At 43.5% G+C, this 68,479-nt stretch overlaps 1 protein-coding gene across 1 annotated transcript; it reads left to right on the top strand.

The window, feature by feature from the left end:
- Nucleotides 1–21,194: 21,194 nt before the first annotated feature.
- On the top strand, nucleotides 21,195–37,260 carry T265_10756 (hypothetical protein; the record flags this gene model as incomplete). Its single annotated transcript, XM_009177221.1, has 12 exons — nucleotides 21,195–21,389; nucleotides 25,342–25,439; nucleotides 26,661–26,742; nucleotides 27,422–27,501; nucleotides 28,306–28,381; nucleotides 29,910–30,042; nucleotides 30,682–30,803; nucleotides 31,822–31,911; nucleotides 33,257–33,334; nucleotides 34,850–34,975; nucleotides 35,135–35,290; nucleotides 37,114–37,260. The coding sequence occupies 12 exons, from the start codon at nucleotides 21,195–21,197 to the stop codon at nucleotides 37,213–37,215; spliced, it is 1,338 nt and encodes a 445-aa protein (XP_009175485.1).
- Between the last annotated feature and the right edge of the window lie 31,219 nt (nucleotides 37,261–68,479).

The raw sequence follows: 68,479 nt of genomic DNA, 5'->3' as shown, positions 1-68,479 counted from the left end.
AAGGTCACTCATGGCCAGCAATGATTTTGCAGTTTTAGTTCATGGCAGCCAACCGAGTCACTGAATTACTCGGACCTCATGCCTATTGTTCACTACAAGTTGCAAGAGAAACATATTATTATTATTATTATTATTATTATTATTATTTTAACCCTCCACTCGCTAGCCACCGAAGAGGAGTGTGGGAGAGAATTATACGGTCATTGCGACAAATCGTCTTTATGCTCATCCAAGTACAAACACTATCCGATTACTGTCTGCCAACCATTTTCTTCGAGGTGGAACGTGTTATAAATGAGAAGCCTTTAATATCTTTGAGTGCAGATTGCCGTGACGCACTAACTTTGCCCCCCTTGCATCACGAAGCTAACGCAGGTATCCCGTCACGTTGACTTAAAAGAGCGGCTCACTTGACATTGTCAAAAGTTTTCTGGAACAGTTTGATGAAAGAATATATCACTCGGATTCAGCCACTCCATGAGTAGTTAATTCAGAATGGAAATCTTAGAGAGGGTGACGTCGTTATGGTAGTGTCCGAAAATCTCTCCAGAGGAAGGAGGCCGTTGGGTATCGTCACAGCGTGATATCGTGGGTAGCCGCGTGTAACGTTGAAACCGGCCTTTGTGGCAGGAGCAGACTAGGGCTATTCATGTCGGTGGCTAACGTTGCATACCGGTATGCGAGAGCTTTCCTAATAACATAGCTGTTCGCTCATTGACTGTCGGAGGAATTTCGGCCGGCGGTCTTGCAAATACATATATACTTAAAATTGCCTCCCATCCTGAACGACTGCTTTTCCGGTTAACAATTCATATTGACCGCCCTCTCTGGACTGGTGTAGTTGACAGGACATTTATATTTTCCGTTTTCCTTACCGCGCAAATCGTTTTCACCACCACTGCCATATCATTTTTGTACCAAAATCTTGGTTAACTGTGAATTTGTTTTATTGCACGAGTTTGCGGCCCGCTGTGGATCCCGCGTTGGTTGCTGATCCATACTGGCTTTGCTTGTCTTTTGAAGTACCTCACCGTTTGTCGAGGACCGTTGAGGTTTGTGATTTTGTATTCCGTGTAACTACTTTCAGCTTTCTAGTGCAGCCCATATGCGTAGCCATTCGTTCGGAGTTTTGCCAGTTTGGTCGCTTAACTTGGTGCTCGCCGCTCAGGAAATCGAAATGGTCATTACACTCTAGTAATAGCGAAGAGGAGGAGAGAGTAGATGAGTCATGATTGGAGGAAATTTTGAAGCATATTCAGGGGACCAGATCGGTAGAATAACATTTTGATCGGGTGGGGGGCATCCAGTGAAAATAGTGGAAAACAAGTTGAAGTTGCATGGAAAAATAGACGGGATTAATAATAAAACTTGAACACAAAGATGCTTGAAGTGGCTTCAAGGGCTCACACGGCGCTCTTAGACAAGTGTTGCGAACTTGTCCTGGTCCGATCAAGGAGGGACAATATGTCAGATTTTTTTTATCAGAGTACTTCTGTCGAAGGAATTCCATTTTCTTCTTAGAATTAGCTATCGTGAACGAGTGACGTGTGAAATTATTAAAATGTTGAGATAGATAATGGTGTGCTTAGGTCCGGTTCGTAAGTCGTCCAATTACCCCTTGAAATGAAACAGTATGCCGTCTGTTTTTCACCCTTCTTCAATGTACTCCTTCCGCTTTCCGCTATTCCGCTAAATGTCGTGGTGGGTAACTTCGTTGACCGGTTCAAGAGACAAAAGCGATCTGAGAACCAATGGTATCGCGTGAGTCTGTGTCACAATGAAGTTTTCCATACTATTCATCTTTCAACGCTTCATTGGCGCAGTCAACTCTGCAATAATGGCTGCAATCATGCATCTTCGGAACAACAAAACCAGACATTAAGGGAACTCAAGGGCAGCCATCTTTCCACTAGCCCAAAAGGCAGTGCTTACAACCAGCGACCTTACAATTGGCCTCGATCCACAGATGGACCTGATCTGAGCGAAATATCGCATGACTCCAAACGGTTCGGCTCTTGGATGCATCTATAGCAGCTTGGTCACCTACACCTTAGTTCCTTTGCGTAACGGATTCTGCCAGCAGGCCGTAACAACTGCTCAGCATTCTCGCCCTTTGAGTAAGGAACTGTGTGAGGTCGGCGAAGGTTGGCTCCTCCCGATCATGAGTGATTTGGTAAACGAATTCCGCCCACTTGTGTTGCAACGTGTTGGGCGAGCACCTCACTCATCTATCCAAATTTTCCAGAGAACACAGTTTTACACAGTAGTTCATCTGAGTCACAGCTTTTCGCAACTCTGCATCTTCAAGGCCAACTGAGTCAGATCTCTCGCCTTTCACGATGTAGAACGAAAACATTTGACAAGGCTATCTATCAGGGCTCTAGCAACCACATGAGACCCTCGAGAAGACTCGCGCGGACTTCGGCGGGCACGTTCATATTGTTCCGTTCGCTGAAGCATGAGGCAGAATTCCGCAGCCTCCCCGGCTACACTGGAGCACCCGTTTAACCATTTTATGAGCCTCTTTCCATCGTCTTGGGTCTTGCCCACGACGTAGAGCTCGAATAGGCGCAAAAATCTCTAACAGCTCAAAATGCGTAAGGCCGATTTTGGGTAACTCCAGGCATTCTATAATGGATTCCAGATGACGGAAGTCACCTGATCCATTTCGCTGCCGTTCGCCTACCCCGAGACTATGCAGGTTTTCAAAATTCAATAGCGTTACAATCCTTCTGCAATCCTCAACATAGCTTTCAACGCGCCTTCTTGAGTACTCTCAAGAACTTCCTCCAAGCCGTCTTCGCCACCAGTCAACGATGCTTCGAGTTCAGCCAACTCCACCGCGGCTTTAGCCTCCAGACTAATTTCCTCAGACTCAAGCTCAAGCTCCTCTTCAAGTTGTCTCTCTTTAAGCTGTGTAACAATAAAGCAGCTTTGGACCACGAATTGCCAGACTAATCCTGGAAGCTATACTAGCCCTGGAGGTATTCGCCGAACCGCACCGTGTTCTACCTGCCTGATTTCTTTCTCAAATTCTTCGTCCCGTTTTGAATTAACTGACACTGACCCGGGGATTGCCATCCGAAGAACCACGCTTGTCAAAAGTTGGGTACGTTACTGACCATTTCCAATCCTTGGGCAACGTGCACCAAGGTTAGTGACCAAGCCGGCAAACCTCCAAGCGAATTGCTACGCAAATGTGCTGTACTATAAAAATGAAGCTAGTTACGCGGAATACAGAATCACAAACCTCAACGGTTTTCGAGAAACGTTGAGGTACTTCAAAAGGCAAACTGAGCCCCTATGGATCAACAGATTCTATTAATGCATTACAATATTTTAAGACTTCTTCCCAATACTTAGACTTATCATCCGGGGGCAGGGGCACGAATACGACATACAGATCAGATGGTTGTTAATTGCGGATTATTCACAAATGAAACGAAGTAAGTAGCTGCTATTCTCGGGGAGGATAAATTTCAATGGTGTCAATTTGATGATTGATAGAATGTGCTGCTTTCTTCGCGTTTCTGTGACATTCGTAGTCATTAAATTTTATGGACGAAAAAGAGCAGGCAGAAATTGTACGCGCTTCTCACTTGCGATTGTTTGCAATACCGCCTTTGTCATGGATAATTATATTCGCCTGTGTAACTTTGTTTGCATGCACGACCAGATACGCGTAGGAACTTTCGCCTGAATGGGAAAACAAATGACGGATATATTGGAAATGAATTGATACAGAGTGAGCAAGGAGGCAAGGTGTAAAGCAGATTATCTAGATCCATCCATGCTTGTCGTCTGAATAAGCAGATATTTGAATACCGCGTACCTGGAATGAATCCTCCGCAGACTGATGTCGAACAGTTTATGACATTTTCGGGTTTTGTAATCGGGATTCAGTAATGAAGTTGAGGCATTGCTCCGTCCGAACCTCTAATTTCAACACAACTAATTCTTTCTTATTGAGAAGTGTCCTTATTGCGCATTTGATGCTTCTCAAGAGAGATTAGATCCCGGTTACTCCCTATCATTATTTGAAGTCTGTGTCTTTCTGCCACGAGTAGCTGACCGCTTGTGTGAATAGCTCGCGCTTCACCACACTTGGGAACGTGGACTGACGGGAATTTTCTCATGAAGCCGAAACACATCAATCCCTTGTGTGTCAAATCTAACCAAACTCTCAGTACAGTTTAGCTGCGTGAAGAGGTGCTTGAATGTACTTTACGACATTGTGAATAACGGATAAATTGCTTCATTTTCGCATTGTAAAATGTGGAAATTTCGAACTGGTTATATAGTTTGACAGTGCGTTTCTGATTCTTTCGGAGAGCTTTTTAAAATTATTATGGGTACGCCAAATGAAGGTTGATTATTTATTGATTACGTGAACCCGGTTTGTCATTTCATAACCTGGTATTCGTCTAGATAGGAACTACGATAACCCTACAAACCAAGGATAGCACCATTCACCTTGATCTTGGATGATATTTCATCCACAATCCTCTTAGAGGGAAGCAACTCCTGGAGGAACACCAGAAACTGATCCTCTTTGCTTGTGGTTATTTTTCTGTCAGTACGTATAAAAATATACTGTGCTTGGGGTGTATCAGAGAGTGATTGGTTCTCAACGAGGCCCCACGATTTGAGCAGTGTCTATGTGACTCTCACAGAGCCTCACATACTATAAAAATGAAGCTAGTTACGCGGAATACAGAATCACAAACCTCAACGGTTTTCGAGAAACGTTGAGGTACTTCAAAAGGCAAACTGAGCCCCTATGGATCAACAGTCAACGCGTGAAACAAATTTTAGGTAACCGATTTTATGTTACTCTGTAGGATTTGTTTTTGCACTCTATGCCTCATTTCACGCAAAAAATGTTCCCTCGAGTCTTGGCGCCGCCATGTCTTGTCTACCGCTGGATGACTTTCTACTGGACAGTGATTCTCGTCGTTAGGCCTTAAGAACGTCTAAATCGAATGGCATCCCACATCTGCTCGGTTGTGTTGATTCGCTTTTCATTTTTTTTGCGTTTTCCTATCGATCGTGGTGGTGATTGGCCCCAACACCTTTTTTGTCCATAGATATAGCACGCACCAAGCAAACTGCCAGCAAGATTACTGGTGGGAAGGCCCCGAGGAAGCAACTCGCACCAAGGCCGCGCGCAAAGCTGCACCAGCTACCGGTGGTGTGAAGAAGCCCCATTGCTGCAGGCCTAGGGTCGCCGCCCTCCGTGAGATCCGTCGTTACCAGAAGTCAACCGGGCTGCTGATCCGTAATCTGGCTTTCCAACGCCCCGTGAGTGATATCGCTCAAGACTTCAAGACCGACCTAAACTTCCAGGGCTCGGCTGTCTCAGCTCCCTAGGAAGCTAGCGAGGCGTACTTGGTTGGTCTGTTAGAGGACACGAACATGTGTGCTATTGATGCCAACCTGGTCACCACCAACCTCAACCGTAAACGCCGTTTTCTCCCGGTCCTCCTTCTTGATAGGTAGTTGCCAACATCCGGAAGGCAAGTCGAACACATTAAATTTTCGGAAGTGCAGGAGAGAATCGAAAATCTCTGCGACCGAAGGCACCGCTACCAACAGATTTGCGGTCAGTTCATTCAAGCGCCGGAAATCTACGCAAACCCTTATAAGCCATTCGTCTTCCTTACAAGCGCGACTGGTGAATTGTACGCCTTATTGGCCTCTTCGATTATGCCATTCTCCAACATCTCCTGAATCTGCCTGTTGACGTCCTCCCGTAGATGGAGCGACAACCGGCGGGAGCCATAAAGTCGAAAGCGTTCAGACAAAAACTAATTTCGTGTTCGATCCACGGGCAGAAGCCGAACGGATCCTCCTAGCCCGTGAACAGTTCGGAATATTCCTCGACCAAGGACCGTATTGATGGTAGATTACAAGACGGAAGTTTCCCGACACACAGCTCACATATGACAGCGCTCGGGTAACCTTCAAGTTTGATTGCGCTACACTTGTCACCAGCCTTTCTGCTTTAGGTCAGTCACGGATCCTGTGCCATTGAGATAATCAGCCCCCAATATTGTCCGTTCTATACCTGGGCTGATCAGGAACGCGTGCTGCAAGGACTTGTCGCCTGGGCGTAACGAGTGCATTGACAATCCGTCAATCTTCAGTCGATATTCACTGACATCTATCACGGCTAGCGCGCACGGTCTGCCTGGTTCCCTCTTTGCCTCAGAGATACGCCTGCTCCTGAGTCAATCAAATAAAACTCCCTTTTAGCGGTAATCTCGATAACGGCTTCTATGGTAGCTTGTGTTTGTGCGCTAATCGCGACCCACCCTGGAAAAGTGGAATACTCTAAAGTTTCATTGTGTACGAGTGATCGGTTACATGGACACTGATTCTTCCAGTGGCCAGGCTTGCCAAACATGTAGCACCGAGTGTGCCTCCGCGAATCCATCTTCACGGTTACCAGGTGTTCGGCGAGTTGCTCAACTCTTGTCTGCAGTTCCTGCACTGATGAACCATCCCTATTCTCCTGCGACTGCAACGTGGCCAGTAGTACCTCGAGCAGCTCCCAGGCCAAACCCACCAACTCCTCCACACTCAACTGGCCAGCTTCTAGTGCCAACCTCAACTGGGCACCAGGCACCAGCTGCATACCTTCGACGAACTGGTCCGACAGCAACTGGTGTCGCGGTCCAACAACTGCTCCAGGCCAGCAAAGAACATGGTCGGGTCAGTTCCGGGTGCCATCCTGGCCGTCTTGGACCGCCTCATAGCCTCTTGGCGGTCACCCGGCGTGCCGAACGCCGCTGCAAGGGCTCCCTTCGCGGCGGAATTGCTCAATGAAACTCCGGCGATTTTTGAAATTTCACACGCGGGTGAATAAAAGTTTGGATAGAAATGATCTTCATATTTGGGGCAGCCGGAATTGTTGAACCCAATGTCGGTCGCAAAAAATTGGTCCATACTCTCGTCGTTAGCGTGTGAGAATCATACCGCCGAGAAACTGCCCATACTGGCGGTCTGGACCGAAGTGGGACTCGGGTGCTTTCCTCGACGTGCTCGCTAAAAACCAAACCCAAAAAAAGGCACAGACACCCACAAACACCAATGTACAGATTTGTGGAAGCCGAGAGTGGAAACTTGTCAAATGGACCGCTGTAATTCGGAAATCCGCCAACGGAACATAAGAAAACAAGCCACCATTCTGAACCTCGCTCGAAAAAACGAAAACACACTGTTCAAGTTCATGAGACATCGCCGCAGAAACAAGCCATCCGCGTTCTCCTTGATGGACAGAAACGGAGAACCGACATATGACCCAACAGTGGTATCTGAGGTTTACAGAGAACTCTGCCCCAGCATCCTCCTCAGATTCACTCTTGTCAAGGCAAAACGACGAACAGCCTCTAATCGAACTGGTCTTCACGGTGGAGGACATTCGTCAACTCTTGCAAAAGATTAACCCATTCTGCGCCTTTGGGCCCGACGAGGTCCATGCAAGGATCCTGAAGAAAACGTCCTCCACACTGGCAAACCATTTACACGTGGCGTTTCGTCAGTCGCTTGACGAAGGCCGCCTTCCCTCTGCTTGGAAGGAAACGATTGTCACGCCAATCTACAAAACTGGTGACCGACATCTCGCCTGGCAGTTATAGACCTATAAGCCTCACTAGCGTGCCGTGCAAGGTGATGGAACGCATTCTAAAGCTAGCTATCCTAGATCACCTTAATTCTAGCAACCTGATATCTCCAGCTCAACACGGATTTCTCCCACACCGCTTCCGGGGACGACTCCTGTTTCTGAGCTACGTCAACGACCTTCAAGACGTTCTTGCGAGTCCATGTCTACCTTCTGTGGACGAACTGAAATCCTGGAGTTCCAATGTCAGTGCTTTCCAAATGAATGTAGACGCCGCAAAACAATGGTCGTTGGACTGGCATCTTCCTCTGAATGATGAAAAGTGCGCCATGTGTCGTTTGGAGGGGATTCAGCGAATGCCTTTGTTATGCATCGTGAAAAGGGACCAGAAAACATCATGAGGATAGATACCGAAAAGGATTTGGGCATCTGGGTTTCCTCAAGCTTGTCCTTCTCATTGCACCATGAGAAATCGGCCCAAAAGGCAACCGCCATTTTACGGATGATCCAGCGCATTTCCTCCCGTATTACTCGCATGGACTTCCAAATACTCTATGGGGCCTACGTCAGACCGCTCCTCGAGTACGCCAAACAAATTGTCCACTCAGGACGCACGAAAAACGTCACCCGCATTGAGCATGTCCAGTGGGTTTTTACGAGAATGGTTGCTGGCCTCAAATCCGTGGACTACGGAACGCGTCTCGGGATGCTTGAACCCTTCTCCCTGGAGTACCGTCGCCTCCGAGGGGACCTAATTCTTACTTAAGCCCTGTTTGAAGAAAGATTTGCAAACTGGTTTTTCACCATTGAATGGGCAAACACACGGCGGGGACATAGTAAGAACATTTTCAAGCTCAGAGCACACGCATTCATTAGACAAAATGTTTTCTCATTTCGGGTAGTAGCTGCGTGGAATGATCTTCCTCCGACTGTTGTCCACGCTCCTTCAAGAACCCAGTTTAAAGCACTATTAGACATTCATTTATGCGAATCCTCGCGCTGGCAATCATACTCCCCCGCGCTGAGAACATAAAGAGCAGAGTTACACCCTTTTTTCACTTGTGCCTTTCAGGTGAACGACAGCCACTGACCGACGGGAACAAAACCGACACCAGAAACTTGGGCAGGAGCCTCGATCCCGTGTATCAATCCGTGAACCGTGACCTTTCCGGATGCTCAACGTCTGTATTTCAGTTTGCCCCGGTTTTGGTTATGAGATAACTGCTTTTGATCGAAGACCCAAAAACGTGTTAGGTTAACTGCTCCTACGAGCCACGACTCACGACTATACAGGGAAACAACCCGTACGGCAGTGACACACATTCTTCGAAATACAATAGTATGCCGGCTTGCGGCCATACATTTCTGGAATAAGTTGAATGACCATACGTTACGCAATTATGTAGGAAATTCGTTTACCGCATTACAATTCGAGATTACCAATGAGTTTTAAAGCTAGCTAACCACGAGCTGCAGCAAACTCGAAGGACCACCGAGAAAATTTCTACCGTTGACAAAAAAAGAACCATTCAGGGAATCCTCATCAGCATTTCTTCCGGAAATGAACATTCGGCCTCCCGGTCGGTGATCGGAACTTTTAACCACTCTCTGCTTCTCACACAACTATGGTTACGGAGGTGTCATGAACTTGGTACTCGTATGGAATGGACAAAGAAGCAGGTCATTTCACCTCAATACTCAAAGTTGTTTCCTGCAACTTGCCCAATATGATGTCGCTATAACTTGATTAACCAATCAATTAAAATAATTGATTAGCGTTTCCTCTCGGTAAAATTAGGCCCCTGGATTAAATTACCCAGAAAACCTCGGACATTTTTAAACCCCAAAACCACGAGTACGCAAGTTTGTTATTCATTATTGACCTCCCATTATTTTTAGAACCTCTGATGTAGGGTATTTATGCTGCTGACAGATTCAGCAACCATAATTAGGATGGGTGCAGGTTGCTCCTTCCGACAGCATAAGAAATCTTGAGAATCCTTGTTGGGTAGCTCTTTTTGGAACCAAATCTCGAAGGCTGAGAAGCACTGTGAAGCCGCTTCATCTCTGCTGGAAATTATCACCAGTGCGCCTCTCACGAAACTTCAGGTAGCTTCAAAGCGAAACGATGAGGGTCCAGCTAGTAGTTTCAGCAGTGAACTGTTTGAACACTTGCAGCTTGTCATCAATTTGATTAGCTCTCACTGAAACAGGATAAGGCACCACTTATCCTTCATTGACGGAAAATCACATCGCGTGGTCACGTGTTGACTGGTGCCCAGAGTGAGCAATTCTTAGAAAGAACTTACCCAATCCGTTAAAGTAATCCTTCCTCTGGCCCGCGTAACGTCTCATATTAGTGTGAGTTGCACCCGGACTGAGAGTGGAACTTACCGTTGTGCGCCGGGTTGCGCACTTCATTGACCCATTGAGGTGTACTAAAGGGTGTCCCCGCGACACTCACGGGGTCACTCTTAATAGGTCGGTGAATGGAGAAAAGTTTGTCCAACTCAGTCTCCTGGACCTTAAGTTTGTGGTTTGAACCTGACGCGCCTGACTTCTTAGAGAGGGAATCGTATGTGCATTTCCACCCAAGCACCGCTGACTTGCGGTTAGGATATTGATTTTAAGGCTATGGTGACCATCAGCTTTTATCAATGGACGATGGAATGAGGCAAAAGCGACCTTTACTCGAAATGTGTTGCTGGTATTATGAGTGTGTTTGGAACAAGTCCCGCCACCAAAATGTCTGTAAATCACGTCATCACCAAATTTTATCACGTCACCTAACTGTGGCCACCGTTTCATTGACGAACAGCTGTATAATATATGGTGCAGCAGACAGAGGTTATCTTGTGATGGTGCGACCCCGAGCAATCTGCTAACGTCAGTTTTAGGCAAGCTTGATGCACAAATACAAACAGCAAGATTTCACAAGTAAGCTTGTTTCCCCTTAGGTTGCCACGTCGCAACATGATGATTTCTAACAACCTAATTAAAATCGACAGCTAGTGCACATCTTTAGTTGAGCTCAAAGGAAGAATGATGATTTTGAATGTCAGAAAACAAGGTATAAGGAGACGCATAACCATGATTAATTATTCATTGAAAACTTGACGTAGCAACAGGTTTACCGTAGACTTATATAGCTCCTCGGCGGAGACAACCAAAAAAGTATCGCGGATACCCTGCAACAGACCAGAGCCGATTGATGAAACTTAGACAAACATCACAAATCGCGCTACTTAACCAATTGCACATGAGGAAATTAGTACATAAATTACCTTGTGATTAACCGTCCCGTGGCAATCCTTAATGTGGATGCGACAATATTGAAAAAATTCTGGGGTAAATTGGGTGACGTTTAAGATTGAATATTCAAATTGATCCTCGTATTCATCTACTTATTACTACTGTCCTTGAATTTTGAAGTGTATGGTCACACAAAAAAACCAACATGAAAACGACACACGCAAAACGGTAACCCTAGAATATTCGTTAAAAAATTGAAAAGTGTTAGCCAAATTCATGCTAGCGAAATTTCCAGTTAGCTTAGACGAATCCCAACGTATGCATATAGTTGGCGTGGAAATACGCGTCTAAAGACCAACAACAGGAGGAAGGACAAAAAATGTTGAATGCCCTTCAAGGCGGAATAAGCGCTAACATAATCTGGACTCGCAAAGAAGGTACAAATTTTCCTTGGCTTACGGGGCATGGTGTGAGCTTTCATGGAAAAATGTACACTCAACGCCATGAGCCACGCGGAAAAAAGCTTATGTCTACAGCGAGGCCACAATGGCAAGCAAACACAAGTCACTGAATGCGAATTTAGAAAGTCCCAGTCCAGTAACATCCCGGGCGTATAGATGGAAGCGGATATATCGGTAAGGGCTGATTACTTGTGGACCGGAAAATTGTCATCACAAACGGTTGCACGCGGGGCTAAAATAATGGCAAGTGTAACTTCATCAGCACCGCACTTCTGCTTCTCCTCATTCCACACAGTCGCCTTCACGCCCATTCGAGATTATTTTGACGTCTATTAGAGTTGATCGGCAATTCCGAATAGCGAATATGTCAACTTGGATGGAAAAAGCCGAAGTAGGTTCGCTCATCTCCTCGCAGACAGCGGATCCCCGTCGACGGGGACGGTTTCTGAGTTCACTTGAAACAGAATTATGACGCGTATGTCTGTTTTCATGTGTCCTTGTCCTGAGCAGGTAGTATCCAAGCTGGACACTGCGGATAAATACTCAGAAAAACACTCATTCTGCGAGTACAAAAGATCGGTTAGAAAGAGACCGTCAACGCCTTTGTGCAGACTATCGCCCCGACAGTACCAAGTTGTAGTAGCACTGAGTACAAATAGGCTTTTCCATACGCGCTCTCCGCTGCATCGCGATTGTTGCACTCAGACTTGGGATACCAAATCCCTATGTTGTTTACCGGTATGGATGTAGCTGATCAGGGTGTCCTTCGGTAGACGAAGCCAGGCGCGAATATGTTGCCTGATATAGCTGTCCAATATTTGGAGCGCGTTCCGGTGAACTTAGTCGAGCACAAGCGTATGCATTAGACTCGGTATCAGGTAGGTCCTCTTTAACTCCATTCTTTGAAGGGGCTTCAGCGGGGCACGCGTCACCTCACCGAGCAGCTTGAGAACTTGCTGTCGGTGATTGAAGACCCTTTTCACCTTCGAAGTCCTTCGATGTCCAAATATGTTACGGTGGTGCCTGAACCAGAGAATGATGAGTTCTTCGGAGGAGCGAAATGGTTCGACTGAGATTGCCGTCGCCTGATGTTTCCTGTTCCCTCAAATCACCATCACTTTTTATTTCGGGCACTTATTTTCATGCCAGCTCCTCCCAACTCGAACAAAGCTGCTTTAAGCTTCTCTTTCAGGTGAGCCTGCCTTTTCGCACGCACGAATCAGTAATCAGCGAAAGCACAATCTTTTACTGGGATTTCATGGAACTGCAATCTTAGTTCCGACATCGTCACTCCAAGAAACTCATCAGTTCCTATGATGAGCAATAATGGGGCGAGTGGATCCCATGCCTCACATCTGTGTGGCAGTGAGCCTTAGAACTGGAGAAAACTCTCACAGCATTGTCGTAGGTCTCTGCAATGTATCAAACTAGATATGACGATTGTGTCATGCGAAACTGAATCAAAGGCTTTCGAGATATCAACAAGTTTCAACCTTGGGTTAGCTACAGCGCCGTGTCTTCGATGCAGAATTGCAAACTGAAATGAGATAAGTTACGACACCACCAATCAGCAAGCAAAAAAGGTAAGGTACACGAGAGGAGGACACGGAGTTTGGTCATACTCGATCCGGCGAATCCGCATTAGGTACGTCCGGAACTAGGGTAATACGGGCACGCCAGAAATATGGGGGACAACCCCCAGCTAACAACATTAAATTGAAATACCCAGCGAGCGCGTTAGCATTGAACTAACGGAGGATCCTCAGAGTAAGCTTGTCCAGGCCGACTTGATTTCCTGTAATTGATCGTATCAAGCTCCAGTCCGATGTTATTATTGTGTGACTTGGCGAGCTATCCACGTGTTTTGTGCTCAGGGCGCCTGTTTTCAATAGTGCTCGGCGTCCATAGGTAAGCCGAATTAACCTTGCTGTAAATCCCTTCACTACCCATTGGACACAGCAGATGCTGCATATTACCGTCTTTTGGGGTATACGGTCAGGTTTCAGCGTATTTGGCTCGGCGGATCTAATTTCGGTCGACTGAAAACCGATGGGTTTCATGGTGCCAGAGTGCCACCCTCAGGAGAATACCAGAAGGTGAACACTAGCAAGCCAACGGTCATCGTCGGATTCCGAGAGTGACACGACGCAATCCACGGTTTGTTTAAACCGGACGCTATGGACGTCGGCTTTTGATGAGTAGGCCGCCATCTAACCGATTGTTTGGTCACGTCCACCAGATGCTGATTCGTCCTTCTGTGCCTGACAGTTAACCACCCGTAACCTGGTCTTGATGCCGATATCTCCTCGACCAAGAAAATACCGCCTAATTTTCATGAACAGCGCAGTTTGCGTGTCACAAGATGGATGTACAATTAAAGCCAGGCGCAGGAGCGATTGTGATTCTAGTTGTGATCAGCGGGTACCGGAATACTTCAGTCGGCCTAGCTTGTCTGCATAATGATGGGTGGGGTTTTCATGTCTGCGCTGTCGACTTAGGCCAAATTACGTCGATGAAAGGCGGTGTCGCTAAGCGCTGGCCAACTAGCCAACCATGTTCGTACCCACACTTTTGTTCTCGTGAACTCGACGGCGGGCTCAAAAGCCAACCTTCGAATCGCAGCACTTACAACACTCCTCACGCGATTCTCCAGTGTACTGGTTGAAACTAGTGTGGAGGTGCCACATGATTAGCAGTCGTTGTCAAAATTAGACAACACATTAGTAAATGAGTGATTAGTTACAGGTAGTTTGTAGTGGTTAATTTGATGATTGCACGCCCAACATAGCAAACACAGCAGCTCATATCGTATTCAGAGAAGGAGAATTTCACATCCGGAAAGTAGGATGCCTCGTATAAGATTGCAATCTGTTTTGGAAATTTGGCCACAAGTACACAAAAATGAACTCCGGTGAACTCATTAGCTGAGTGAGGTCTATGCACGATCGACTTGTAGATGCACATCCGAATTTTTGTTAACCGCCCGTTTGTACATAGAAAAGTTTTGTGTAAAATATTAGAAATGTAAGTTATTTATTCAAAGCCCTAAAATCTCTCGCAATTCCGGCAGATTCTTAAGAAATCTTTTTTTGAACTGAAACATGTTGGGGAAGCTGCCGGATATGGCTGTTGTTTTATGTGACTTGCGTTCTTGATGTCAGTCTTTCACCAGATTGCCTGAATCATCGTTTGGAATCGTAGGCACCTGAGATTGAGTGCAGCGAGCTTGCGCCAAGTATTTCATCGTCTACATTTACTGTTTTATTCACAGCTAAGCTTTAAACTAAATCATATTTTTAACGCAGCGGGCCGTTACTGTTTATCAGTAATTTCAGGCTTTCGCCGATCATGATGATGAAGATGATGGTAATGATGATGATGATGATGATGGTGATATGCCACGACCACCAATTTGTTGTGTTTGGCCGTTTGGTGAGTGTCAAATATTAGTTTACATTCAGTTCATAATCAAGACCTGTGGGCACGTGTACAGAACGGGGGAAGTTAATACGCGATACCGTTCGACACAATGAGAACAGGAAAAATGTATTAACAGTTCGCGTGGTTTTGGACATGTCAGAAAACGAAACTTTTGAAACCAGGTAACTGTTCATTTCATCTGTCGAAAATTGCCTTCACAAATTCAATTTAGCTTAGGGACTCAAGATAACTCACTGTTTACGACCAAAAATTACCACTTGTTTTTCGAATCAAGCCTCGGCCTCTCGGCCAATGGCGTCTAGACTTGGTCAACCCGGCAATTGCTCAGCACTTGTGCTTCTCTCCGGCACCTACAAGTTGCCGCGGCTGAACTATTTCGATATTTATTATGTTCTTAAATGAAAAGTGCTATTTCATCGCTGTAAATTCCATGGGTTATCTTCAACCCTAGTGCTGTAAGGATTGGACGGGTAAACTTCAGTGAATATCGCTACGCCAATTAAATCTTTTCGGAGAATTTGGATAGCGTACACATGCCACTAAGAGCACTTGCCAAATGCATTTCGTTTGGCCGGTCCAATCCCTGAAAATATTTCGAGACATGGCCAACTCGGTTGACTGTACATTTTATTTATCACCTCGTTGCCGCTCCGTCAGTGAAGCCCAACATTTGGATTTCAAGGTTTTTAGTAGACACTCACATTACGTGGTAACCGTGCCTCACATGCTGGTGAAAGTGGAACGCTTCCAACTCAACTGTCAAGCTGCACACCTTGGTTGACAGTCACTTGATAAACAACCCAGCACTGTCACATTCTTATTGTTCCTCAATTCCCAGAGTTCTTAGTCAGGCATGTTCCAAATGGACGAGGAAGACGTCATGAGTTTCTGAAGAACAGAGATTATATTGGATATATTTGAGGAACTGTCCGCGATCCGGCGTTTAAGTGTTGGATGAACACACCCCAGCAAGAAACATACTAGCTCTTTTGCGAAAAACCGGGTGCAAAGATTGCAAGGTGCATCGCGCATTTTCGACGTTAAATCTGGGCTTCCGTCTAAGCATTGTGAGCCCGATATATTGTAGTTCGCTGCAGGATTTGTTAAGCTAAATCAGACACTTTGTCTACAGCATTCGCCCGGTTTTGTGAGGTGCACATTGCTGATGATTCCATATTTGAATGGAACTATTGGTTCAGAACAATGCCCAAGTCCTCGTTGTGAAAATAACAATGGCAATATGTTCATGGCAACACGGCGGATTTCGCAGATGTTGCGATGCCGCATGAAAAAATCGGTAATTTACTTACATTGTGGTTGCCTATCCCGTTGCACTCAACGATGCAGACACGAAAATATTCAAATGATCATGTTTAAACGAGGGAACCTTCAAGACTGAATATTCAAACTATCCTATTTCCATCCACTTAAATATGTTGGGAAATTTGCAGTGATTTACTTGATATTGTGCTAGAGAGCATGACAAAAAACACAATCTTTCTTCATATTCACCGTACGAGAAATCCAGAGAGGAGGCTTTCTCGTTGAAACTTTGGGTGTCTTCATGAAAATGGCCTAAGTTACATGAATAACCACCACAATGGACTGATCAACTGAAGGAATGTTAATCTCGATTGAGCCGAAAGAGAATTGTGCAGAGGATTTTAACAAATGACGGTGTTCATTCGTAGAATCGAATTATTCTCAGAACGGCCGCAGAATTTCAGAAGTCGTTCTTTTAAAACAAATCAAGTTGTTGATGCTTTAGAATATGGCTCGCAATCGCTGCAATTGCAGTCGCAATTAACTGCATAAATGCTTGAATGCGTGGACACCTGAGAAGGATAAATGTGAGCTGGTTACTTCACAATAAGCCGTTCAAGTAAATCATGTTTTTACCTTATCGAGTTATCAGTGTTTAACATTGATGAGGTCGCGGATGATGACGATGACGATGAAATGCGATGGCGATGGTTATGCTGTGGTGGGCGTGCTATTACAGGGTTGAATGGGGATTGGACGTCCTGTTCATAAACCATACTAATGGACGTGGGAACAATGCATAGAGGAGAAACATTAAGTACCGTTCTTCACAACGAGAACGTGGGAACCTAATTTGCAATTTCATCTGAAGGCAGTAATTTGTAAAAGAAGGAGCTCCGTGGCGAACAGCCACACAAAATGTCTAACTCTTCCTGGAAATTTATTAAAAGTGATATATATTGGCGCTTTTTGCTTCACTGATTCGAAGTGAAGCCAGTTGGTACTTCACAATAAAAAGAAAGGTAATTTATTCAGTTCCTGCATACCGCAATCAATTGACGATGACTTAATCCCCCAGACAATCATTCAGACAATCTGGATGGAAACTGACAAGAGGGACGCCAGAGAGTCGGATTATCAGTCATTTCGTGCAGGGTTTTCAAAGAGTTTTATCCCTGCATTAGTTTTATTAAAACTGAAAAAGGTGAGACTTATCTGTCGTATCCCGGAAGGTGATTCACACCGAACTGTATAGTCTACTCGAAGTCACCTTCGTAATATTCCACTTACCTGCATACAAGCCTGTGTTGCCCACATATGAACTCATTTGTTAATTGTCAAGTTGGGGATTCACACACACTAGTTTGCACCGATTTCGATGATGATATAACTGCCCCTGAACGAAGACTCAAAGAAAACTTAGGTTAGTTGCACTCTTGGCCACGTCACATAGCTATCCTGCCAAATTACCCGAACGATAGCGTGACACGCACTACATGAAATGCGCGGTCACGAAGGATCCTAAAAATCACCGAGGTACTACTGATTTGTGTACGTATTTATATTGTTTCCACACCAACCGTGGTTCACTTGCACTATGAATCTGAAAAATAAACAATCGACCTACCGGCTGTTTTTCCGAACACAGACCCTCTCAGACTCTCGCAAAACTATTCTCAGGATGTCGTGAACACCGAAGCTGATACGGAATAGACAACTAAGCCTTGCAGATAGTTTCGAACCGAACCCGGGAGAATGACAGCATCGTTAAGATGAACCGGCATTGTGAATGCGCAGGATATACATGAAACGTCATAGGTGTCTACAATCAGAAAAATGACCCGGATACCATAGATTATTGCAGGAAATTTCTTCATCACATGACAATACGATAATACACGTGAGTTTTAAAGCTAGCAATTCTTGAGCTCCAGCTGACACGAAGGAGCTCGTAGAGCATTCACAACGTTGACAAAAACAAAGCTGTTCGGCGAATGTTAGGAAATGTTTGGTCCGGCGAATGACGCCAGGAAGAGATGTACATCTGTTTCACCTTGACTGAGGTTCACTTGTACTGCACTCGACCACATGGCTAGAGATGCGAACAACCAATTACACACTGTTGCTCACACATCTATGGGCATCAGGCCGGCTGGTCAAATAAACTGTTATGGAATGGATAAGGAAGCCTTGCATAATCCCGGAAAGATGAAATGTGAAACAAAAAACTACTGCTGAATTCGGAAGAACACGTCTATTTGGGACACCACCAACTTGCAATCATGAATCGTACAGAATCTCGCCTCTCCTGGAATGTATCACCTTCATGATGTTTCATAGCGTCTCAGCGTAAGACACAGTATCTTCAGAGAAAGAAACACAATCAATTGTTGTTTGAGATAGCAAATATGGTTCAAGGATAAGCTTTTCAATCTTAAGTTTTCTAGATTGCTGACGGAATGAGTCGAAAATGACCTTTGCGCGGAATTTTTCTCGTAGCATAAATGTGGACCTTGTTTGCACCAAGTCCTGTCACCAAGCAAAAACTTGTCCATAGTCATAGAAGTTTGTTATTCACGTCATCACCGAATTTTCCCACGTCATTGAACACTCTCTACCGGTCCACTTCTGAACCTGGGTACCAATGTATGCTGAGAGCGGACGAAGACAGACTTCAGAGGGAGCGCGGCGATTAGTTTGCTCACGCCTTTCTAATGGTAGTCTGATGCGCGGAAAATATCAGTACGATTTCACAATTTAGTTTGTTTTCATGTGCTTTGCCACGTTGTAACGTAATGTTTTCCAAAAAGTACTGCCCGAAAAGCGAATATAGAAGCATGCCATGATGAGCCCCTCAACACGTGTCCATATGATTTGGTTTCGTTAATAGATCACCCCAATGGTCAGCAATTCTTGGCCCAAAATTTCTCTGGTTGTTCATTATGCGACCTAAGGAATTAAAAGCAAACTGTTCAGGTGGAGGGTTTCATCTGATGAAATGCAGCTGTTTGCTTAAAGCACAACGTCTAAAAAGCGATAAGTGTTGGACATGGTTACCGGATCCCTTGGAGTAATGCTGCACTTGGAAATCGAAAACCAGCAATGCACAACACCATGCCCCAACATTCAATGACAAAATGGCGGTGGCAAATTTCTGCCCGAATTGTGCTTTCTCCCGACATCCCATCCCATCGTGGCTGCACAGTATTAGGACAAGGCCGATTTTCGCACCTCAAATTTCTGACACTAAATGCGATTCTTGAAAATAATTAGTACCCGAATAGCATTGTGATTACTTATCTTATTGCAATCACCATTGGTGAGCTGAAAACATTGAAATATTCTGGTGTAAATGAGGGAAAATATATGACTATATATTCTAATCGATCCACATATCCATCCACCTAAATACGGTACACAATGTGTAGTGAATCAGTTGATATTTCGGTACAGAGGGCGGCAAACGCACATGCACTTATTCTCATCGAGCGATGCAACCACGTCCGGAGACGAGACTTTCTCGTATGAAATACGGGGCCTTCCAGAAAGGGGGCAAAATCGCAAAAATGAACCACACAAAGTGTCTCATCTGCTGAGTCAGTGGGAAACATAACGGACTCTTAAATGTACAACCGAAATGAAATCCTAAATTGAATATAGAAAATGTATGTGCGTTGAGAACAAATCACTTTTGGAATGATGCAGGTCAGGGCTGGTGATCGGTGTTACCGGCCTTTTATTCCAGGTTGTCCCAAACTGTGCTTGTGGATGTAGGCACCTGAGTGCTGTTGGCTAGCATTGTGTGTCATCACTCTCAAAATATATTCTATTTTTCACAATAAGCCTCTCAGCAAGATATGTGATAACATGCTCTCATGATGATGAAAATGATGGTGACGATTAAGTACCACGACGACGAAGCTTGATTAGCTACGTTGTGTTGGTCGTTCTACATCAAGTTTGATTAGTAGGTGGACTTTTGCTCATTGTCAGACACTGGTTAACTTTCTGGTTGTAATCAAAACTAGTGGGTATGGGGACAAGGCGAAAACCGAAAACACGCAAGGCCGCTGTAAACAGCGAGAACATGAGGGATCATAAATGGAGCTAAAACTGTAGGTTCATCTTATAGCAGTAGTTCATGGAGATGGGAGCAGCTTGGCGGGCACCAGTGTATGTATTATCAGCCAGGTGGGTTGTTTTATCTTGTATAATTTGCAGGTTTGACTCTTCCTGGACATGCGTGAAACACAATACGTGTAAACCCTTCCCAGATTAGCGGAGTAGACTGGCCTCACCTGTTGGACGAAATCGTCACTCGAACTAACCCAAACTATTCATACTACCAACAATCTACATGTTGTTTAGAGAAAGAATAGTTTCCCTAAAAGAATGAAGGTCCCTTCTAAGAGGTCGAAACTGGAGAAGCTCGTCAATCCATGTTCACGTGATTTAGTTTCTGTGATTGCAGGAAGATTAGCGCTTTATCCAGTCTAACTGGTGGATAATCGCACTAGTGATCAGAAGTTCTGGGCCCAAATTTTACCTGGTTGTTCAGCAGGCGAATTAAGGATCAACCACCGGACAGTGCAGGGTTTTGTCTAACGAAAGTTTAACAGATTACATGAAACACCGCTCTAAAAATTTTCGTACTAAGAACTTTTTCACGAAGAATCCCCCTTCACTTTAAATGCTCTCATTTTGTGTTGTGGCAGATTGTCGAATTTTATTCTGGGCGGCAGAAAACCTGCAGGTTTCCAGATACACGTTTTCAGTGTGATTTTTTATACACAACACGTTTCAGTGCCCAGGGACGGAAGTTTTCAGCAAAAGTAATTTTGTTGCGAGCCGCTATTTAAAATCATTTTGCAGGCTCGGTTTGCTTCTCAGTACGCTCCGTGCTCAACGTATTGATCCCCGTTCCTCCTAGAAAAAATCACGAATGACGAAGTTGCACACATTGTTGAAAATCGTCTCCGCAAATGATCAGTCATTGAGCCAGGGGATCGAAATTGCTGATCATACCCTGATTAGCGTAAACTTTGTACCGCACGTCTATTACCTTTGTGGTGGACAGCTTTTTCACACATTCGGCATATAGGTTTGAGGCAAAGTTCGGTTTACAGAGGCGAATAGTATAAAATTCCAGATACATGGAACTTCAAGTAAACCTGGATATGAAGCGTGGTTGTTCGTTCCTTATTGCGTTCTTGTTCTCCATCGACCTTGTTGCACGTTCGGAAGCCATCGGTGTCCACAATTGGTCATCGATATTGAACAACCAGCCGTCGAAGAATTGGGTCATCCTTTTGGCTGGCTCCGACACGTGGACAAATTATCGACATCAAGTAGGTTCCAGTTGCTTTTTTATCGGTTTGAGTCAAACCTTTTATTCCAAGTCCACACGAAAGTGTTTTCAACGTGAGAATTTGCACTAATGGTTTCCCAAACAGTTGTTTCCTACTTATTTTCCTACATGGCTGTGACGTTTCACTGGAGATGTCGGTGAACAGAAGACAAAACTACTGGACACACATTCGTTGGTTTGTGTTCGTTTTCCACAGTATTTCAATGTTCAACGAAACTTCGCTTTTGGTGGGCCGTCCTATTCAACCCTGATTCACTGAAGTGCATACCTTGGTTCGCTTTATTCGGAGACAAAGATTGTCACCCATAAGCGTTCCATGTAGCGTTAGGTTGAACGAAATCACTACCCTCTAGTAAATAGAATTTTAGGAATTCGATGATCTTGAACTCACCGTTAATCATCTCATCTTGCTTTGTAACTGCTGCTGACTCAACCAGGTCTCAGAAATCTCAACAAAGACCACTGACGTAGCTAGGACATTTGTTGTTACCCAGAACAGATCTATTCTAGGATTGCTTAGCAACATGAGCAAATAATTCGGTACTATCAGGCAGGTAGGCCACTCCGGTTGAATTCACTCGTCCGTTTATGGCTGCTTTGCATGGGGCTATAGGAGAATCGAATGCAAAAAGGTAACGCATGTTGAATGTTTCTGTATGCATTCTTAAGTGTCCGTGGGTCATATTTTATTGCCATTATCCTTCGCTGCAATGGGATTGTTGCTTTAGTGTAAAAACGCACGACAGAATCGAATGTGTTATTATCGAAGTCAAGGAGTAACAAAATTGTGGAGCTCCTCTACGCATTTGGTTGTTCTGACACTCCACGAAATGTGAAATAGTAGTTCACACAACCCCTGCCAGCCTGGAATTCCGCTTTCATATCGCGGGTCCTGTCTTCAATTTTCTGTGTGAAACGACAGAATGTGGGCTCAGGAGACATTTGGGTCACAGCGGACGTCAAGCTAATTCCTCAGAGATAGCCATACTCACTTTAGGCCCCATCAAGTCAACTCAGCTTGTCAAGGCAGTTTTTCCCTCTGGGAAACAAATAAGCTGGACAAACAACGAAAAGTTATTTCAATGCCATATTTGACCATGGGGATTCGGAATTGGTCAGGGCCAGTAGCTTGATGACACTTGAAAAATGATTTGTAATTATTTATTTCCAAAGTGTTCGGAGGTTCCATCTACAGTGTCAGGACTCCAAGTGAGAGGCTGCAATTAGACATCGGATTAGTTGTTTTATTGTCTTACCCCAATGTATGGTCGTGCTTTTCAATAATTGCTTGGCCCATGAAAGAACTCTTTGGGGCTGGCATGAGTAAATAAAGCATAACCCAAGAATATCTTGCTCCCTCCAAGTATTCAGCAAACAAAGGTTCTAAACCCATGCAGGCGCGTCGCTCTGGCCAAAAGCGTTTTTGCTGTTCGCTGAGTGGTATTTAATTCACCATCTGGAGGTGATCTTCCCGCACCTTCGAAGGAATTAGGAGGGTTGTCCGAGATCCAGCACTTGCATCAAGTTTGCTGCACTATTCCAAAAGCGTAGTGCCCCAGCATCTTGCAGACCGGACTTTTTGATAGAAGTTAACATAAGAAGTCGTCTTGTCCGAGAGGGGTGTCGGAAGCAAACAGGTGTCTGACCCTTGTTCAGATAAATGTTCCAGCTCCAGTAGAACAAGCAGCGGCGGCTTCCGGATTACCAAAGGCGCGCATGTAGAAGCCAGGGCAAACCCATGGAGAGATCAGTTCAGCAACCGTGGTGGGATCTAAAACCCGCATTTTGGAAAGCTCAGACAGCGAGTCCAGCGAGCAAGCACACTGTGCAGCTCGTTTCATATACGTCGATGAACTGAAGAATAATTTCGGAGCGTCCAACGTTGTGGCGACCGAGTCGGCCGCGCATTTTTCAGGGACGACAATTTAAACCAGAGGAAATTGAGAATACCGGATCCAGGAGAGAAAAGGAAGGAAGGAGGTGTTCAGTTGTAACCAGATTTCGCTAATTCACCGTGCGATATATAGAAGACAAGGTGGCCGGATTGACGACACCAATTTCGGCCGAGGTGACATGAGATTAATTATAAGCGTGCATTGCATGTTTGAAATCGGGTTGTGAAACTACCAGTTCAAAGAGGTAAGCCCTTCAACGCGAAGTCATTTATTGGCAAAAAGCACTAAGCAGCTACAATCTATTGAACACAAAAATAACCGTCTCATTTGCCCATAGTTTTCAGAAGCTGAATATTTTCAAGATTCATTCTCGATTTCTATGGCTATTCAGGGAATATAATGCCGTTGTAAAGGAACACGGCGAACCGTCGCCAGGTGTTCCGTAGTAAAACTCGCCTTCCATTAAGCGCGGGATGGAGCTTCCAGAAGGCCGCAGGGTACTCGCATAACACATCAGTAGTGTCCTACCTTACAGCTGGACACCCAGACATAGACAGCAGGCCATTTATTGCCTTCGAATAAGGCTTTTATCCCCGGAGTCTATTAGCACTGGTGGGTTTTCAGATTGGTGGTAGATTGTGCAGACAGTCAATGGAGTGCTTCGCACCTCGACCTGGTCGTGGTTCGGCGTAGACCATCCTGGTATGTGAGGCTCTTTGAGTGTCACGTATACACTGCTCAAATCGTAGGGCCCATGTAAGGTGGGATTTCTCCCTTATAGACACTGGCAGAGTACATTTGTATTTCGAGTGACAAAACTGACTGCAGGCGAAGGAGATTAGTTTTTGGGATTTCTCCAGGAGTTGTTTTCATTTAGAGGGATCGTGGATGAAATATCTTCCAAGGTCAAGACGAAGGCTGTTATTCATAGTCATCAATGGATCGTAGACACATAGCTGGTTAAGAAATGAACAACCTCGTGGCCCGATGCAAATCTGGTCTATCAAACTCCGAGGATGAAACGTATATACGGCGGATGCAATATTACGGGGGGACTTGAAATTTATCTGTTGGTGTTTTTCTTCCATAACCACAAGTGTTCATTTATCGGTTATTCAGATGAATAATACAACCTCAAACAAGAACAAAACAATCGGAGATCTGTGCGGAATCGAGTAACAATAATTAAGGAACTCTTATCTTCCCCTTTTCGAAAGAATCAGAAATGCGTTTTCAGGCTAAATAGCCTGCAACATGCTTCCACGGCACAATCGAGTAACAAGAATTAAGGAACCCCGACCTCTCCCTCTCCGAGAGAATCAGAAATGCGTTTTCAGGCTAAATAGCCTGCACCAAGCTTCCACATTTTCAATTAAAAATGACGCAGTTTGTTCGTTATTCGCATATTTTGTGATAATTTCAGAATAGCGGTGCTGTGCTGACAATAAGTTTGGATTCCGCACGTTCACCGGGAATTGAGATATTTCGGTTTCTTGCAAAAATGCCCGTCAAAACAAGTTTCCAAGTAGGACGGAGCCCTAGATAACCACACCACGGATAAGCTACTCGTGGCCAAATGGATTAGTCTTCATTTAATAGTGGGGAGTAGGCTTGTTCCAGTCCCTCCCGAGAAGTATTAGATCCCCACAACAGACAGTTCTCAAGAAGAGTGAACAGGCTGTATAGCGCAAATCGGCGTTGCGGCAAAGCTGGGTTACATTCTCTATTGCAAAACCTGAAAAATATCATACATCGATCAGCACTAGACTGCTCGGTATTTATTGCAGCCACGCGGTGGCCAAACATCTGACAATCAGCTGAATATGCCCGAATTTAAGCAATTACTTAACGGAAACTCACATGCGTAAGTTACATTTCAATTTTTGGACAGAGATAATGCATCCAAGTGCTTTTGATAGAACTGAGACTCCAAGAATCATGGATGATTCCGGACACCTTGCTTGCTTTCTTCAGCGTCCTTGCCTCGCTCTATATCAGTTCAACCCCAATACATCTGTCATTTGTATTCTCATTCAGGCGAACGTTTACCACGCCTATCAAGTCGTGCGTGCAAACAATGTTCCACCGGAGAATATAATTACCTTCGCCGTGGACGATATTGCAAACAATCGCAGGTAAATATCGCGAACAATTTTTGCTTTCTCCTTTTCTTCCATAAAATTTCATGACTGAATTGCACAGAACCATGAAGTAACCAGCACAACCTGTTTGTCATATCAAATAGCCACTGTTCTGGTAAATCCCCGCTGGTGGATAGCACATTTTAACTTGCTTTCATATGACAGTAGTCTGAAATTATTAGTGCACAGGTAGTGATTGCCACAATACAAAACAGACGGTGTATGTGTGCACTAATAGAAGTTTTTAGTATTTCTGTGACACGTATAAAAATAAATACAATGCGAAAATGGGAGCAAGTCAAAAAGGGAACTTATCGTGTATGAGAGTCCCTTGATGGAATTCTGGAGGCGGGAACGTTTTTCTCCGCAGTTAGACTCCTCAACGTACTCCATGGTTGTCCGTGGACATGTAGAGGTAGACGTCCTGTTCCCTGCGCGCGCGCGAGTCTGTGTGTCCTGACTGGGTTCGGTTTGCCTTTGTGTAGGTTCCAGTGCGTGTATTTGGACGCGTCGGCACATGAGTGGTTGCTACGCTGACTAGGCGGTGCAGACAATCGATGTCCGATGTGTCAGCTTAATGCGACGTGTTTGTGCGTATGAGAAAATTGGCAAACCTCGCGATCCAGTGAGCGATTGAGTTTACCGGTCAAGCATATTGGTGACTGGGTCGCTACAATATTAACAGCACTGACACCTAGATGTCGTTTGGGTGCGTCAGCCGCCTGATGATTTGGAGTAAGTAATAAACAGATAATCCAGTAGACTTAGGAGTTTGTAAAAAAACGTTTGCTTGTGGCGCAAACTTCTAATGCCGCAAAAAGTGGTTCTTGCATGGAGAGTGTAATAATCGCAAGTCATTTGGTGCTCACTCGAATTTGATCCAAGGCACTGGGTGAGATGTTGCTAATGAAATCTACTGCTGGTGGTGTTTGGCTGTATACATAAATATAACTTATAAATTTTATGCAGTTTGTCTCTGTACTTTGTTATGTACCTACATGCATCATTGCTGGATCTCTACATCATCACCGCATTAAGGATAGTATGTCATCCAAAGCGTGCCACAAGGAGCCCTCATCGTCTTAAATATTTATTGGACATCAAACCCGCGGACCAACGCAAAACAGAATTTTCGATCCTTTCATTTCTTTCTATTCGATCTACATTTTAACTTCCCTAAAAAATCAAATGCCACCATTCATTTCCTCATTCCAGCAATCCGTTTAAAGGCAGCGTGTTCCATGACTACAGGCACGAAGATGTCTACAACGGTGTGGTAATTGACTACCGCGACAAGGTATGTCCATGTTCCGGTGCGCAGCAACTGGATGGATTTTTCCATCATTTCACCGTGTAACACAAGGTGCAAGTAACCTGACCGTGTGTGTGAAAACACAATATTAACGGTAGGGCGGACTGGTCAGGGTTATTATATAACTAATACTAAAATTTGTTGAGCGAACACTAGTCGTATGATTATAGATAACTCTCGAGCAGTCCAGGACCGATTTTAAACTTTGCTTGTGGGCCATGAGTTGGGCTTCCATGTATTAACGCCGTTTTTGAAGCGAATTTCCTGATTTGAGACTCCCAAGCTAGCGTTCTTTTCAAAAGAACCCCAGCGTGCATCAGTGCCCGCAATTAGATGCAGCGCGTCGTTTGTGAAGTGCGTGCGGCCGACTATCTTTTGAAATTTTGGCGCCTCCTGGATGCGCTATTGCCAATCTGAGCTCATCTTAATGCTGGATCGGCTAGCTACGGGATCCAACTGCCATTATGTACAAGCACATTAACAACCAAATTTTCATTTTCCAGCATTTTGCGAACGTTGTGAAATTAATCGAAATAGTGATAGGAAACAGGCTATAAGTCTCAACTATTTGGTAACGGCAGACGAATGGTTAATATGAAATTAATAATTGTTGAAAACACCATTGTCACAGGAACGATTGGTCATGCGTGTTTATCTTTTTAAGGATGTCAATCCGAAAATGTTCGAGAAAGTACTGAAAGGCGATAAGACACTTGAGAGACAAGGGAAGAAGGTGCTGAATAGGTGAGTTTGCACGAAAGTTAACATTATTGCTGCACTTGCTGAACATACCCAGAAAACTAGTTTTCCGTGTCCGTATTTACATAACCTCCTCAAGTAGGCAGTCATGCGTCAGTCAGAAAAATTTACTTTATTCAATAGGGAATCCGGTTTATCAATTTCAGACTGGCAGTTAATATTAAATCATATTAAATCATAAAACATTAAATCATATTGAATCGTCAATCGATAATATTAAGAAGTTTCACAAAGATTTAGTTATGTTCAGTCATGCATTATCAAATATCTGCTCAATCTGTCGAAAAACATAGGAGCATCTATATCCCTTGATACAAATATAAGCACACAGACTTCCCAATTTCCGTTCTCATTCTCATGTGACCATGCAAACAGTAGTCGATTGGCTGTTACTCAAACAAAAGATTTTATCCAGTAGCGTGTACAAAGAGAAACTTCGACCTGGGTGTTTGCTATCGTTCAAATACATTCGTGTGAATTTTCTTAACAGAAAAGACATTTAGGAACTGCGCGGATAAACTGCTCAAAATTGGACAAAGTCGTTTTCTTGTTCCAAGGAAATAAACGAACCGTGAAACTCTCATACATATCTGATTACCTATTTTTCGGTTATCCAAGGCGGATTACGTATACTGGGCATCTGCAACGTAAGACGAATCTCAAAATATTGGGGAATTTAAATTAGGGATTTCGAATCCTGCGGCTTCTTTGTTATCTTTTGCCATACCTAGGAACGCCACCCAATAAGCTACTCTTCAAGACCACATTAACCTTCCTCTTCACTGATAGCGGTCGAGATGACTACGTGTTCATCTATTACACTGGCCATGGTTTGCCTTACGAGATTTCCTTTCCAAGTGAAAATGTAAGTTTCTTTAATTTGGTAACCGCGTTCATAACACAGCTTTTTTTAGAAAGTCCGAAAGGCATCAATAAAAATATGTTTGCGCATATTTATCTGTAATTCTTTATAAAAGAGTTTCACTTTAAAAATGGCCCACACGTCAGCCGAAGATGGGAACAGAAAACCCGACGGTCGGACGTCTCCCAAGTTGCGTGAGGGACTTGAAGTTGTTTTATTGATAACGTCACATAGATTTTATTAAATTAAGTTCAGAGTCGCTCAAAAAACATGAGTTCGCAGTTGGTTCATTTAAACTGATGAGCAAACGAAGGTACTATAAACAGCGAACCTGGCTGTATACGGTCACTCATGGGGCACAGATGGTGCAAAGAATGTTACGAAGAACGCGGCAGCCTGAAGAGACCACATTCCCTTTTTACTGCCAGAGGGACGGAGCGAATCTTCGGTAGTATGAAGAAGCTTTCGTATTTTATGTATGAAAAGGCAGTCCTTGATTAAAAGCCGAGAAGCAAAGTACAACTCTTACTATCCATATGGGCAATCACATAAGTGCGCCTAGTAGGTCCAAAATTTAACCATTCGGCCACGGGCGGTCAAACAACAGCATGGATTATCCACAAGTAACCGGGATATTACGTCGCTCATTCTTCAATCAAGGTATCCACACAACTGGAGATTGACCCCTGGGCTGACAAATTTCCAATTTCAAAATCCATTCGCCTTGTGGAGTATTTTGCTATCTGAACTACTTACAGTCTCTTGGTAGTATGATAACGTTTGAATTTTTACAATTCATTGGAAATCTCTAAATCTCCGTGTAACGTGATTAGGGATAGAATTTTCTCAATAAATTGGCTTGAATTAAAGGAGGACACTTCGCTTCTCAACGACCAATACAAGACTTATGATGTAATTCCTCACATCAAAGCTACATTCATCCAAACAAGCACATCATTGTAATGGGAGTATTCATGTGTCTTTCGATCGTTGTAGTCATTTTGATTATGCAATCAAATCTATTCAAGTCCATTACAGTGGATGAAATATAGAAATGTGACATTTCATTAATAACTTCCTTTCAAATTGATAGCCGGAATAACCTGGAAAACGGTCCTTCAATGTGGCCGTTCAGATTTTGTGACTGCCAGCTCGTTCGCTCTAACATTAGTTCTAGTGGCCCTCTCCAAGCAGGATTTACATTATTATAAAGGACATTCCGGTGAACTATCATCATCAACTTCAGGAGAACTAAGCAAAACGCATTCACACTTTGTCCTTTAAATGATTCTGTTGGACCCGGTTTCCAAAAATTCAATGATCGTTCAGCTTATCACCCATTAAGTGCCTAGTTATCATTGCACCCAAAGGCAGCACTATGGCTGGGACACTGCTAAGTTGCCAAAGCCAGGACAAAAGAAGTTGAAATTCTGAGGTTAGTTAGCAAAACTGGACCATTTGGTCCTAAATTTCACGTTACAATCAGTAAGTTATCTCGAGCTCAGGGGATTTTTTTCTTTTCTGGTGACAGCTCGATGCCGCGGAGTTCAACAAACTCCTCATCTACCTGTATTCAAACTATAAGTACAAGAAAATGGTGCTTTACATGGATGCTTGCCGCTCCGGCTCTATCTTCCAGGGTATGCTTCCTTCAGAAGTGGGAAGTAAGTAGAGTAAATTTTTTTCCCTAAAACTCTTGGGACTCTTGGGAAATTTCATCCATACTGGCAGATGAAAAAGAGGGAAGTCCTAACCCTGGCTGCTTCTTGTTCTCTCCGTGTTCATTGTATGTGTATAGTTTGTGGCTTTATGCGAGAGGCATTTAGCCTGGGATCGCACAACATATTTGCTGTCGAACTAGTTTCAGCTGGGTGGAGGAAATCACTGTAATCCCGGTGAAAAAAGTGTGATATTTTGTTGGTCTCTAATGTGACATTATACAATTACACAGATTACACATTTACACACTGATTAAATTCTGGCGGGCTGATCTAACCGAATCCAGCTGAATGTCTCGTTTATATAGGTGTTCGGCAATTTCAGTCCAGTCTGGTTTCAAGTAACTAAGGTTGAGGAAAACTGGAGGACTGCCGCTACCTGTGTAGCCCCACGAAGCGTGAAAACCATGGTGTGATGTCCAAGAGTTTTCAGTGACCCTCTGAGTAGTTTGTTTGTTCAAGACTTCTGGCAGCTTCACAAATTCCGTAAGACACACGGTCCAGTCGTCGATAATTTACCTCATTATTTCACAATCTTTGATACTGATCTATTCGTTCTGTTGTCTGAACCCCCAAAAACCGCAGTCTACGCGACAACATCAGCCAAGGACAATGAGGACAGTTTTGCTGAGTTTTGTGAGGACAGCCGAATCAGTGTTTGCCTAGCGACCGAATTCTCGTATGCCTGGATTACAGATTCTCAGTTCGTGAGTTTTATCAAAATTGTTCTAGAGAAGCCTGTGAGTTTCCGATGGGTAATCCGGCGAAAGTCAGAAACCAGTGGTAGTCCATTCGATTCTCCAGATCACTCAGTTGGGTGTTTTTAATGAGTTTGTCGTACTCCCTCAGTAAATGTAAATTTTTGGGTGACAGTGTAGGCAGGTGTAATTTGAGGTCAGCTAATACTGCTGACCCTCAGTCCGAACTTATATTCTGGCTCTTGGAAATCCTTGCTCACGCGCAGTGCAGATGTATGCTGCTCAAAATCTCCCCAGTCTTCCACATCGATGGTTGACGAAAACCTCGCTGTGTATGGCTTACACGGCAACATAGCATTTGACGGTTCTGCCCACTTGCATTTGATCATTCGTCCAAACCATCAACATCAGAATAAATATAGTACAACAAAGTGCGCCATTGAAACGATGTCAGTGGAGCTTTTGTTATCACCTTCGGTTCGCATCTTCTGAGTCAGTGTCAGGAGCTGAAGGCGCATCGGAATGATTTCGGTGGACTAGCAATAAGTACTTTTCCAAACTTCCTTTTTCTCTTATTTTAATGGTGCTTCAAATGAATTTGAGGAAACTCAGGCAAGCGTCGTTGTTGAACAGGGATGCTGTAAACAATGAGATGATTGTGATGATGATGATGATGATGATGAAAATTGTTGCCCTGGAACTTAATAGCCCTGGCACAGCGAAGTACCTTGTGATTCGTCAGTAATATATCTTGTTCCATAACTCAGTTGTATTAGCTTCGGTGATGGTTTTACTACGCAAGTTGGCTTGGCCATTTGTTAGGCGCACAGAAGTACCTGAAAAAAATACCATGGGAGCAACATGACCAGCGGCAGACACTAGTGATTCGCTGAGGATACTAACAACAATATCATAACTTTAGTGTTTTGACTGGTTCCTGCTACATTGGATCTATCTTAACGTTGTGTAAGCAGATCCGCATGCTTCCCGCAACCTACATTTGTTCATACCTCCCAAATGCCCGCAGAAGGACATTAAAACGCGTACACTGGATCAACAGTACGAAGAGGTGAAAAGAAGGACAGTAAGTAGTCACGTGATGAGGTACGGTGAGATGGTGAGTCACAAACAGTCATGGGGATATTCACTTGAGTTACTTGTGAAAATCTAAACTGTTATGAAAATGAGTGCATCTTTCAAGTGGACACTTTTATTTGGTTATTCTTGAAAGTTGGCAGCTGATTAGGGACTTCAGGATCCATAGACACAAGGCAGCTGGTCCGGGCACCTCGATACGATATGCAATCCAGTGTCACTTTTGGATAACAAAGTAATGGCATTCGGTACCTTGTGCTATATACCTTTCTGTGCTGTGGGACGAAAGGAAATCAAATCCAAAAGGACCATCTACCATAACTCGGAGTAAGGATAGATTTACACGATGAGTGAAATTTCCATCCGAGAAATTAACACTCGATGATCCAGACAATACGTGGCCACGTGATGCATATTTGCGTGATTAGACGGTGAGTGACGCTGTGTGCCATCTAAGTGAAAGATGATCACGCTGTTGATCAATCTCTTGCCTTTGAAAGGTCAACGATTCCACCATTGATTGGAAGGTCGCCGGTTCCTCATTCCCTACAGTAATCAAACACGCGCTGCTTCTGACTCCCAATTAGGATGAAACAGCCATAAAATACTTTCTGGTTTTCCAGCCCAGATTGGCTCCACTTACAGGATAAAATATCCATTCAATTGGGAAAGTTCTGCTTGCCAGCACAAAGCGAAAGTTCACAATAGGTCTGACAGAAACGATCGAGACAAACACGTCACAGACTCTCTGTGGTGTGACTCCAGTTTAAACTATATTATTTGAGGACATCTTTAGCAAACTATCTAGCCTGTTTTAACAATTCAGTCAGATTTTCAGGCACCATGGCAAACTGAAACCCATTTTCATGCACACATGAGCAGTGAAGGACTTATTTGAACTTCGTAACGAATAGCTTGTGGTTGCAAGACATTCACTAATCACACATATTTTTGCTATGAGTTTTTTCCATTTTCGGTATAAACAGATTGAAAAGCATGGTCTGAACATCTAATTAATGCATGCAACTTCTGGAAACTGGTAGGCGAATTAGTGAGTAGTGACACGGTCTCATCCAAAAAGCATACGGGAAATCAGACACTGCACATCAGCCTGAACCGCTAAAATGTAGTTGATGTAATTTTGGGCAAACTTAGATTATACTGCCAGCGCTACGTTTTACATCGGTGCTGTTCGAGAAACAGGATCGCAAGTGATGTTTAGTGCCAACGAAATCCTCCAACAAGAACAAGTGACAGCTAAAGTGTAGGACTAGATTTGTAGGCCAAATCAGTTTCATATTGTAAGGAAACGGATACCACCTTACCTGATGTTGCACTAATAAGCTTCAATTTATTGATTATTTCAGGCGATGAAAAGTCTCCCAGTTGGGAAATTCCAAGGTCATTATGATCTACCGATGCACCGAAATGACAAGGAAATAGCAGTATGTGTTGAGGCAATATCTGATATTTTGAATTGTCTATTGGACCAGTTAGTACTGGTTTACTTGTTAGTCGTGAATTAGCGTCGATCGTTGCAGCAATAAAACACGATTTTCGCAACGGTAAACTGATAAAATGAATGGAGAGAACTGCCGCATCTTCAGACGTAGACGTCCACTTTCGAACGCGTTCCAGTGGGGAACAGACACCTACATTTACCTACAATCAGCGAACCGATCAAGCTCTCTATGTCATCACAGAAGCCTTTGTTACCGCTGGTATCTGAAGTTCCCCCGCGATTTTCCAGTTTTGTCCATTTTATTTAGACGGAGAAGTTCTTGAGACGTGTTGCTAACTTCGGCTGCCAGCGGGCTACCCGTGTCTCCATACTGAGAACATGGGTGGTTGGTGCACAAATATGAACAATGTACTACCCGGTCTAGGTCTTTCGTGAGCGCCGTATGCTGGGTGTATTTCGGTGGAGGCAGTCGCGAAGTGCTAGATAATTTTCAGCCTCTCTAATGAAAAAAATAAGACGCGCATGTGCATACATCAATATAGACAGACAGAAAGAAAAACAGACAGACGGATATACGGGCAGATAGAGAAACAAGCAAACAAACAGTCAGACAGACAGGCAGGCAGACAGAAAGACAGACAGACGTGCAGACAGACAGATAGACAGAAAGACACACAGACAGACAGACAGGCAGGCAAGCAGGCAGACAGACAACTGACTGACTGACACACAGACAGAAAGTCAATCAGAGAGACAGACAGGCAGACAGAGAATCAGAGAGGCGGACAGACAGACAGGCAGAGAGAAAAAACAGGCAGGCAGACAGACACGCATGCGAGCAGACAGATGGACATGCAGACGTACATACTTGCATGCATACACATGCCTACATACACGCAGAAAGACAGACAAACAAACAGATAGGTGGATAGTTGGGAGTGCAGATGGCTAGAAATGAAAAACGTATGACGAAGAGATAGATAGGCAGATAACAAACAATGTAGCGAAACCCATCGCATCAAGCGAAACATAGATTAGCCAGTTGTAGCGCCTGAAGATTGCGTGTATCTCGAGCAGAATTAATCAAGCAGCTGACGGCGGTGTAGCAGACACGCATGACAGCGATTGGAATTATTCGTGCTATGCCTTTGATGAAACAACTACCCATAACATAACACGGAAATAATCAGCTGAGATCCTTCATGTGCAGCCTAATTCTTGCAATGTGGTGTTGTTTCGTCAACCAAGTGGTTGATGTGTTCGTGGCATAGAACTACACATGACAGTTGGGGCCACGTTTCAGATATTCAGAGAAATTCATGAAATTCATGTTTGCAGAAGTACGAATGTCAACGGTACTTTCCGTTTGTCCCTTACCCTGACGTCCTTAGCTAGTGTCTCCTCAGTGGAGCGTCGACAGGAAGGGCCGTTTTGCCAGTCTGCATTGCCAGAGCTCGGGCTAGCAATGAATGTTGCCCAATTGCTTTCTTCGTTCCAGCTGAGTGCTGCAGATAGAAAACCGTCTTCGCGGGTTTACTTGTTTTCAATGTCACGAAACCTGATGGAGGCGATAACAGTGGAAGAACATGAAACCGCTTGGCGGAAACTATACCGAGCGCTTCAGGTTCGTAATTTTTTTCCTAAACAACTTATCTCCGGAAAGTACCTGAACGCACGATTAAATCTCGTTTTAGGTAAGAATCGATATGTCGTTTAGATGTGCGAATAATTTTTAAAGTCAATAAAAAACATCTCCCGCAACTATTCTTCTGACTACTGTCAGCTTGGTCACATCGTCAAGGAAATGTTTCGCGACATTGTCATGGACGTGACGACCCACTATAAGCCATCGGTAAACGAGTTGTCCAACAGGAATGAGATCTCGTGTTTCAAGGCAGTATTCGATCATTTCCGGATGCACTGCTTCACAATTAAACAGGTGAGTCGACCTCGTGATGCATGTAAAGAAGCGCGGAAAAAATTGCATAAATTAATTGACAACTTATTCACTCTTGTGGAGTTAATGACCAAGCCCGTTAGAACAGACGTAACTTATGGACAATGAAGAGTGAGGAGTTCAGTTCATTTCAGTTCAGTCCAGTACATTTCGGTACAGTTTTTTTCAGTTTAATTCCGCTCGTTTCAGTTCAGTGTCTCAGGTCATCCGACTGACCCCTTGATCGTTGTGGCATCGATGAATTCACTGGGAACTGAATCCTAGCCGCAATATCCTGTCACTACGACGAGATACTTGATTTAGGTAGGAAGTACCAAGGAGCCGTCGCAAAGCGGCGTCCCTTTATTTCCAAATGATCCGTGTTCAGAATCACTAATGAATGTAATGAGGCAACATCTGGCCGGGAATTCTGGCTAAAATTATGAGTATTGTTATTCAAACCTCACAATTTCGAGGGACATCAACCGAACACATCTACGTCCAAACACAGGTGCGCTCAATCAGAGACAGCACCCAATTGTGCCCATAATTGATGATCGGGTATCAGTTCATTTCAGCACCTCTGTTTCACATTCTGTGTGTGTTGTGGTTTCAATGTTCCGAAAAACTTTTCAAACGTATGTTGATTTAACCCTTGTTTTACCTGCATCCGGTGATATAAAACCAGTTTCAAAAACACGTCGTCCCAGCCAACTTCCAGATAATGCGTTCGATTCCACCTGCAAGTATTTTGCTTCGAAGGACACGGATGCTAATTGTACCGTAATACTTACTCGGGTTCGACCGTCTCCACTGACGGTATTGTGCTCCTCTACACCGGTTTTGTGGAGTAGTAATTGGGCGAGTTTTTCAAAAACAACCGCATCACACTAGTTCGTCTGATTTCATACGGCTTGATCTGATGACGTAGGATGGTTAATCAAAATATACCACTGAATACCTGACCAACTTATATAACATCGGTGAATTATCAACAAGCTGACTTGTCTGATTGATTTCAAAATTTCACAAAACCGTCCCACAGGTTTCGCTACCTTAACGTTTAGAGTTGCAACCAGAATCATGGACGTTCAGCACCATTTCAAGCACCTCATTATTAGCAACATAATCTGGGCTACTCAGATGGTTAATACAGCTCACGACCACGTTTGATTTTATTCCGGCTCATCATGATGGCGCACTTCCCGGGTTCTCATCAACCTCGTGTTCAGTTGAAGCGAACCATCAGTGGCGAGATTCAAGTGGATTCATGTGTTTCTCCTTTCAAAAGCAAATTCGCCCGCAATTGAGTGCATATGTGAAATCAGGTCGAATTAGGCTTCAAGTAGAATGCGAGGTTGACAGAAACACGGGTATGGCGATTACCTGATGAGCCCCGAGCCGGGAAAAGCCGGTCAAATTAGTACTACGTTTTTCGTTTCAGAGTTCACAGAGCTTCACTTATCTGCTACGTATCTGGAATATTTTGCGCGTTCTTCGTTAGCATCGGAGAATGCCGACGCTCACCAGCACCCCGTATGTATGCGATTTGGTTCGCCGACTCATCGTTGAATCGATATTCAATGTGCCTCACAGACAATCTTGGCATAATGACCATATTTTCTCAAGAATGCTGAATTCTTTTGGTGTACGTTGGGGGAATCTTGTGTGAACACTTTGCCGATTGATTGAATGCATTCCTAGACATCAGTGCACACCTGTTTTGGGCATGCATGATCATCCGTCCGTCGCGTCCGTGGTGAATCTTTCGTTTACACGCCTAGACTGACTTCCTCGCTGAGATTCTGTTATCAATCTATCTTCAGGTCCCCGAGGTAGCTCGGCAAACAGCTCATCTAATGGAGCTGTGCAAAGCCGGGTACGATGCCGAAACCCTCATCGAGGCTGTCCACAACATCTGTTCCTAATGAGCACGTATTGTGTTGTGTGATTTTACCAAAATAAAATGAACTACAACTGGTCCGTATCTTGTTCTGCTACCGTTACAATACCGGTTAAATATTCCGTCAAAATAGCTGTCCGGAATTCGTTCGGTAAAGACCTTGGTGAATAAGCTAAAACCGTCCGCACTCTCAAGCCTTGTGGACTCATCAGGTCGCTTCCACAAATCTGACGTGCCATCGAACATCAGATGTATGGTACAAAAAGGGTCAGTCAATCGACAAATGTAGGACAGTTTTGTGTTCATTTGGCGACTCAAACACACTGATTAAATTTCAGTTTTCCTCTTCACTATTTTTCACTCTATTTTCAATAAACTTTCACTGTGGCCAGACCAGATACATAGTGTCAAACTTATTTTCATCGACTTCGAATAAGTTCTCACACAGTCCGTTGCAACCTCACAGCTGGTTTCGCTGAAACGGTGGCTGTTGTTCTATGAATCGGACATGAAGCAGTCGTTTGGAATCGTCTGTTTTCACAGTTGTACTCTTAAGAGCATGGCAACCTGGTGTTGTATTATGTTCATCAACTTGTCTATTTTTATGCACGTGGAACTAGCCCGACTTCCATTCAGCACCATTATCAAGTCACCCAAAATAGTAGGTTAGTTTGCGGCGCTTGCGCGGTACCGCGCAGAAATTCGAACAACGTAGAATCAGATTAACATAAGAGGACGAATATCTGCTTAGGAGCTGACCAAGAAAACGCCAAGCCACACCTTTCATGCACGAAAAATACTCTTTGACTATTTTTGAAACGACCGCCTACACGAAAGATTGATGTATACTCTTCAAAAGGGCACTATCGTCCTCTCCTTTCTGGGTTTCATTAGATAGGCGTACGATGTGATGGTCAATTAAAGCATAAAGTTGATGGGAGAACACAAACGAAAACATCAAAGACGAACAAACGCCATTGAGTAGATGTCGTGTGACAGTTGATTTGCACGTTCCACATATGTGTTTCTTGAGAGTAACGTGCAAAATCACTTTGTACTGGACAGTCATTCCGAGGTTGACCAGACATGTCAAACTACAGACTGCGATGGAATTTCTGTTTGAGTTGTGGACTATAGTATGCAAGCAGTCCTACGCTGCACTGAACTAGATGCTGTTTGGAGCCCAGTGGAGGCAGAAAACTACAGAACACCAACTACGAAGAATTTGCGATAAGCGCTCCAAGAACAATGGATTTCCCGTCTCGATAACTTTCCCTGTTGCGACTCTGTATGATCAGTAATCAACAGTTTTCAGAACCCTCATTTTCTCCTATTGTAATAAATGTGCTTTATCCGGGGGATCCACTAGAAACCGCGGCATACGAACGAAAATTAAAGGAGTTAGTCATCCAGCCAACACTCAAACTCAGATGGCTATCTGAGTAGTTCGTTTACATACAGAATTCAGCGATCGTTTGAAACATCTTCTCGCCACTAGTCGGCGGCATTCTCAAACAGCACTTCGTTTTGGGAAGGAAAGAAGGAATACTAATGTTCTATAAACTGCTGTCCCAACTCCAGCGCCCGATGCCAGAAATAACTTAATGAAAAAGGAAAACAGCTATAATCCCAACAACTGAGTGAGTACGTGCGGTGAAAAATTAAAACCACCCCGTACTATTTAAAGGGCACTATCTGACATTGATTCAGTCTGTCTACTAGGCGTTTAATGAACACCTATTAAAATCGATCGTGATTTTATGAGATGCAAGAATGCTGATCACATTCTGTCGTCCTTCTGCGGCATGCATGAACATTCAACGACTTTTGCTAAATTGTTTGAATGATTGACAGAACGGAATTCTTGCCAGCTCACCTATTCAGATTTTGCTAAAGTTTTATGGTCTCCATGATTTCGAGCATCCTAGGGTTGATTTCAAGAAAATGCCCTTTCCGATGAATGCAAATACTCTCATTTGCACATTAAATTCTTTTAAACGGGGGACTCGACTGGACCCAGAATAATTCCTTGTGTATATGGTCACTTTCTCGTGGATTGCAAAATAAACTTCATTTCAGAATTGCCAGTGATGTGTTGCTTCAATCCACTTGGTGCGCAGATTGCTCACGGTGTTCTTTGTGTCCTAGGGATAACTTACCTAACATTTACAGCACTCGAGGATGGATGGAACACCTTATGCAGGAATATGATATTTGACTCCGTCGATGTTACCGAGACAAGCGAAATTTGAATTAGCATCTTCTTTTCGTAGGCTGCAGGTTACCTGGCGTAACTGACGGCCCTTGGTGATAAAATAGGAGATAGGTCGGAGAGTCGGCGGTTTTGACCCCACCCCACTGCTCTTCTCTAGAACTGAGCAGTATCTGAACACTCGTACTCTTCTTGGTAGCATGGAACTGAAAAATTACCTTCTGCTTATTATTTTTCTTACACATGAACTCCCACAGACGTCTCGTATTTCGCAAAAATTATGGAGACGTGCTCGTCACGTGAAAAAACGAGTCATACTGGCTAGATCCATTCACTAAGGTTGTGCTGAACGTCTACTGACGGTAGTAAACTCTGTGGCCGTGGAACTCCAAAACTTAAAAGTAAATTCGTCATCACTGAATCGATATTGTGAAGGGCGTGTCACTTTTGACCGATAACACAGAAATTCGCTTACAAATTGCAGGTACAAAGGAGCAACTGGACAAACACTTCAGAAGAAAGGGCATTGAACTTGTGGAGCCAAGGGAATCGGACGATTTGTAGAATAATTTCAGCCAACCAAGCCAGAATACAACCTCTATTTAGCTCCAAGATCCTCAGGGCATCAAGTAAATCAGTGTACCCCAAAACACATGAGTATTTATATGGCTGGTTCTCCTGTAATTGAGAATTGTCGGAGGAACGGAGCAGATGTGGCGTGATTGGAGGAAATTCTGCAGCCAATTTGCGGAACCGAATCGGTGGAATATAATTTGGTCCGGAAGGCGTTCAACGACCGTAGTGGAAAATAAGTTTGATTTGCATGGAAAACTGCGACTGTAAAATGACAGAACTTGAATACAAAGAAGCATGGTAGTGTCTTCAAGAGAAGGCGCTCTTAGACAAGTATTGAGAATTTGCCCTGATGTTATCCCGGGTGCGGTGAGAGTACGCAACAGGCTCATTGACGTCTTTGTAGATTCATGAGTTACATCATTTCATCAGATTACTATAGTCAAGGTAGTTATCTTTGCTTCTCGAGAGCGAACTAAGTGTGAAGCTATTAAGTGTTGATATGAGTGACGGTATGTTTAGGTCCTGTCTGGCAGTTCTCTATTTAACTCTTCAAATGGGGTAGCATGACATCTGTTTGTTACCCTTCTTCAGTTTACTCCTTCTGCTTTCTTTAGTTTTACTGAATGTTTTGGTGGGTTACAGTCGTTAGCCGGTTCAAGAGGTACAAGTATTATGAGAACGAAGGGCATTGGGTGCGTCTGGATCACTATGAATCTTTCCGGCACTTTTCTCCTTTCATTGTTGCAATATCTTAGTCAACTTCACAACGATTCCGGATGGTTGTTTGGAAGCGCTGCGACGTAACCTATTTGCCGAGCCCCAAGGAAGACAAAACTGGTCGTGCTTTGTCCAAAAACTTTTACCAACCCGCTGTGCTGATAATGAATGTCGAACATCCATGAAGAGATAGGATTATGGTTTAAAAAGCTATCGATCCTGAATGCCAAGAGAAACCGATCGAGACGGCTTTGGGGATTTTGAAACCAGTCCGGCTATTTGCGTTCTTGATAATCAACCGAAATTATATAAGTTAGTCAGCCTTAGCGGAGTGCCTGTGTTCCTTCGTTCCTCCACCATTAGATCAAGTTGTCAGGCGAATCATTATAATGCCTGTGCGTTTGAACGACATTTCTCCGTACAAAATGGTTTTGGTGAGTTCCAAAAATGGCCCCGCTGAGGAGGGACTAACCTATCTTCGCGCATGTTCCAAAACATCATACTGCGACAAAAATGGTCAGGATTATTTGTCGTTGAACTTTATTCTCAAATCAGGCGTGTTGTGAGATCGTTGGGTTATCCGGTAATCAATCAAGTAGGAGTAAACTGTGTATGCTAGCTGACCGCAGCGGGTGATTCAACAGTAAACAGTCATGCCATTTTTGCCTTAGATTGCTCTGTCAATGCAGATTGACAAAATGGACTTTCATAGACTACTCAATAGTATGGGGAAACTCGCTAACACCAATTTGTGCCGTTCTCGGGACGGCATTTCGGGTAAGTAGAACGTCAATAACCTTCTCAAGGATTTCGCTGAATATTTAAAACAAGGCTATGACTCTCACGCGTAGTTTCATGCCATGAACACTTCAAAGAATCTCAGTGATGAAACGACGCTTCCGTTGCAGAAATACGTTGCACCTCGAGATTAGAATATGATAATTATTGTGCATTGTTCAGGGACAGTGGTGAACACCATGTTCAATCAGATGCATGGAATCCACGAATAAATGCAATAGCTTTGAAGCCGGCCTGCTAGACTGATTAGTATTCGCCATCTGCTCGATTATCGACTCTGGTGATATACGCAATCATCGAGTGCAACACCTACATCATTCATGATTCGCTTTTCCCGCTGAGGTTCACTCAATTTGCCGGCATCCGACCATCTATTTTTGTTTCATTCTGTCCGCTTTTCTATCTACCTGTCCGTCGTTCTGCTTGTGTGTCTGTTAGCTTATTTCTGCCTCCCGATTGCCTGTATGTATGTATGTATGTATGTATGTATGTATGTATGTATGTATGTATGTATGTATGTATGTATGTATGTATGTATGTATGTATGTATGTATGTATGTAAGTATGTATGTGTATGTATGTATGTATGTATGTATGTATGTCCATTTAGGTTATTCCATCAGATAATTATGTAGTAGTCCGGGGTGCATCCCTCCGAAATGCACCCAACATATTGCTCTCATGGAAGACCCAGACCGGTTAATATACAGTTCATATTTGTGCACCAACCGCCCTTGTTCTCAGTATGGAGACATGGGCAGCCCTCTGGTAGCCGAAATTTGCAACACGTCAAAAGAACCTATCCGTCTAAATAAAATGGACAATACTGAATTATTGCGGTTCCCATCATGCACTGGCGGTAACAACGGCTTATGTTATGACGTAGAGAGCTTGATCGCTTCGTTGATTTTGGGTAAATGTAGTTGTCTTTTCCTCACTGGAACGCGTTCGCCAGTGGACTACAACATCTGCATTTGCGGCAGTTCTGTCCTTCCACGTGTAGTTAGTTACCTTTGCGAAAATCGCGTTTTATCGCTGCAAAGAGCAACACTAATTCATGACTAACAACCAAACCAATATTGAGGTTGCTCTCAATTCACCAAATGATTGTCTTTCGATATGAGCCTCATTTCGAACAAGGAACTCACTGACTTTGTGGACATGCATTCAATAGTTGCTATTGCTGAAGATTGCCTGGACGTCCCTCCTTTCCCGTCACAGATTTAAACGACTTCAAGATTCGAGGTTCTTCTTCGTATTCGAGGCCCTGCAGAGTTGCAAAATAATGAGTGGCTATTCTTTAGGCACCTGGACGAGGTCGAAATTTTCCTGTGGATGAAAAGCCACGGTTTGAGCACAGCATCCTTGGTATGGTTTAAAACAAACTTCAAAATCATTGGGGCATAGTCCACAACCCTTCGAAAGCTCCAAACTTTCAACTAAGGGGACATCCTCATGTTGCGGTCCCTCATTCATCAGCTACCTCAGGTCCGTTAATCCAGGTCGGTAAGGGGTCAAGTTAACTACCGCCTGTCACTAGCTGTAGACACTTTGAACAAACATTATGATGCTTCTCGCATGAGCCATGTAGGCCGTATCAACCTCGGTTTTCATCACAAAATCGTTTAGCCGATGTAACTGAGCTAGTTCCAAAAATAAGCAATCTGTGTCGAAATTGACTGGGATGGTAGATGTATATTCCACTGAAGTGATTTTAAAATATCCAACGGAATTTAAGGTGGACACCTAGTGCCTTAAACACCCAATGGCGTTCGAACTGACTGACTTAATGGACAGTTCAAAATATCAAATATTGCGCTCAACACACTGCTATTTCCTCGCAATTTTATTAGATCTTAATTATTAGATCTTAATGACCTTGGAATTTTCCAAGTGGGAGACTTCACATCGCCTGAACTAAACAAAAAATAGAAGCTTATTAGTGCAGTATCAAATAAGATAGTATCCGATTTCATATAATAAAGAACAGACATGGCCTTCAAAAAATAAGTCTGCAGATTTACTCCCATATTTTTATGTCGATGGATCCCATTGAGCAATAAACATCACCTGCATAACTGTTCCTCCACTGATATCCACCGAATCGCTAGCGTTATCATCCAGCTTTGCTCAAAATCATATCAACTAAATTTCTTCGGATTGTACCTAAGGGCACCGTCCGAGTGCCGATATGTTTTATGAATATTAGACCGGTTGTACTCCCTAGTTGACGAGGCAGTGAACTTTTGTGACATGTTTTCCGTCAGCTACTTAATTCTGTACAAATTGTTATATTGTTCAACCTATTTCGTTGGCCATCTTGTTTATGATCAAATCGAGTCTTGTGACCACACACACTATTCGTTACAAAGCATAAAAACTTCGATTATCGCTGATATGCTAACCGAATGGATCTAATATTTAGCTCGCTCTGATGGCCCGATGTAATTTCCCAGTAATAGTTTCCTTGTTTTGGGCCTTTGGGCCGCCAAGTAGTCGTGATTGCTGAATTTATGGAAGTTTTTGTGCTTGAAAACAAAATTGGCGGTGGTGGAAGTAATGACGCTGATAATGGTGGTGGTGAGTGGAGACGTCAACAACAGATTTATCACCAGTCTAACAAAAAGTGCAGTACATTGTAAGAAAATTTTTCAGACTATTATACTGGCCAAAAGAGAAACGTTCTGGTATGATGCAAGCGAAAACAAACTAGAGGTGAAAAATCCCGCCTTATTTTACCACATTTTCTATCTCTATTATGCTGCCTCCCGAAGAAACCCGCGCCCTCTGTCACTCAGATATTTAGACCAAATAAGACAATATGGCTTATTTAATAAAGATAAACAAATAGGTATTATAGAGTATCAAACTTACATCTACCAGCTGCTAACTACCAAAGAATTACCCATCCACAACTCACGGTTCTGACAAAACACACTTATTCCGAACGTGTAATCCAGGACTACAAGTATACTTCCACCAGAGAGAGTTTGATTGGCTTGTTCTTACCAAAAAAAGACCAGGATTTATTCTTTTTGTTGTGAAAAGTGGTCACATATACCGCAAGTTTCGAAGGTTCAGATAACGGAAAATATAGATTATTATAAATAAAATTCGTATGGTTACGTAACTTATCGACGTACTCTTAACGTGACACACAAATTGTGAAGTTGCAAAAAGTCTAGAAATAACGCACTACTCAGAAATTTGATGCAATCTCTTCGACAAAAAACATGGTTTTCGAGCCTTCTGGGGTTAATTTTGTAGGCGTAGTTATCCGGTTTCCCTCAACCTTAAGTACTGCTTGATACCAAACTAATCACAACTTGCCCAACACTCTTATGGACGAGCCATTCAGCTGGTCGGTCCAGCTCGTCAAAATCTCATCAGTATGTAAATGTGTAATCTTTATTTAAGGGACCACTGACGGGGCCGTGCGGAGAAAGTCGCGTCACACTAATAGGAACGGTCGTTTCATGGCTTGAAGTGTCCTTTTAATAGAAAACGCTTCATCCATTTATAATTTACAAAGACCGCATCCACCTAATAATGGTGGCTGCTGTCCAGGGACACCAAAATATCACAGGTGTTGTGCCGGTTATACAGTGATTGCTTCCACCTAGCTAAAATTAAACCAAAAGCAGGAGCGACATTAATTAATGAAGGCTGAGTTTTGTCCAATACCCGGATGAACGCTTCTTGCACAGAGCCATGCACTACCTTCCTACAAGGACCACAAACAGAACAATAATGAAGCAAGCTTGGCAGTTAGTTTTGTTGCACTGACCAATGCGGTATTTCAAGCTTACATGAAGGATATTCTGGACGCTATTTCACAGGATCTCCACAAGTGGCAGCTAAAAACAATTACGCTAATTAATTCACATAGTTGGGGGAAGAGCATCGCGAAACATAGAACCGGAGTAGCCAGCCTCCGACTTGTAAACTTTTGAATGCATGTAGGCGAGGGTATCGATCAAGTTCCAGGCATAGATCTGTCCCAAAACAGGGGAAAGTCTCGTGAGCTCGAGAGAGTCGAACGATTCAAACCTGAAATGACTGATCAGAGGCCTCGGGTTTCGAACACAACTTCAGCATTTCCGTTGTGATTATCTGGGCTTCGGAAGCTTGGCAAGGGTTTGGCGGCTAGGCACCGAATGGGCGGTATAGATGGATGATTATGGAGGTCTTTGAAACATTGTACGCCATATTAGGCTGCAGAACAAAGTGAATGCGTCTTTCTTAGTTTACTGAGAGGTATAGCTGAGTAACCTGTTTAATGTCTTTTGTTTCCCCATATTAATCAGTGCCGCCGTCTCCTCTGTTATTTTAGTCAGCCACACAGCTGATAGTAACATAAACCTCCCTTGAAAATAGTACGCGAGAACTATCGTCAGTGTGAATAAGCTGGCGGTCACAAAATCGAAACATTGAATGGTCAAATCAGTCTGCAGAGGAAATTTCCATTAAGTTGAAAACTTTCGAAAGTCACAAACTACCAACAGATGGTAAGTAGTTCAGAAGGAGCAATGCTTCCCAAGACGAATAGATATTTGTGTGAAAAATTGCACTCTAGGAGTCAGTCATTTGAGAGGTGGGACCCTTGATTGAAAAATGAGCGACATTATATCTTGAGTAGTAGCGGATAAACCGGGCTGTTTTTTGACTTCCCATGGCCAAACGGTTGTATGTTGCAGCGACGTCGCGCGCCACTGTGATACCCAGGAAGGACGAGACAGTTGTACATTGGTTCTCGGCTTTTCACGACACACCGGTTTATCCTATAGATGTACGAAAACTTCTCCATACTATCAAATGTTTGCGCTGTCTCCGGAAGCAGACGAGAAGATATTGTCTAGTCAGGGAGATGTCGACTCACGCGTTTTTTTATCATGAACGCATCATGAGTGATCGTATACGAACAGCTTCTTTGTTTGTGGCATCTACGTTTGCTCAGGAGTCTAAATGGATCAACGGCAAAACCATGTTAGTTACGCAACATTGAACATAGTAGAACAAATTACACTTGACATTATAATTTAAAGCATGTTGAGGAAACCTACTGAGCTTTAATTGCTGTGGATACAACTTTCAAGAGGGCGCTTTTAACTGAAAACCTACTTTTCTCAAGAATAACTTATGAAAATGCATCGTATCCTCATCAATCCGGTCACAAGTAAGCTTCCTATTTGAAAACTTATGTGCTATCAACGAGGTCGCTAAAATTAACCAAACTTAACACATCTCCTGGGAATTCATCAAAGGGAACAATAACCTGGCCAGAGAAGTTGAAAACGTAGTTATCACGACCTGTGTAGCTGAGGAGGAAGGTTAAGGAGATCTTGAAGAGTAGCTTATTGGATGGCGTTCCCACGCACATGGAAGCACAAAATAAAGGATACAGAATTAAATAGATGACAGACGCGCGGGTCAGGAAATTGAATGACTTTTGGGAGCATCACTCAAAGAGACTTTGTAGCACACTACATACGGAAATATAAAGAACGCATTTTGTAAAGCTCATACTCTGACGTTGGACACCAGCTGTGAACATCCATTTGCTCCTGAAGCATAGTCTTTGCAGTGTTTTGTCGAATGGAAGTCCCCTGGAAGCGCCACAATTTTGCCCTCGTTCACATAGATAGCTGAAGGACCCAACACATATGAAACCTACACACTACTTTGCAGTGAGTACCAGTCGGCTGAATCATAGTGTAATTTATGAGATACATTAACTGCGTGTGCTGCCCTGCACAGGCTACTTCGTTTTTTGTTTATGTAATGTTCAAGATGTCAAAGAATATTTTCTCATGGGAAACTACTACTTAGGTTACTGAAAACTCTTCGACAATCGACAACCAAAGTTTGCTTAGTTGAGGCTTATTAAGCCTATTTCGCACTCAATAGCCAGAAGATCCGGCAGCTTGGCGTTCAAGAACCAAGGCGAACTAATTCTGATCCAGCGTCCATTGAATACTGTTTGCCAATGACTCATTCAGGAGGCGCCACAATTTCAAGAAGTCCCCTAATACACTTCGTGAACGACGCGCTGTATCTGGTTTCGGGCACTGATGCACGCTCTACATCCCTAAGGTGCTGTTCACAAGAACGCTAGCCTTAGTTGACAGGCCGCAACCGGCAAGTAGAACTCAGTCGCGTGTTACCTGAGAGTAGCCTATGACTGTTGATTCGTGCTCTTCCAAGTGAATTTCCCAGTCTTGAATAGTCTGCCCTAATAAACAGTGTCTTGATGATTGCATGATGAAGAAATCGGTTCAGTTGCTGCACACCGGATTACGAACCCACAACTCCATGCTGGTCAATTACCAAACTCTTGTAGATATCTTCGGGTTCGTAATCATGGAACACTGCGTTTAAACGGATTTCTGAAATAAAAGACAAAAATTGGCAGTTGGTTTTTAGAAGAAATTTCCACGCTGGCCAAATAGAAGAATATCGAGGATCCGTAAATTCTGTTTAAACGTGTTTCCAGGGCTTCTTTTTGAATAACGTTGCACGCTAATTATTAAACCTAATGTGAAACTATTGATAAAGAGTTAACTACCGACCCTTGACGCAGTAATTATTATGGGTCCTACAATGATCCGGATGAGCACGTAACATAAAACGCTACAAATTTTGTGTGAACAGGTAACAGTTTCAGTCACTTGCAATACCAAACGCCAGCGGTAGTATATTTTGAGAGCATATCCTCACAAAGTGACCTTGAATGAAATTCGATTAGGAAATAAAAGACTTGCGATTATTAAAAATCTCCGAGCAAGAACCAACTTGTCACGTCAACAGAAGGTTTCCTTCACAATTCTGTTTTGTTTCCAGGGCTTCTTTTTGAATAACGTTGCACGCTAATTATTAAACCTAATGTGAAACTATTGATAAAGAGTTAACTACCGACCCTTGACGCAGTAATTATTATGGGTCCTACAATGATCCGGATGAGCACGTAACATAAAACGCTACAAATTTTGTGTGAACAGGTAACAGTTTCAGTCACTTGCAATACCAAACGCCAGCGGTAGTATATTTTGAGAGCATATCCTCACAAAGTGACCTTGAATGAAATTCGATTAGGAAATAAAAGACTTGCGATTATTAAAAATCTCCGAGCAAGAACCAACTTGTCACGTCAACAGAAGGTTTCCTTCACATATCTTAGCAATCGCCTGTATTGCAAAATGTTGAAACTACTAGATTGTCTGCTTCGTACCTGCTCAAAATCACCAGTTGGCTGATTCGATCAAACTACATCCGGATATCGGCGCAATTATTTTCAGACTACTGACAAGTGCAACGAAGTCAAAAGTTGCTATTCAAAAGCGGGGAAATGCTACAGTGCTAGCATTTTGATTTCTTATCGCTTGTTCTGAGTGCCTAATGGTTCTACGGAGTACACGGTCATCAAATGGCATGAAAGAAAAGAAGACTTGATGTCACATCTCGAGTGACGCACGAAATCCCATACTTCTCCTCAACCCGACATCATCAATGCATTATACCCATGATGAATACGGATCACAAATGAATCGTTCTAAAGACAAGCAGAGAAACGCGTTTTGGACAATCTAGTTGCTATTAGATACCAGAATTGGGCCATATGAAGAGTCATTTTGTTGATCTACGTGCGATCAGTTCGGTTATAACTTTGGCTGCGTAATCCACGGTCATTAGATTGTGTTTTGCAGCCTATAAGAATACGACCAAAGATAGTTATACAACAGTTAACGTGAGATAGTTTGAAGCTGACTGGCACACCGTAGAGTTACAGATTTAGTCCACTGGAACTATTGTGATTCCGTTGCTGTGTGCCCAATCATTTGTTGACACAGCCGTCAGGATTGAAATTTATTTCGTGGTTTAATTAGCGTCTTCATGTCGGAAAAAGTTCGAACTTGAGCCCAGCCCAGAAAATTGGCCAACGACCGATCATCCACGGTATCTGTGGCGGGCCGCATTCTATATAACCTCCCTTCCACGCTACTAGTAGCGTCGTTCATGAAGGATCACTTGAGGAACCCTCACGGCTCTAGACCATTAGTGTCGGAAGAAGGCTCATAGCAAGGAACAGATTGGCTACTTCGCAACCAATCGGGTGCAAAAATTACAACTAGCATAGCGGAAGTTAAACCGCATTTTTGACGTTGAATCCAGGCTTTCAGGTCGACGTTGCGTGGCTACTCATCACTGCAGCTTTGCTGGACTGATTGATGGCATCAGTGTCCAGTCAGCAATTGGCTTTTCTGACATTTTTGTTGAGATTTCGGTGTGGTTTATGGATCATATTAAATTCCGGGTATTTTGAAATATACTTTAGATATCTGACGTTCCCCACACCAGATTTCCTGTGTATTCTTTCAGTTTGAATTTAAAGGAAGTTAGACAGGCTCATCAAAATTAGACAGCTTGCATTTTATGCGCTTCTTTCAGCATACACACAGAATTTATCGCGGTCGCCTTTTTAACGTTTTCATTCCACTGTGGATTTAAATGCAACCAGGAGCACTACGAGGGTAGGTGAAATTGTCACTGGATGCCTTCAGCTGGAAAATCAAACGTGCTTCGAGGAGTGCGGAAGAGCACAACGCATCAGAGGAGTGAGATCACAAGGGACTAATAACCAAGACGACGTAATCTTTAGTGCTCGCAGGTTATCCACCTCAAGTCACGCCCTCGTGAGATTGGCTTTTTGCAGTAGACTAGATGTAACGACAAACAGGGTGACCAGCTAAATTCAGGCGGACATAGTAAACGGGGTTCCTCAGACCCCCGCATATGGATAAACTACCCCTGAATACTACGCAACGTGACCGCTCGTTTGTTTGTTGAACTGGGCAGTTTGGTTGAAAAAATTCCATCTCGAGTGGAGTTGACATTGTCAGTGCGTTTTTGGGGGAATTTCAATTCGTTTGAAAGTCCGCAGTTGTTGCAGGTGCGTGGACGGATGCGTGGGTATGCGCACTCAAATGAGCCTCGGTCGATAAGTGATCCTCTGCTTGAGCATCCGTTTCGCCCTGTTGAATCACCTGTCTTCTAATGGGTGAAGATGCTGTAGTGAGGATTTTGACGATGATATTTGACTTGGCAGTTTCCTATCGGATTACTTCTCTCCTCAATTGGCCAGGGTTGCTGGCCGGATGAGAAGTACTAACATCGCGGCGTAGCAACATGTGTATACTCATCATTTGGGCTCTATGTCTGCTTACGGCGGTTTTGAACAACGTACACTAAATGCGGTGTAATTTTGCCAGTGCATTTCACTCCTGAGCCCTGTGGTGCACATTTGAGCCTTGACAACGCTAAACCTCGTCCAGACACAAGAGGGGCTGAGTATTACATGCATGCCCTATGGTTGCCCACGCGTTCATTGATATTCATGCGAAACTAGACATCGCGTTTTGGAATGATTCATTAAAATTGATTCCTAAAAAACCTCCCGTCTGTTTTTGCTGATTTTACTAGGTCTCTTCTACAACAGCCTCATAATAGAAGTTGAATTTATCGTTTGTAATCAGTCTGCGAAGACAAGCTGTGTTAATCTTTGCTTTCGTGTTACTACTGGTGAACCTTCTGAATACTATGAGATCAGGTCCATTCAGAGCACCGTCAGTGCATCTGATGGAAGGTTAATTTGGAAATTATTAAACCATTCAACAGTTTGTTCATGAATGTAAAGCAATTGAATGTGGTACCTTAAAGGAGCTTTGGAGGACGGCTGAAACTCATTGATTCACCACGAACGAATCAGCATCCGAAAGAGTCTCACTTTCCACGTATGAACCGAAAAGCCAATCGGTTAGGATTTAAGACCACGGCAGACAATGGACGAAGCACAGAATCTTTTAGGCACATTTAATGATACTTTAGTCGAATCAACAATTTCCCGGTTTCAGCGATAGAAACGAGTGTAGGAGGCCGCGGATGACGCAGTGCAAGTGCAGGGTTAGTGCACGCCCTCTGGGGTTCGTTGTTACTAAATTCTGTCCTCAAACCGGCAGAGGGATGGGCTTTGTTGTCCGTATAATGGACTGCGGTAGGCAGTGCTTCGCCAAGCCGCTTGTGATCCACACCCTTTCTGTTTTACGGTTAAGCACCGGCAGGATACCGGGACATAAATTATTAAACAACTATTTCTGATATTCTTTGTACGTCATTGCAACATACCAACGAGCAGAGCGTTGAGTGACCCCGACAACAATCTGCCAGTGGTTCATCATCCCGGTCAAGTACATGTTGACGAACCTATGCTTCATGCATCGCCAGTATATAGTTGGGTGTTGTGGGAGCGCGAGCTAAATGCTTATTATAGATGTAGTACAACACTCATTATGTTGTTGAAAACCCTTCGGATGCTCACCAAAGTTTTCTCCGTTCTTCAGTCTCAGTAAAGGAATTATCCCTTAGCTGACTTCCTGTTCGAACCAAACTTGGGCAGATTTCGAGAACTACGCTCATTTGCACATGGAATTAGTTCTGACGAGCGCGAGCGACATCGTGAATCAAACTGAATCGCTTTTGGGAATTGCCCGCCTCAACTTAATGTGCTGCACGAGGCCACGTCAGTTTCAGTTTGCACTATGTCTAAGAAAACAATACGTTGTGGTGATCGCGCCCCTAAGTTCCGGCCAACTTTCTTTCTAATACACTCCGTTGAAGTGGACCACATTAACGTGAGAATCGTTTCAGTATCCTCTAGAAACCGAATTCTTGTGCAAAAGAGACTAGTTGCCGATAATTTCGTGATCTGGTTAACTAGTTTACTAAGGAATATACCTCCAAAAATTGCACAGTTAATAGGTTTTGTCGGAATAATGTGCATTTATCGAGAGGTTTATCCGTCACATAAAACTGGCTTGGCAAATGGTCGATGCGGTTTTTCTAACTTTGACCGCAATGGTACCAAAACTTCGATCAGGCACCTTTTTACCTGGTACTGTGAGACGCACATTTTTGATGAATCCCAATTAGAACGAAACTGGTGTGCAGGGTTTCCCGATATTTGAGCGTAGATTGGCTTCACTGACAGGTTGAAATCTCCACTGAAAATGAAAAACTCCGCACATTACCACGGATAACTTAAGTGGATTGAGGGAGCCCTTTCTCACAGGTGGGGCGTCAGTCAACACATGGCCACCTGATTTGGTTTTCCATCATTGATGGATTAGCGTCGATATGTCCCGTTTTAGTTAGGGCTTTTTGCCATCAACAAATAGGGGGCTGCATCTATCCCTCGTATAGTTGTGAAACCCGCGGGCAGTTTCTCATACCACATCTGACGCTAATTAGGGTTAGACCGTGAATACCAAAATAGCATACCCGTGGATATATATCTATATTTTTTCATATATATATATATATATATATATATATATATATATATATATATGGGAAAGAGCAAACAGCTAGTGAAAGGGGCCATATTGGAAGAGCGATGCAGAAAAAGTACCTGTTTTTTATTTTTATAGGAGCAGGAAGCGCAAACATGGAAATCCAGCAGGAGATCACGTGACCACAAGATTGCAACAAGAAATTCGGTGGTTTGATTGACAAGCTATCCACAAACGCTGCATTTGGTTGTGGATGGCTGTGAACCGGTATCATAACATTGGTATTTAAATACCGTCGCACGAACCCGTGGATGATTGATGCAGTGAGCTTGGAACGGACCAAACGCCGCCTCGAAACAAGCGAATTCCTCCGACTTTGGAAATCCTTGACTATTGGAAGATGCTGGGTCCTTGCAACCGGGATGAAAGTGTCGAAATTTACTGCCGATCCACTCATGCAATATCCAGACTTATTCTGTTGATTGGTGGAAGAAAGCCCGATAAGTTCCTTCTGAAAAGATTTAGAGACTCCGTAGACATCCATGAATCTGTGGTCACAATCTATAGGCCCTTAATCAGCTTGCTGGTTGGGGCTAAACAGATATAATGTAGTTCTTACAGTAGAATCTCGGGCTAGGTTATGTATTGCAAATATGCCTCATTTAAAAGAATAGAAGTCGATTTACAAATTCTGAATAGTGATCTTTGTTCACCAATTCACATCTGAACCTGACACAGCTGTATACTGTAGCAACTTCCCAAATGACGCCATGTTGATTTTCTTGGCTCCTGATCTGAGAAAAGTGAGGAAATCATCATCGTCATCATCGTTACAACCATCATCATCCAATTGTGTGTAGCATCAGTGTCCGCCACTGGTTCTTCACCGCCAAACAATCAGGCAAAGTGAAGAATACATATGAATGGTCAAAGGATTCAGTTCCAGCCGACCACATGCATTTGGGGATGCCTTAACATTCAGACACTCATTCAGACAATCTGGATGGAAACTGACAACAGAAAACGCCAATGAAATGGATTATCAGCAGTATCCAAATAATTTTATCCTCGAGCTGGATTTTTAAAAAACTTTTCAATAATGTTGTCAATCGATTTGGGAGATATTGAGGCTTTTAATTTGAACCATCAATTTCTCAACATCTGTATAAAAATTTTCGTCTATTCAAACTAAGTTTTCGGGGAAATTTTGGAATGCATATGGGGATTGTCCATGTGTATCGCTCATACGGACCCTGGACTGGTTTGTGGTATTCGTTTGATCAATTTTCGACCACTTCCTGAAGGAAACTGTGGACGTGGATTTGTGCATCTGTAAATATGATAAGTCTTAGGTATCTAAACATCAACTGATACACTATAGTCTTCCTACCATTTTCGAGTAGGTGAATAAGCGGATCAATTTTAATTTTCATTCTCGGATGTCATCTAGTTCACTTCAATTTTTTTCGAAGTTTCCAGACCTGCGATGATACTTGCTACGACATACGTCAACTCAATGCTGTCTTGGGACTTAGTTGCTTTAACCTGGAAGAAGATTCACACAGGCATACGTGGATTCCTCGAAGCCTGTTTCTTACCATCGCATCTTGGCTCGATTGAAGTCTGTTGCACAACCGAACACTCGTTTGCTAATTGCCTCTGTGTGGATTCGCAAACATTAGTATCCAACTGTTTTCCTTCTGAGATGACTGATTTTGACCTTACGGGCCACGTCACGCAGCTATATTGCAAAACACTCCGTACGGTAGCGTGACACACATTCTGTGGGATTCACAGGTATGCCGCTTTGGAGCCATACGTATCAATAACAAATGTCCCGGATGTCAAAGATTTGTGTATGCAATTCGTCTATCACGCTACAACTTGAGATTGTGTATGAGTTTCAAAGCCTACAAACAATGACCTCCAGCAAACACGAAGGACCACCGAGAAAATTGCTAACGTTGACAAACAGAGAACTGTTCAGCGAATACTAATCAACATTTTGTTCGGCAAGTGAAGCCAAGAAGCACTGTACATCTCTTCTAGCTCACTGCGGTTCACTTTCGGTAGGAATAGCAAGAAACAAACATTCGGCCTCTATGCCGGTGTTCCGAACATTTAATCACTCTCTTTTTCTCACACATCTATGGCTGTCGCGCTGTCATGAACAGAGAATGGTATGGAATGGATGAAGTCATGCATTGTCCTGAAAGCGATGAAATGTAAAACCGAAAAGTTACTGTTGGGTTTGAAATAATACTTCTGCCTGTGGGAAGGCCAACTTCCACTCATGAATCCTATGAAATTTGGCTTATCCTGAATTGTGCTGACGTTCATATTGTTTCATAATATCTCGGCGTATCTCATGAAAAAAGGAACCCAATGAATCAATATTGGCGTCTGTATAAGGTTGAAGGATAACCTTTTCAATATTGAGTTCTGAAAATGGATGAGGGAATGAGGCTAAAATGGTTTTCACGCGGTTTTGTTTATGGAAGCACAAAGGCGCTTCTTGATGCGAGCAAGTCATATCACTAAATACAAACTCGTCGATGGTCACTGAGCCTTGTGATTCACGTGACCACCGAATTTTATCACGTCACCTAACTTTTGTCCGTTTCATTGCAAGATTGCCGCACAATGTATAGAATACAAAGAAACAGAAGCACGCCTAAATCTTCATTAACGAAATGACGGTGGCAAACACATTAGCGCGGAAATTACACAAATGAACACCATAAATGAACCCATCATCTGAGTGATTTTTAACCAAGGCCGACCCTTAGATACACACAAAATTTCATGAAACACTTGATTGAACATTGAAAACATTTGCGTAAGGTTTCAGAGATTGACAGTGTTCATTCGGAGACCCAAATCCTTGTGCATCTAATTGGAGAATTTTAAAAGTCTTTGGTAAACGGAATCAGGTTGGAGAGGCTGTAGGACATGACTTGTAATCGATGTTACTGGAGTTTTCTAACCAGGTTTCATGAATGAACGCCTGAGGGTGAATGCACTTGAGAGTGATTGTAGTGACCTAGCACCAAGTTTATTTAGTTTGCATCTTTGTTCGTTTCTTCTCAATATGGTATGCCACGGCGGCAAAACCGGATTTGTTGTGTCATGTTAGGTGCGCTTCTTCAAGGTAGAACATCGCTTCGATGTTTGGTAAGTGTCAAATACTTGTTTACGTCCTGGTTGTAAACGAGACTAGCGGATATGGGGACCAAGCGGAAAGAAGAAACAGGCGATACCGTTCAACACAACAGCAACATGAGAAATAATTTACCAGAATTGTGGTTTCGGAATTGTAATAGTGAACGAATAATTCGGAACAAGGTTACACTTCATCTTATTCAAAGACAGCTGCTTCTGGCATTTCAAGTTAGCTTAGGACACCATGATAACTCACTGGTTAGGGCACGAAATTACCGACCGTTTCTTTTTTCAAATCCAACATTAGCCCATGACTAGTCCTGTCCAGGCCTGGGCAACATGGCAATTACTCTGCTCTTTTGCATCCCATGGGTAACATGGTGTCTGCATGCCAAAACGGTGAAGCAGCTGAAATATTACAATAATTATAATGTTCTCAAAATGAAAACTACTATTTTACCGCTTTGCATTTCGGTAGATTATCTTCAACTTTAGTGCTATGAGGGTCGAACTAGTGAACTTGAGTGAATGGCGCTCCGCAAATTGAAGCTCTTAAAAACTAAAGGAGAATGCACACATGCGGATACAAGCAACAAACGCTTGCTCAATGCAATTTGTTTGAACGATTCAAGCACTGAAACTAAATTTCAGGCTGAGCAAACTGGTTGACAGTGTCTTGATAAGCAGCCCATAACGTTTGCCATCTTGTCCTTCCTCACTTATCAGAATACTTGGTTGGGCGTGAACCAACTTGATTTTCGGTAAAAGAGAGATTTAGTTTGAGTACGGTTCCGCTAGAGAGGCCACCGACGACCGTATATTTGCTCTCTACCTGAACATTGTAAGTTACCGTGCTTGTCAAAAGAACCATCAGCGTGTAGCGATTCCCAAAACCGGACACAGCACTTCCTTTATGTAGTGTATGCACCGTCTATCTTCTTGGAATCGCGGTTCCTCCTGGATGCACCATTAGCAAAGAGCATTCTATGGGCACCTGATCCTAAGAGGCTATTGGTTTCAACCATAGATCGCCTTCAGCCTGGACCTGCAAGCTGCCCAATCTAACTACCATGCACGGCAAACTCACCAACAAACATGTTATCAGTTTTCAGCATTCTGCCGCCGTCTTGAACGAAACCTGGGGAGCAGATCCTAGATTTCTTTTACTTGCTAGCCTGGATGTGGATGGCTATTGTGGATAGAATGAACCCGCCAGACAACACAGGCATATTTGTTCATGCGTTTTGAACTGTTTTAGGATGCCAAACCCGTTAGGGAAAAAATCGAAGACAGACAAATGTTGAAAAAGGGGAGAAAGTGCTAGAAAGTTGAGTTTGCGCTGAAGCAGACATTGGCGGTGTACTTGATGATCACAGCAGAATTCTGGAGTTCCATGTCGGCTTTGCGACAAACTTCATTTTTGAACTTCCTTTCACGCTTTCTTGGCCCGCATATGAGGAAGCATACAGAGACAAACCACAGATCCCTCATCCGGTCAGTTATACACTGTTTGGATTTCGAACTGCAATGCAAACCATGATTGCTTGTTTTCAGAATAACCGATGCCCCGTACGGGGACTGGGGTGGCTGTTTCTATAAATATAGCCAGTTCCTGCTAACCGCTTGCTTTCGTTCGCAGCTGGATAGAACCTCGCTTGATTCAACGGTTTTGTTTACACTGATTGTTGATCCTTCTTCTAAAAGTTTGTGTTAGTTACTGGACTCCTCTCATTCAGCTTCGCTTTGGGGAACCCGGCTGTGCTGTTCTGTTTGGCCGCTAGAGCACAACCAGAATTCGGAAGAAGGCAATCAAAAACACTTGAAACCTGAACGAACCAGTCAACATGATTGACTATAACCAGAGGTCGGAGTGACAGTCAATCAAATGTGAGGATGCAGACCGCGACAAAAAAGGAACCAGTAACCGATTGATCAGGCCATGAACAAATGGTGCAGAGAAAGAAACTACTGAAAGCGCTAATCAAGTTCAGGAAGTACAGAACAAAACAACAACACACATAACCAATATAACCAACCGGACCGCGATAACGGAATGGTTCTGTCATCCGTTACAGCCGCATAATAGCAAACAGCTATGGAGGGACAGCCGACAAAAATTTCCACCTATGATGTCACTTCAGAAAAGCTGAGTGTGACCGTTCAAATGAAAAAATGATGAAACGAGCTAAAGTGGAAATTTGCTTTCAATCGCTTTCATATATCCGAAACAATAGCAACTATTATATCCCGTGAAACGTCCAAAAATCGGTTTTCCGATCCCATATTCATGTGGTTGTGCAAATGACAGACGAATGGATGTCATTTTAGCTACTGATTATATCCGCCAACTTGAGCAAAACGATATCGAACGATATCGGAGCTACGCCAACAAATAAACTGCTCTTCGAGTCAACCTTAACATTCTTGTTTACTTACAGTGATCTCGATGACAACGCGTCCATCCACTGAACTGGTCATGGTCTCCTTTCCCAGTGGAGCAGTAAGTTTTGATAATTGTGGTAACCACGGTTACAACACACAGCCTTTTCAACAGGAAGCTAACGTGTAAGCGTACAGAAGTGGCCTAGATTAATATGTGAGCGCACTCTCATCGGTAATTCTTTATAAAACAGGGTATATAATTATTACTGAACTACATATCAACCAAGAACATGGGACAGACGCCTCTCTCGCAAGCTTGGTGGGACTCCTCGAATTTCATCAAACTATAAGGTCACACAGAACTTGTTTTGCTAAGCATAAGATCGCTAAATTCATTTGATTTCGGAGCTGATCCATTTAGACTGCTGAGCAAACGTGGACACCATAAACAAAACAGCTGGTCGCATACGGTCGCTCATGAGGCGATGAACGTTACGAAGAGCAACTTAGCCGAAATCCCGCCGACAAGACCACATTCTATTCTCTACTTCCAGGGAGACAGAGCGAATCTTTCTCAGTATGAAGACGTTTTCCTATTTCTGGTTGGGAAAGCAGTCTGATGAAAAACCAAGAGCAATATACAGCTGTTCCATAGATATTGGGAAGCATTAGTGGTGCACCTAATAGTTGCAAGAATTTAACCGTTCGGCCACGGGCAGCCAACCATCAGCCTTATTTATCCCCTAATTCATGATATAACGTCACTGACTCTTCAGTCACGATATCCATATTACTGATGACAGACTGCCTGAGAACTCCGCAAATAAAAAATTCATTCGGCGTGTGGATTGTTGTTACACCTGAGCTACTTACAGTCAATTGACAGTGTGACGACATGTGGGATATTTCAGTGGAAATGTCCCCAAAATTTTCGTGAAACATGATTAGGGCTGGAAGCTCCTCTATATACAGGCTTGACTTAAAGGACGGAATTGCACTTCTCAACGGCTAATTACTGACTACTGAGCAGGGTGTTGCATTCCTTGCAAAGTCCGGATTGTTATTCACCTAGAGAAGGACCGAACTTGACATGGCAGAAGGGCATTAGGGATTCAAAGAAACTTTTGTATACTAATGGTGTTTTCGACTCTCACAGGGTGCACTTAACCCCGCACATCCCTGGCTAGAGACAACAAATTAGACGAGGACTTAGCGGTGCCAGTAGCGTTCATGCTGTCAGGTTCAATCCAGATTGTCTAACTGAGGTTTGGAGGTGTAAGTATGTCGGATGTTCCCTCTAGGATAGTCCTAGGTTTCACTTACTCTCCCACTATTCTTCCTTTTCTCGGTACAAAAAAGTTGGCATGCTTGTATGGCACTGAAACACTAGTGTATTCCTTTGTTGTTACTCTCGTTGATGATGATGGCGGTGACCGCCCTAGGGCACCGAATCCTTACCATGTGTTGTATGTGATTGGCGACCTTGTGTGCAGCTTCGCTAACTGAGTAACCAGTTGTGAGTGTCTTTCCAATACTTCTGTCTCACAACTAGTGACGGTTCCACTGGTTTTGCCTACATTGGACTCATCTTGAAAAATCGCGTAAGTGGATCAGCGTGCTTCACGTAGCCTACCTTTGTTCCTGTCTCTTACCCGCACGCAGAATGACATTAGAAAGCGTACACTGGATCAGCAGTACCAGGAGTTGAAAAAGAGGATGACGCATAGACACGCGATGAAACACAGTGATATGGTGAGTAACAAAATGTCACAGAGATTCAGTTGAGTCACATGGAAAAATAAACTGTTATGAAAATGAGTTCGGTTGTCGAGCTGACAGTTCCATTTCGTTACTTTTGAAAGATAACGGTCAACGCTGACTGGGGAATTCAAGTGCCATAGGCTAAGTGTATCAATATAGGTAGTCCGGGAATCTAGATGTCCAAGCCTAGCCATTGCCATTTTCGGATAACCAATCAATGGCGTTGAATATTTTTGCTCAGTACATTGCTGTTCTATGGTACACAAGGGGACCAAATCTGTGTGAATCTCTCACAAGTATCTCATAGGAAGTTTAGATTCGCTGAAACTTGCATCTGAAAAGTTAGCACTCGTGCAGGCAATCAAAACGTTGCCACGTGAAGTGGTTCTCCGTGTTTGAACTATAAGTAACGTTGTGTGCTGTCTAAGCGATGGCCAATCACACTGCTGGTCAGTCAATTGTGGCTGACAGACCACGGTGTTTTCCACTGACCCTGAACTGTGTGCAGATATTACCTGTTGCTCAACTCAGGATGCTACGAATTTCTGCAACCGAAGCGTCGTTTCACCAACGAATTTCGTTGAAAGTGTTCATGGAATGAAACTACACATGAGAGTTAGAACCCCGTTTCAAACAATCGCTCCTGTTAACGCGAAATGTTGCCCACATGTTTTCTTGGTTCAAGCCCATTGTTGCTTCCGGGGCGCATTTGTTTTCAATGTTCCGGAGCTTGCTGGATGCCATCACCGAGAAGAAACACGAAACCACTTGGAGAAAATAGCGTCGTGCACCACAGGTTTCTAATTCCTTTTTCTTATACAACTGATCGGATAAAAGGATCTGAAAGTATGATGAAAGCTCATTCTATGTAGAGATCCATTTGAGTAGGGAGAGTAGGTGTTGAGAGTGCACGGGAGAAATTAAGCGGTCAACAGTTCAGTATATTAGTGGCCGTTTCTTGAAGCCACCCGAAAATCGAAAGTGGTATATTTAGGTGTGCAAGAAATATGTTATAGTCCATCGATGATTTCCCACAACTATTCATCTCGTTTCAACTGGCTTGGTCGCATCGTCAAGGAAACGTTACCCGACACTTCGTGGATGTGGCGATTTACCATAAGCCCACGTTAAATGGAACGCGCACGAGGGATGAGTTCATTTTTTCAAAGGCAGCATTCGATCGATTCCAGATGCACTGCTTCACAAATAAGCAGGACGTTGATCTCGTGTTGCATGCAAACCAGTGAGTAAAAATATGTATACCTTACTAGTCAATGTATTCACCTTTGGCGTCACGCGGTTTGAGCCACAGTTCCAAAACTACTCGTAAGACGACCAGCAAATTGAGTCTACGGTAGGAACATCCCGGACAAATATGGTTTGTACAATATTAACACCTTGAAATTAGATGCTCATTCTGCATGGTGTCTAATAGTTCGAAGTGAGTTTATTTCTATGCCCGTGACCACTAGTGCGAAGGACAGAATGTGAAAAGCGCTGTGGGTCGTTGGAATTATAAGCAAATCAGAGTTTTATTGAATTGGATCTCCTATTACTTAAAGTGAGCATATGAATATACTAAGAATGGCAGTAGCTAAGCTCATTTAAGTTCAGTTCATTTCATTTCATTTCATTTCAATTCAGTTCAGTTCAGTTCAGGTCAGGTCAGATCAGGTCAGGTCAGTTCGGTTCAGTTCAGTTCAAATGAGTTTAGTTCGGTTCTGTATTTAAGAAAGATTGGGTTCCCTCTTGTACTTGCCTTTTATTGATGAACTAACCGAGAAATGAATTCCCGCGGGAATAATCCCACCACCACAACAGGGTAATAGATTAAAGTCGGAAGTGAAACGTGTGTTCAAGATTGCTAGCGAATGAAATGAAGCTTAATTTGGACGTCTGATTTTATACAACCTGATTGATTGGGGATAGTTATCCATAAGGAACCACGACTCTCCCGTGTACGGCTGAATACCTTATAAAATTCCGATGGATTCTCAACAAGCAATGACAAGTTGCCTGACTGCTTTCGAAAATTCCTTAAACCGTCTCGATCATTTTCTCTTCCTCCACTTCCAGGATTGATATTTATTGAAATCAGAATCCTGTCTTATCCTGGACGTTCGCCACCATTTAAAATGCCTCACTGTCCGCACAGCAGTTCATTTCAAAGCATTCACATTCATTCTTCCGAAAAAGTGCTAGATATGTATTATACTCAGTTCTTGTAATGCGTGGTGAATCGTTCAATTTCAAGCTCGAACTGCTTCCCCAGTCGAGATACTGTTATGCCTCTTTCTGCAATCCTCGATGTAGTTAAGCTCACAACTCATGTAATAAACCCTTGCGAAGCCGGACATGAGGCCGAACACCTGATCGAGTCTGTGCACAATATCCGTTCTTAGGGACACGTAGTCTGTTTTGTAATTTTAGCAAAATAAAATGAATTGAAGATGGTCCGTATAGTGCTCGCCATCTTTACGTGACATGGAATGTGTTTTTCCAACAAACGTTTGATCGCTAGTTGATGCAACTGAATTCCTACCTTATCCTGGACGATCGTCTCTATTTCAAACACATCATTATCTACAATACCATTAGCAACATAAGCTGGAATACTCTAACGTTTGTGGAATGCTTCTAGACAGCTACTGAACTGTTAGCTCCTACTGGAGCTCTTCAGTTGTATGCATTTCCTGATTTCCAGTCACCTCTATGTTCTATTTGAGTATTCAGCTGAGGCAAACCATCAATGGCGACAACCAGCTGGCAAAATACTTACAGAAGGGAACAACAACAAGCGGGTGAGTGGGTGTGAGTACTAGTGCAAAATTTACAACGGCTACCGCGCCATTTAGAAAGCACCATCTGGCACTGATCCAGGCTGTCTTCTAGGCGCTTAGTGAAAGCCTATCAACACCGATCGTGCTTTCATGAGTTGCCTGAACGCTGACCACATTCGGTGATTCTCCTGCGACGTGCATGAACATAGTTTATAGCTAAATTGAATGAATTATTGACTGGCCTGGATGCTTACCTGCTTCCCCATTCAGATTTGGGCAGAGTTTATTGTTCTGCGTTGGTTCCGGGCTTCCTAGTGTTACTTTCAGGAAACCCACCGTCCCGATGGATACAAATACTCTCATCTTCACATTAGCTTTGTTTCAAAGGTGAACTCAGCTGAACTCATATCAATTTCTGCTAAGTAATGGTGTCCTTCAACTGGAATGTACGTTTAACCGCATAACATAATTCTGCCCGAAGATGAGCTGATTCGTTCCCCTTGATGCACAAATCATTCGCGGTGTTGTTTAAGTCCTAAGGATAAATTAGCTAAACTTCACAGCGCCCGAGAATGGCTAGAAAAGCGTTTGCAGGCGCATGATGGTTGGCTTAGTCGATATTCCCTTGACAAGCAAAATGTGAATTGATACTTTGTTTTCGTAGGCTGCATGTTATCCAACGTAAATCACATCCCTCGGTACTCAAAATAAGAGACTATTCAGGTGGTCGGAGTTTTGAGTTCTACCCTCGGATTTCAAATGCTCCTGTCTAAAATCGGGCGGTATCTCCACACTCATTCTCCCCTTGGTGGTGCGGTACTACAAGAGAATGATTACTTTTTTATTATTTTTATTACACATGGACTGTTGCAGTTACGTCGTATTGCGCAAAACATATGGAGAAGTGATTTTCACTTAAACGGACGCACCAAAGCTATTTATGAAGATCTTACTGAATGTCTACTCACGCTAATAACCGCTGTAATCATTAAACCTAGCACTGATGACTGTAAAGAAAATTCGTCATCACTGACTGGAAATTGTGAGAGGTTGTCCACCTCATGAACTAAAACAGAGAAAGTCATTGAAAGATATCAGCAGCAATGTGGGGCGACCGGACAGAAACTTGAGAAACAGCTGCAATGAAAGAATTGCCCTCTTAGACAAGTAATGAGAACTTGACTTGACCACATCTAGGAGGCGGTGAGGGTAAGCAACAGGCTATTTGGCGTCTTTGTATAAACATCTGTTAGATAATATCATCACAGTACTATAGTCAATGGTGTTCTCCTTATTCTTGCTACTAGCTGTCGGAAACGAATGACGTGTGAAGCTTTTCAGGTATTGATATGAATGGCGGTGAGTATAGGTCCGGTCGGGAGTTTGTCATATTGCCTCTCCAACTGAAGTAGTTTGACAACCGTTTACTACCATTTTTCAGCTCATTCTTTCTGCTCTCCCCTATTGCGCTGAATGTTGTGGTGGGTTAAGTGCGTTGGCCGGTTCAAGAGGTAAAATTGATTTGAGAACGAACGGAATCGAGTGCGCCGGATAACTATGAAGCCTTCCGGTATTTTTCTCTTTCATCTGTTCGTTGTCTTGCACAACTTAGCAATTATTCTGGCGCTTCCATACGACCATCCTTCCTTTGGCGCACCGCTAATGGAAATGTCTTCCAGAGGAAGAATCTGGTGGTACCCGCAGTGTCTGACTGATATCTGGGAAGACACACCAGGTCCTGCAATGACGACTGCGATATTGCTCTCTCACATAATTAAAAAAGACAAGAAGAAAGTATCAAAATATATCTTCTTTTTGAAAAAAACACGGATTACATAATTTCATGCAGCTGCCGATGCCGCCAGTTCCCGTAGCCATAGGATTTACACCGCGCACATACTGGGTTCTCACATCTGCAATCAGTAGAGTACGGCAACGACAAATTAATTCCCATTTTTTGCGTCGTCACGGAATCCAACCAAACCGTGAACTAACCTGCTATTCATATTCACGAACTCAACATCGTCGCACACCATGTAACCGTTAGGTAAATCCCGATGCCTTATTGAAACCCGCCATAACATTCTGTTGGTCTGCCACTCCAACCAAGTCGTGAACTAACCGCATAGTCATACGCATAATCCCAAAATTATCACGTTAATATTTTGTCAAATCCCGAAGGAAATAAACTGAGTTATTCAACTGCTCGCACAAAAAGAACAATTGGGTCAGAAGTTTTGATTATCATATCTGGTAAACTTACCAGCACTGCCGTGGGTGAGCTGCAAGCGCGAAAATTACCGTCCTCAAAACTGCCGTCAGTACGACACGTGGAGGGGCTATATCTTGATTTGATCCAAAGCAATGAAGATATGATTAGAAGAGAAGGCGTGGTTATATTCAGGGCCTGGATAAATGCGGGAGATGAATGTTTGGACAATTAAATGATGCTTAATGTTGTAGATCAAAGTTGCCCTAAAGGCTCAGGCATGCAATCTTGTTTGAGTGCCGAACCATACGCAGTGTTTGTTCAATACTGTTCTCCGTTTACATGCTTCTTCACGCGTCTCCTGGGTAAGTTCGCTATTATCATGTTTTCTCGGGACTATTGTTGCAGATTTCCAATCCGGAGGCTCACATTTGCAGAGCTGATCCGCTCTCTTTAGTGTTGTTCGTCATAGAGGAAGTCATTGGGTTGCTCATACCGCGACCAAGGTATCCGTCATATGCCACCTCATTAGCCGGTTTGCCCCTCCTGTGGTGGACCACAGTTTTCTTAATGCCTTTCAAACAACGTGAACCCGGGTCTGTATAGCCGCTTCATAGCTTGATGCGGTTTGACAAACCAGAAAGCCAATGAACGTGCGATTTAGCCGATCAAGTGAACACAGACGCGTGCAAGAATGTCATGTGCAGCCAAAAACGAGCTGTCTATAGAGCTCACGTAGAGAGAACTGGTAAGCCAAAATGTGATACTAAAAATAGAACTCATCTGTCAGGTGCAAGTGAAGAACAACCAATTAAATCTGCCTCCTCCAAAGGTTCCACCATCAGATGCGAACTCATACTGGGACGAGATTGCCACATCTTTGCACAGTGCCTGACATCTCCCTCTTTGAAGTAGAGTAGTGTCCTTTGTAAGACTAACTTGAATATTTTCACTGGTCCTCGTCCGTTTCTTGTCTTTTGCGATGACCGATATATTGGCGTATAAGGTAGCTGCTCCTCAAAATGTGTGTCAGTTGTTCTTCCTCGGATCGTGCCCAGGTGTTCTATCGAAATGTTCAGCGTTAACTGATTCAATCTCCGGGCGGGTTTTGAACAAAATTCTTCCAACTGATTCGCATGAGCGATTCACGTTTCGGAACTGGTGCGAGCACCAAAGATGGCATTTCTCATTTGCCAGGTGATTTCGCCCTGGCTTTAGGATGCGTGGTTACCGTGATAGTCTTTTACTAAAACCATCTGTCCGATGTCAAAACGTCGTCACTTCTCCCCATGCATGCGATTATAGAAGGACTGCATTTTCTGATTTAGAATGCCACCCATTCCTTTGAAGGGCTTCTGATGCTTCAAGGTGTATGGTACAGTAGTGTATCTGAAGGCCTGTTTCCCTCCATGGTGGACGGATTTAGTGTGGGGTGGTATACTGACGTAAAGTTTTGAGGTGCCTTTGCTGCGCTTTCCTTCCGTCTCGCCTTATGCAAAACTCACTGCAAGGTATCCACGAGTCCTTCTGGTATGCAGTTTGATTTTAGGTGATATTGGGGCGTTCTAACGTGTTTAACCTCACTGGCAAGACAGAAGTCCGCGAAGCGTAACCAAGTGAACTGTGCCCCTTTGCCAGGAAATGAGCTTCTCTGGATAGCCGAAACGGCTAGGACTTCCTGCAACATGTTAACGGATGCCGTGTCGCCGTTGTCCTCTTGAGAATATCTCCGACCACTTTCTGCAAGTGTCCGCGATTGTAAGAAAAATTTGTATGTCCATTCCATGCAGTGCATTCTGTGGTACCGTCCAACAAAGGACTTCACATTTTATAGAGACATTTGAAGCCAGCACACCTTGATGATAAGATTTAGCGAATGTTTCGACTTCTCAGTCAATAAGAGTTCAGTGATAAATACCTAATTATCACAGAAAGCATCCGAAAGCCGAGGTGTTGGCCGGGTTCTGTGGTTCAGCCGCTAGGCCAATGTTATGCCGCATCCAACCGGTCATGTGACTTATTTTCGCATCTCCTCCAACTTTCCAAAGGCACAACATAGGTCTTTAAACAAAATCTGCTAAAAACACTAGGTCAGGTGAAGCAGCAGACGGGTGAGAGCACCAGGTACTAACTAACCCGCACCGAGGCTCACATAATCTTTGGTGCTCGGAAGATTATGCTTTTAGGAGATTGGGTGATTCGAGTGGACTAAGTGTGCCTAGAAACTCCGCGAGCAGCCCAACCCATGCTTACCGTGTTCATGGAGTCCCACAAAGTGATGCAATTTCCCTGACAGGGCGAACGAAGCATCCGAAAAGGCTAATGCTATAGCATTTCTAGCATTCGATATAAAGCTTCCAGCTGTGAGGTTTTTCGGGTGTACAGCTGCCATTCCACGTAAAATAAACATGAGTTCCGAAGACTAGACAGGAGTAGCTGCGATGCGGGAGTTCGGCAAGGTCCATGCACCTTCCGATCAGGTAAACTGTGCTGCAGTCACTGGGCTATCCTGAGCACTCACGAGCATTATGCAATGTAGCCCCTGGTTTGTTTGGGCAATTTGGTTGGAAAAATTCCGTCACGAGTGGAGGTGACATTGTCAGTGCGCTTTAAGTAGAATTCCGGTTGGGTTGGTAATCCTTGGTTGTTGCATGTGCGTGGACTAGTATGAGGTATACTCATCCAGATGAACGTTGGTCGGTGATTGATCGTTTGGGTGAGAATTCCTTTCAATCTGTTGATTGAATTGTCTTCTGATTGGTGGATATACAAGAGGGATGATTTTGAGGTTGCTATTTGACTTTGTATTTTCATGTTGGATTCGCTCTCCTCAATTCGCCAAGGTTATCAGTAGAATGAGGCGTTCTGGGGACACAGGGTAGCACCCTGTGTAGACTCAATATTTTGGGCTTTCTGTTTACATAGCGCCGCTTTGAACGACGTTCACTGTGTTAGGTTTTCTCTCTTGCCAGTGCATTTCATCCCCGGGGCCCGGTATTTCACCTTCATGTCTCGACAACGCAACCCCTCCACCCCCGAATTTTTATGACGGAGATTCGTACCCTGACAACGTAAAACCCCCCTGAGACCCAAACGGCGTTGAAAATTACCAGCATTTCATTCCGCTGCCTACCCATACACCGATTTTCATGCGAACTATCACATCGTATCTTGGAATGATGCATCAAGACTGATTCCTACAAATCTTCTATCGTTTTCGCTGATTTCACCAGACCCCTTGTTAGTCGCTCAAAATAGATCTTGAATTCAGGATTTGTATTCAGTTTCCGGAGTCAAAGTTGATCATTGCCATAGTGTTACCAATAATAAAGCTTCTGAGGAACTATCAG

The sequence above is a fragment of the Opisthorchis viverrini genome, assembly GCF_000715545.1.
Source record: "Opisthorchis viverrini unplaced genomic scaffold opera_v5_401, whole genome shotgun sequence".
In the NCBI taxonomy this organism is placed as follows: Eukaryota; Metazoa; Platyhelminthes; class Trematoda; order Opisthorchiida; family Opisthorchiidae; genus Opisthorchis; species Opisthorchis viverrini.
The sequence above is the reverse complement of the archived record's forward strand: the minus strand, read 5'-3'. Positions and strand labels throughout refer to the sequence as shown.